Source organism: Salmo salar, chromosome ssa26 (assembly GCF_905237065.1).
Source record: "Salmo salar chromosome ssa26, Ssal_v3.1, whole genome shotgun sequence".
NCBI lineage: Eukaryota > Metazoa > Chordata > Actinopteri > Salmoniformes > Salmonidae > Salmo > Salmo salar.
This window is the reverse complement of record NC_059467.1, coordinates 18181346-18253434: the sequence shown is the minus strand read 5'-3', so window position 1 is coordinate 18253434 and position 72089 is coordinate 18181346. Positions and strand designations below refer to the sequence as shown.

The 72089-nt window shown below is 43.2% G+C and overlaps 2 protein-coding genes across 2 annotated transcripts; one reads left to right on the top strand and one right to left on the bottom strand.

Annotated features, from left to right (window-relative positions):
- Positions 1–21547: 21547 nt before the first annotated feature.
- LOC106587206 (synaptotagmin-4) lies at positions 21548–27670 on the bottom strand. The gene is made up of 5 exons (XM_045708947.1): positions 27320–27670; positions 24604–25628; positions 22953–23127; positions 22495–22661; positions 21548–22238 (listed from the first exon to the last, which is right to left on the bottom strand). The coding sequence occupies exons 1-5, from the start codon at positions 27339–27341 to the stop codon at positions 22089–22091; spliced, it is 1539 nt and encodes a 512-aa protein (XP_045564903.1). The 5' UTR covers positions 27342–27670; the 3' UTR covers positions 21548–22088.
- A 25508-nt stretch (positions 27671–53178) lies between these two features.
- LOC106587207 (semaphorin-7A) lies at positions 53179–71624 on the top strand. Its single transcript, XM_014175352.2, has 14 exons — positions 53179–53604; positions 64499–64641; positions 65658–65705; positions 65820–65921; positions 66015–66108; positions 66198–66305; positions 66418–66560; positions 66780–66958; positions 67358–67466; positions 67604–67775; positions 68582–68697; positions 69411–69556; positions 70392–70468; positions 70600–71624. The coding sequence occupies exons 1-14, from the start codon at positions 53505–53507 to the stop codon at positions 70956–70958; spliced, it is 1896 nt and encodes a 631-aa protein (XP_014030827.1). The 5' UTR covers positions 53179–53504; the 3' UTR covers positions 70959–71624.
- The last annotated feature ends 465 nt before the right edge of the window (positions 71625–72089 follow it).

Genomic DNA, 72089 nt, shown 5'->3' with positions numbered 1-72089 from the left:
CACAAGCATGTGTATGTGACAAATAAAATTTGATTTGATTTTGTTTTTTATGTGCCTTTCCAAATCATGTCCAATCAATTGAATGTACCACAGGTGGGCTCCAGTGAAGTTGTAGAAGCATCTAAAGGATGATCAATGGAAAGAGATTGCACCTGAGCTCAATTTCAAATCCCATAGAAAGGGTCTGATTTTTGTGTGTAGATTGATGAGGATTACTTTTTTTGAAATCAATTTTAGAATAAGGCTGTAACGTAACAAAATGTGGAAAAAACTAAGGGGTCTGAATACTTTCCAAACGCACTGTAAGTGATTGAGCTAAAAATTGATATCAGGAACCACGATTTCAGTGTGGGGGTCGTACGTACTGTATTAGAAATGGCAGCAGAGCTGACCGACTAATTGAGTTGGTATTATGCAGGAAATTAAGTGAGAAAATCTCTTTTCAGGTGACTAATCCTCGGAGATACAAAAATATCCCACATTTATTTACACATTGTGATGGCTCTCTGAATAACCATCAATCATGACATAAGAGCAACCTAGGTGTTGGATTACATCATCTTTGCTCTTTAAACTTAATCTATGTGTAACCAGTGTGAAACGGCTAGCTAGTTAGCGGTGCGCCCTAGTAGCATTTCAATCAGTGCCGTCACTCACTCTGAGACCTTAAAGTAGTTGTTTCCCTTGCTCTGCAAACGTCATGGCTTTTGTGGAGCGATAGCTAACAATGCTTTGTGCGAGGCAGTTGTTGATGTGTTCAGAGGGTCCCTGGTTTGAGCCCATGTTGGAGCAAGGAGAGGGACGGCAGCAACACTGTTACATATGGATATTTATAACCATCAAAAGGCATACCACCTGCACCTCATTTTTATTCCATTAGTCAACTGTGGTATCTTTTCTTGTAATAATGTTAGGTGCATGTAATATTCTAGTGCATGGAACATATACTATCTATAAACATGACAGAACATATAGTGAGACACATGTCAACTGTGAGAGCTTTCTCTGTTAAAAAGCATAAATATGCAATTTTAGCTATACAAGACAGGCATTTATCAATGCTGATTAAAATAAATTCAAGTCCCATGACAGCATGAGTAAAGTATAAGTTCCTTGAAAGGCATGCCTACACAGTTACAGTAATCAATTGATGGCTGATTGATGGACGCAAATGGATTTTCAGACTCCTGTTTTCATGGTCTTTGGAGGGGTTCTCTAGTACAGTCTTGATCATATCCAGGTGAAGATTTATGGTATGTAATGATTCAGGCAAACGCCTATACAAGTACTGCACATATGTCTGTTATCACGCTGCGACAGCTCCTGGAGAGCCACCGTGGATGGGGGATGAGAAGTCCATGACAGAGTATACCGCATGACGATCAATATCACTTTTTTAATCACGCTAATGTCTGGCAAAGATCCCAATCATGCAAATAGCACAGACCACAAGTACCACAAGAGTACAACACAAACAAAGCAAGCAGAAATCAATGCTGAGGACAAATACTGACACAGAACGTCACAGTAAACCACGATTAGAAGTATTTTGGCCATGACTTAAGAATCATTGACAGTAGAGCAAATTCAGACAATGGTCATTAAAGCTGGAATCCTTAGTTGCTACACCCATTTTTGGACTTTGGAATTAATGATACAGTATACCCATTGATTCTTGAAAAATATAACTTGTAAATGCCTCATGAGCTTATTTAACTGTCCTACTCCATCAGAACCCAAAATACAAGCTTGTTTTACTCCAATGTTTGTAAACAATGTACCGTAATTTCCGGACTATATGCCACAACTTTTTCCCCAGGCTTTGAACCTCGCGGCTTAAACAATGACGCGGCTAATATATGGATTTTTCCCGCTTTCATTTCTCCAAAAAAACACATTCTGTGATGTGCTCAGTTTTTTGGCGGCATGAAGCTTTCATTAGACCAATGAAATTGCCGAACGGGTTAAGGTCAAACAACTTTTTTGTTTACTGTTTAGATTAAATCGAGCGCTCTCAAACTTCCCATCATTCTGATTACGGTAGTCATTTTGTCACCCTGATTCCTGGGGGCACAACAAAGTATTTGCAGCCACTCGACATCAGTGTAAATCGTGCATTTAAGGTGGCGCTCCGTGTTCAGTGGGAGGCTTGGATGACAAGTGGGGAGAAATCCTTCACTGAAACGGGCCGCATGCGAAGAGCAACTTATGGTCAAGTCTGCCAGTGGGTCCTGACAGCATGGAGCTTTGTCAAAAAATCCACTATCATCAACGGGTTTCGAAAGGCTGGACTGCTGCGTGTTGAAGAGGGCTCAGCGGGGGATTTGCCTCCGGATGAAAGTGACGAGAGCAACAATGAAAACGATCCAATATCGGATGAAGCAATTCTGAGGCTATTCAACTCCGACACCGAAGGAGATGACTTCAGTGGTTTCAGTGCACCGGAGGAGGAAGATAGTGACCAATGACTTTCTTGGTAGGCTACTGTTTACTGCTAATTTTAGATTTTTTGTTACAAGCCGTGTTTCGATAAAGCCTATTTATTTTTGTTACAAGCCGTGTTTCGATAAAGCCTATTTATTTTTGTTACAAGCCGTGTTTCGTTAAAGCCTATTTATTTTTGTTACAAGCCGTGTTTCGTTAAAGCCTATTTATTTTTGTTACAAGCCGTGTTTCGTTAAAGCCTATTTATTTTTGTTACAAGCCGTGTTTCGTTAAAGCCTATTTATTTTTGTTACAAGCCGTGTTTCGTTAAAGCCTGTGTAAAGTTCATTTGTTTCAATGTACCGGTAGGCACCTGCAGTTTATAGACATGTGCGGCTTATTTATGTTCAAAATAATATATATTTTTTAATTCAGTGGGTGCGGCTTATATTCAGGTGCGCTTAATAGTCCGGAAATTACGGTAAATGTAAACAAACACTGTATAGCCTCAAAACAAGGTTAAAACTATCATTTTGATATTCAGTCCTGACTATGAATTTGAGAGTGATTATCTTTCTCCAAGCTCATCCCCCAGCTTTTTTACCAAAACACAGGTGGGGCAGCAGCTTTGCTGTAGTTTCAATTAAGGATTCCAGCTTTAAAGATGTGTGGGACTGACCGATTTTTCTCTATGATACAAACAGCACCAACATATAACACAAATCCATGCAACTGGTATCATACAGCAGTAGTGGCAGTCCATCCTGTGGCCTGTATCTCACTGTTAGGGCAGTGTGGAACAGTAAGTATCAGATACTATACGTCTAAATGCAATGACATCACAATATGTTTACAGGTACCACCACCGATAGTCCATTTGCTGTCCGTCCTTTGTGCGTGTCCCATTAGTCTGGCAAGCCCTCTATCCCCTGTCCTCTCTCCAGCAACGTTGTGACCCTCCTGACACCTCCATAAGGTCAGCTATAGAGTCTTAAACGACTTCTGGTGTGATGGGGTGCCAGTGCGCTGTCTCCACCTGTCCCTGGCTGCACATGTCCCTCCAGTGTTCCTGTCCTGCCTCTGGGGCCTCGCAGCCAATCAACACACGGCCCAGCATGCTGCTCTTCGTGTAGAGCCACCCCTGTTGGAGAGATAAATGTTTCATTGGTTGCTCTCTGACCATATATAGTAAAGTGAAGTCTGAGACATTTCTTTTGTAGAAAAATAACATTCAGATAGTTGTAAGACGCAAATGCACAGAAGATACATTTGATGGAAGACTTGTAACATAATTGAGGATGTAATAAAAACTGTGGACAAACAAGTTATTACATTATCTGTTATTACATTATCCATGGTTGCACTCTCCTAATTCTTCACCACTGATTCATTCCTACCTGCATGATGATGAACTCCAGACCAAGAGGCAGCTGAGTGATGTCACCAACAGGCAGGTCAAAGAGAAAGGGAGCGTTCCAATAATAATTATTATCTTTCGTCGCTCTGTGTTTCATAATTTTCCTTCAGTTCACAAGAGGCTGAATACATCTCACTGGAGAAAGCATCCAAGCAAGCGAAACAGCGCTCCTCTGTCTCTGTATGTGTAGGCCATCTTTCTGATGCTGTCTGGTCAAAAAGAGTATGACGTTGCCGCCGGTGGCATCGAATGAAAGGGAAGCCAGCAAGCATTTGGCCTCCCTTCATAATTTTTTAAATAAAATAATAGCCAATCAGCGTTGAGCTAAACTGAGTGAGCTCAACTGTGAATGGTCCTAGTACACCATAAAAAAGTGTCAAGGGAAGCCAGTTTGGATTTGGCTTCAATCCAATCACATCACATCAAGAGTATACGTCATTTACAGAAACAACTTGAATTGTTGCATCTCTTTGTGTTGTTGTCCTCCAGTGGCTAGCTAGCTAGCTTGCTAAAATTGGCCCTTTGCTAAATTAGCCATGGATGGAGATAGGGAGTTGGACTTGTGGTTTTTCTTAATTCTCTGTACTGGCTAATGATTATAACAGCAATACTGTTCCAACCATAAATTCATACATTGTGCCCCTGGCCTGAGAGGATGGAAATTCAATATGTAGCTAGATGTAGAAGACTAATGTTAACTAGCTAACGTTGCCCTTGAAAAGAAGTTTGGCTAGCGAGCAAGCATTTTAGCCAGAGACTCTAGGACAACAAAAAATGAAAGGGTGTACTGTATGACATAGTGATAGACCGTTTCTTCAACGTGAAAGAGAGGAGGATGGCATTGGAATTTCTTTACATGTAGGGTGAGTCAACATGTTTTTCTACTTGCACGAACATGCACGCACGCACCTACACACACAGAAATCAAGGACAGCCACATCATATTTAGCTTACTGTACAAAGATTGAACTAAATTGATTTTGGTATCTTTTAGTTGTCACTGTATTAGACTAGGTGATTTGATAATGTTGAAATGTTGAAGTTGAAATGGTGCTGGAATAGTGGAGACAGTTTTCTTTGCGACTTGCGGTAACTCTCCGTGCTTGTAAATCAATAGTTGTTTAGTAGTCCGAAAACATTGGAAACATGAACTTGCTTGACCATTCTGTAGGTCATGTAACTGTTTGTTACATGCAATATGCTTTGTGGACTGATGTTGCTCTCAGGTTTTGTGATGAAACAAAGCTGTGGTTCAATTTATTCTGCCTGTCACACCCTGATCTGTTTCACCTGTCTTTGTGCTTGTCTCCATCCCCCTCTAGGTGTCACCCATCTTCCTGTACTTATGCAGTACCTGTGTTTTCTGTTTGTCTGTTGCCAGTTTGTCTTGTTTGTTCCAGTCAACCATGGTTTGTCCTGTCAGCTCTTGTCTTTTCCCAGACTCTCTTTTTCTCGCCCTCCTGGTTTTTGACCCTTGCCTGTCCTGACCCTGAACCCGCCCGCCTGACCACTCTGCCTGCCCCTGAGCCTGCCTGCCGTCCTGTAACTTTGCCAGATCTGGATTACCGACCTCTGCCTGACCTGACCCTGAGCCTGCCTGCCTTCCTGTACCTTTGCCCCACCTCTGGATTACCGACCTCTGCCTGACCTGACCCTGAGCCTGCCTGCCATCCTGTACCTTTGCCTCTGTGGCTGTAATAAACATTGTTACTTCGACAAGGTCTGCATCTGGGTCTTACCTTATCCTGATACTGCCGCTGTCTTCTTATTGTCTCGGCCTAACGCGTATATATCCCAGTCGCAAGGCATATGAACTAACAGGTTATAGATCAAGCAACGCAATTATCACAACACATAGGTTGTAATATGGCATTTCTTTCTAGCTTGGCTTCCACAGTGATTTTACCCATGTATCGCTACTGCCCTTAACTGCACACACAGAGCTAGCATCAACAATGTGGATGACAGTCTTTCATGGTTGAGAGTTGAGGAGAAATGTTTTAAATAATCATTTGTGGATCACGTGACCCTTGAACGAGATGGCCGCATGAATTAAGAGCTCCGCACAAGTAGTTTCCAATTCCTAACTTTACCTCCACTTCAAGTAAGGAAAAAAAATGTATGAAATGAATTGAAATGTATGCATTCACTACTGTAAGTTGCTCTGGATAAGAGCGTTTGCTAAATGACTAAAATGTAAATGTAAAGTTTAAACTCCTTTTAGCTTTAGTCAAAAAGTCATGGCGGCTACAAAAGGCGACATTACAGGTGACATTTTTACCCGGCCTTGAGCACTAGCGGCGGAAAAAGGCTCCAAGAAGCAGCTAGCTTCAGAAAAAGCTAGCTCCATTAGCCAGGAGCAAGAGGACCCGTCCCCCTCCGAGGCCCAAGAAATGCCAACCTCGCACTCTGTCGAAGACATCCTTTCTGAGCTGAGATCCCAACATACAGAACTCAACATTAAATTAGATGCCATTAACTCTCTGCTCAGTGCGATAGGGGGCAAGGTGACATTCCTGGAAAATGCTTTGCCTGACATCAACAACAAGATAACCATCAACGCGGGGCGCCTGGACGAGGCAGAGGGGCGAATCCTATCCATGGAAAACTTATTGACAGACGCCATGGAAACAATAGCATATGCTAAAAAGAAAATAGAGCATCTGGAAGAGAAAACAGAGGACCTGGAAAACAGGGGGCGAAGGAATAATTGTGTTCTATTAAATCTGGGTGAAAAAGAAGAGGGAAACATGCCACTGATCCGCTACCTGCAAGACAAACTTCCCGGGTGGCTCCACCTGTCCACCGACAGGCCCATAGAACTCGAGAGAGCCCACCGAGCACTGAGGCCCCCACCAGCAGCCAGACAACCACCGCGCCCAATCACCATATGTTTCTTGAGATTCACTGACAAGGAACGAGTCCTACAGGCGGCGAAAATCAACACCATTACAGTGGGAAACGCCAAACTCACTTTACACCAGGACCTGTCAGCTGGAATACGCCAAAAGCACCGAGAGTTTGAGGAGGTGAAGAAATACTCCATTGACCGAGGCATCTTTAGGGGATTCGGCTGGGATGTTCAGAGATTGTTATTTTATGTACACCATTTATTTTCCTTTTATGTGAACGCAGCTGTAACTATTATCCACCTTTACCCAGAGATGACTTGCACTAAAATTCGATTACTGTTCGATGACGATGACTAGTACCTTAAATCTACTGACATGGAACTGCCATGGTCTAGGTCTCAACTCCCCCTTCACTCCTGAGGAGATCCTGGAGGCAATGACCTCCATGCCACCTAATAGGTCCCCAGGCCCAGATGGATTCCCCAGAGAGTTCTACAAAGCTTTTTGGCCCCAGCTTAGCCCTATTTTCAGTTCTCCCAGACTCAATGCACACAGCTCGCATTACAGTGTTGCTCAAAAAAGATAAGGACCCTCTATCCTGCTCGTCCTTCTGGCCCATAAGCTTGTTGGATTTCGACTACAAAATAATTACCAAATTGCTTGCCAAAAGACTAAACACTCTTCTTCCCAAAATAATAAAAGCTGACCAAACTGGATTTATTAGAGACAGATACTCTTCTGATAACATTCGCCGACTTTTTGATATTATTGATCAAGTAAACGCACAGAAGACCCCTGTCCTGCTGGCTTCACTGGATGCTGAGAAGGCGTTCGACAGGATGAAGTGGAGCTTTCTGTTCGCAGTCTTAGAAAAGTTCAATATCGGCCCAAACTTTATTAAATGGATTAAGTCCCTATACTCTTATCCAAATGCCATGGTGACTACTAACGGACTGAACTCTGACAGATTCCCTTTGGGATGGGGCACAAGACAAGGGTGCTCGCTGTCCTCCCTGCTCTACTTGTTGGGGGTGGAGCCTCTGGCAGAGTTGATAAGGAGCAATCCAAGTATGATGGGTGTCTCTGCAGTCGGCCTGCAGCCCAAGATTTCGCTTTACGCAGATGATGTCTTGCTCTACATATCCAACCCTGAGAAATCCCTCCCATTTTAGACACAATTGCTCAGTATGACAAGTTTTCAGGATATAAGATACATTTTAACAAATCCACTGTCTGCCCTCTCAATCTTACACTCACCAGCTCTATGAAGACACTATGTCCATTTCAATGGAAGACACAGGGGTTTCAATACCTTGGGATCTTCATAACACCAGATCTGAATAGCCTTTTCAAGGAAAATTATCTTCCACTCCTGGATCGAATCAAGAACGATCTCCAAACCTGGATCTCCCTCCCAATTAACCTAGTCGGAAGAATTAATGTCATCCGTATGAACATCCTCCCTAGACTGAACTATTTATTTCAGATGCTCCCATGCTATCTCCTAGTTTCCTTTTTCAAAACAACTAACCAAAGCGTCACCAAATTTATATGGGGCAATAAAAAACCTAGGATCAAGTTCTCCACACGATCGAAACCTGAATCTAAAGGTGGTCTCGCCCTTCCCTCCCTTCAATTGTACTACTGGTCTGCCCAAATCCGCAACATGCTAACATGGATCACAAACAGACAAGAGTCAACGTGGATTCAGATAGTGTCACGTCCTGGCCAGTATAAGGGTTAATTGTTATTGTAGTTTGGTCAGGACATGGCAGAGGGTATTTGTTTTTGTCACGATTCCCACCGACGGTGGCGCCCCCTCCTGCTCGGGTGGCGCTCGGCGGTCGTCGTCACCGGCCTATTAGCTGCCACCGATTCCCTTTTGCTTTTCCCTTTTTTTTTATTTTAGACACCTGTGGTCAATTAGCCATTAGATGGGCTATTTAGTTTAGCTGGCCCGCTCCTTGTCGTGCGGGATTAATTATTGTTATCGACTGTCTTGTTCGTGTCAGCCTCGCATTGTCGCACCTTGTATTTATTCCCCTGTGTTTGGGAACTTTGTTTTTTCAAAGTGTTATTAAAAAACAACACTCCCTGTGCTCGTTGCTTCCTGCGCCTCATTCCTAACAACACGACTACCAACGCCGTTACAGAATCCCGCACCATCATAAAGGCATGGAATCAGCGGAAGCAGCGGGCACTCCTCTGCCCTCGATGGAGGAACGCGTGCTCCATCACACGACAGTCCTACATCGCATCAGATCGGCAATGGACCAGATGATGGAGAGGATGGACCGATGGGAGAGAAGTGGTATCCTCTCTCCACCTCCACCTCCCCCGATACAGCCATCTTCGCCTCCCATGACGTCTGGCTCTGGCGCGCTTCGTTTGGCGCTCCCGAGGGAGTACGATGGGGCGGCGGCTGGGTGCCAGGGGTTTTTGCTCCAGCTTGAGCTGTACCTGGCCACCGTCAGACCTGCTCCCACGGGGGAGGAGAGCGTGAGTGCCCTCGTTTCCTGCCTGACGGGACGAGCTCTGGAGTGGGCTAATGCGGTCTGGAACGGTCCAGACTCGGCGAGGGACCACTACCCAGAGTTCACCCGCCGCTCTTCCTTCCGGAGGGTGGTCGAACACGGCTGTTCCACCTCAGGCAGGAGACGAGGAGTGCTCAGGACTTCGCGCTGGAGTTCAGGACCTTGGCTGCTGGGGCGGGGTGGAACGACAGGGCCCTCATAGACCACTACCGCTGCAGTCTCCGGGCGGAGGTCCGCAGGGAGCTGGCCTGTCAGGACACAGCTCTGTCCCTGGACGAGCTGATAGATATGTCCATACGTCTGGACAATTTGCTGGCTGCCTGCGGGCGTTCGGAGAGGGTCCTGCCCGTTCCACCCCCGTGCACCCCCGCCCCTACCCCTATGGAGGTAGGGGGGGCCGTGCCATGGGGCACCGGAGGAGGTGGCTCCTCCTGCACCAGCTGTGGTCGGAGAGGACACACGGCCGACCGGTGCTGGAGGAGCCAGTCTGGGAGTCGAGATGGCAGGCAGAACACTTCTCGGTCACCTCAGGTGAGTCAGCACCAGATTCACCCAGAACCCCCTGTTGGCCACGTGTTTTGTTTACTACATTTTTCCCCTCTTCCCAGCATAGGGCGCTAGTCGATTCAGGCGCAGCTGGGAATTTCATGGACCGTGGACTTGCCATTAAGCTGGGCATTCCGCGGGTGCCGATAGATTCCCCTTTCCCCGTGCACTCCCTAGATAGCCGACCATTAGGGTCATGGCTAGTCAGGGAGTCTACGGTGCCACTGGACATGGTAATGCAGGTGAATCATATGGAACGCATTAGTTTTTTCCTTATTGATTCGCTTGCGTTTCCGGTGGTGCTGGGGGTCCCCTGGCTGGCTGGTCACAATCCCCGTATTTCGTGGAAACAGGGGGTTCTCCAGGGGTGGTCAGAGGAGTGTTCAGGGAGGTGTCTAGGAGTTTCCATAGGTGCCACGTCGGTGGAAAGTCCAGACCAGGTGTCCACCGTGCGCATTCCCCCTGAATACGCCGATTTGGCGATCGCTTTTTGTAAAAAGAGGGCGACTAAATTACCACCTCATCGACAGGGGGATTGTGCGATAGATCTCCAGGTTAACGCTGCTCTTCCCAGGAGTCACGTGTACCCCTTGTCACAGGAGGAGACGGCGGCTATGGAGACATATGTCACGGAATCCCTGGGACAGGGGTACATTCGGCCCTCCATCTCACCCGCTTCCTCGAGTTTATTTTTTGTGAAGAAAAAGGAGCGAGGTCTGCGTCCGTGCATTGATTACCCGAGGTCTAAACGATATCACGGTGGGGTTTAGTTACCCACTACCTCTCATCGCTACGGCGGTGGAATCATTTCACGGAGCACAGTTCTTCACAAAACTGGATCTCAGGAGCGTGTATAATCTGGTGCGTATCAAGAAGGGAGACGAGTGGAAAACCGCCTTTAGTACCACATCAGGCCATTATGAGTACCTCGTCATGCCGTATGGGTTGAAAAATGCTCCAGCCGTTTTTCAATCCTTTGTTGACGAAATTCTCAGGGACCTGCACGGGCAGGGCGGGATTGTCTATATCGATGACAATCTGATATATTCCGCCACCTGCTCCGCGCATGTGTCCCTGGTGCGCAAGGTGCTTGGTAGACTGCTGGAGCATGACCTATACGTTAAGGCTGAGAAGTGTGAGTTTTCCAAACGAGCCGTCTCCTTTCTGGGTTTTCGCATTTCCACCACGGGGGTGGTGATGGAGTGTGACCGCGTTAAGGCCGTGCGTAATTGGCCGACTCCAACCACGGTGAAGGAGGTGCAGCGGTTCTTAGGCTTTGCCAATTACTACCGGAGGTTTATCCGGGGTTTTGGCCAGGTAGCGGCTCCCATTACCTCACTGCTGAAGGGGGGCCGGTGCGTTTGCGATGGTCGACGAAGGCGGACGGAGCCTTCAAGAAGTTGAAGACGCTGTTCACCGACGCACCCGTGTTGGCGCACCCGGACCCGTCTTTAGCGTTCGTAGTGGAGGTGGTCGCATCCGAGGCTGGGGTGGGTGCCGTGCTATCACAGCGCTCGGGTACGCCATCGAAACTCTGCCCCTGCGCTTTCTTTTCGAAGAAGCTCAGTTCGGCGGAGCGTAACTACGATGTGGGGGACAGGGAGTTGCTAGTGGTGGTCAAAGCTCTGAGGGTGTGGCGGCACGGGCTTGAGGGGGCTAAACACCCCTTTCTCATCTGGACCGACCACCGAAACCTGGAGTACATCCGGGCAGCGAGGAGACTGAATCCACGTCAGGCGAGGTGGGCCATGTTCTTCGCCCGGTTTAGGTTTACCATCTCCTATAGACCGGGTTTCCTGAATACTAAGGCCGACGCGCTGTCCCATCTCTATAACACGGAGGACCGGCCCATCGATCCAACTCCCATCATTCCAGCGTCTAGGCTGGTGGCACCAGTGGTATGGGAGGTGGACGCGGACATCGAGCGGGCATTGGTGTTGGAACCTGCGCCTGCGCAGGTGCCCATGGGGCGCATGTATGTGCCGCTCGGTGTTCGTGATCGTTTGATTCGGTGGGCGCACACGCTACCTACTGCGGGTCATCCTGGTGAGGCGAGGACAGTGCGGAGTCTAAGGGGGAAGTACTGGTGGCCCACCTTGGCTAAGGACGTGAGGTCCTATGTCTCTTCCTGTTCGGTGTGTGCCCAGAGTAAGGCTCCTAGGCATCTACCGAGAGGGAAGTTACAGCCCCTCCCCGTTCCACAACGACCATGGTCGCACCTGTCCATCGACTTCTTGACAGATCTTCCCCCCTCTCAGGGGAACACGGCGATTCTAGTGGTTGTGGATCGGTTCTCTAAGTCCTGCCGTCTCCTCCCATTGCCCGGTCTCCCTACGGCCCTGCAGACTGCGGAGGCCCTATTTACCCATGTCTTCCGGCACTATGGGGTGCCGGAGGACATTGTCTCTGATCGAGGTTCCCAGTTCACATCCAGGGTCTGGAGAGCGTTTATGGAGCGGCTGGGGGTCTCGGTCAGTTTGACCTCCGGTTATCACCCCGAGAGCAATGGGCAGGCGGAGAGGGTGAACCAGGAGGTGGGCAGGTTCCTGAGGTCGTATTGCCAGGACCTGCCAGGGGAGTGGGCGAGGTATATTCCCTGGGCTGAATTAGCCCAGAACGCACTTCGCCACTCCTCTACTAACATATCACCCTTTCAGTGTGTGTTAGGTTACCAGCCGGTCCTGGCACCATGGCACCGGAGCCAGACCGAAGCTCCTGTGGTGGAGGACTGGGTCCAGCACTCCAAGGAGACCTGGAGAGCCGTCCAGGACTCACTAAAGGAGGCAAGTGCACGGCAGAAGAGGAGTGCTGACCGCCACCACAGTGAGGCGCCCGTGTTCGCACCGGGAGACAGGGTCTGGCTCTCGACCCGGAACCTGCCCCTCCACGTGCCCTGCCGGAAGCTGGGGCCGCAGTGTGAGGGGCCCTTCAAAGTCCTGAGGAGGATAAACGAGGTGTGTTATCGGTTGCAACTCCCTTCCTATTACCGTATTAACCCCTCGTTTCATGTGTCTCTCCTCAGGCCGGTGGTAGCTGGTCCCCTTCACGAAGATGAGGTGCCGGAGGTCCCTCCGCCCCCTCTGGACATTGGGCGGTCCCCATTGGGCGAGGGGCCTGCAGTACCTCGTGGACTGGGAGGGGTACGGCCCGAAGGAGAGGTGCTGGGTGCCGGCGGAGGACGTCCTGGACCCATCTATGTTGAGGGATTTCCACCACCTCCGTCCGGATCACCCTGCGCCTCGCCCTCCGGGTCGACCTCGAGGCCGGTGTCGGCGCGCTGCGGGAGCCACGCGTCAGGAGGGGGGTACTGTCACGATTCCCACCGACGGTGGCGCCCCCTCCTGCTCGGGTGGCGCTCGGCGGTCGTCGTCACCGGCCTATTAGCTGCCACCGATTCCCTTTTGCTTTTCCCTTTTTTTTTATTTTAGACACCTGTGGTCAATTAGCCATTAGAGGGGCTATTTAGTTTAGCTGGCCCGCTCCTTGTCGTGCGGGATTAATTATTGTTATCGACTGTCTTGTTCGTGTCGGCCTGGCATTGTCGCACCTTGTATTTATTCCCTTGTGTTTGGGAACTTTGTTTTTTCAAAGTGTTATTAAAAAACAACACTCCCTGTGCTCGTTGCTTCCTGCGCCTCATTCCTAACAACCCGACTACCAACGCCGTTACAGTTTTATGTGGTTCGGGGTGGTGTTTTTCTAGAAGGGCATTTGATTTATGTATTCCGGGGTTTTTGGGCACTGTTTGATATTCATGTAATTCTATGTTTAGTCTAGTGATTCTGGTTCTATGTTTAGGTAATTGGGGTGGAGACTCTAAATTGAAGGCAGGTGTGTTCTATTTGCCTTTGATTGAGAGTCCCATATATTAGGGTGTGTTTGTATTTTGTGGGAGATTGTTCTGTGTTTAGCCGTGTGCCTTGCCAGACTGTTATTTTGTCGTAGTGTTTCAGTGTACGTGTTTGTTGTTTTCAGTTTTCCTTCTTTATTTAATAAAGAGGATGAGTACACTTATTTCTGCTGCATTTCGGTCCTCCTTTCCCAACGACAACCGTGACAGATAGAAGCCCAATCCTGTGGTTCATTGCCCCTAAGCTCAATTATATTCATTAACCTCTTTGCTATAGGGGGCAGTATTTTCACGGCCGGATGAAAAACGTACCCAAATTAAACGGCCTATCCAATCTCTTAGTCACCAGGCAGACCACTGAGAAACGGAGCTACTATACTCTGCCCAGAGACAGGAGACACCTCAATCTGCTTTCTGAAGGCTTTAGAGAGCCAATGGAAGTCTTAGAAAGTGCTACGTAACCCCACAGATACTGTAGTTTCGATAGAGAACCAAAAGAAGAACTACAAATTCTCAGACAGCCCACTTCCTGCTTGGAATTTTCTCAGGTTTTTTGCCTGCCATATGAGTTCTGTTATACTCACAGACACCATTCAAACAGTTTTAGAAACTTCAGTGGTTTCTATCCAAATCTACTAATAATATGGATATTCCCTTTTCTGGGCAAGAGTAGTAACCAGTTTAAATCGGGTACGTTTTTTTATCCGGCCGTGAAAATACTGCCCCCTAGCCCAGACAGGTTAATAATATTCCAACCTGACAATTCCGTTGTCATTAGAAAGGAAAGGGAACGACCGTCGCGCTCACGGCCAAGACTAAAGTAAAGGCTTTCAGCCTGACCAATTGTTGAAACAGCTCTTATTCGCTCCACTTTCACAATAGAAGCCTGAAACAACTTTCTAAAGACTGTTGACATCTACTGGAAGCCTTAGGAAGTGCAATCTGACCCCATTTACACTGGATATTGAATAGGCAATCACTTGAAAAACTACAAACCTCAGATTTCCCACTTCCTGGTTGGATTCTTCTCAGGTTTTTGCCTGCCATATGAGTTCTGTTATACTCACAGACATTATTTTAACAGTCTTGGAAACTTTAGAGTGTTTTCTATCCAAATCTATTAATCATATGCATATTCTGGCTTCTGGGCCTGAGTAACAGGCAGTTTACTTTGGGCACGCTTTTCATCCGGATGTGAAAATACTGCCCCCTTGCATAAGAGGTTAATAACTTTAGGGAAGTGGGCAACATAGCCAAAACCTTTGTGATTTACAGCACCCTACTAGCGTGGAGAGACTGTAAGAAATACCTGGGCATTTCCTCCCAAATATGTTCTCACTCGCCTATAGTAGGCAACCCAGACTTGCCAAAAGCCTTGAGGGATGCCAACTTTAATCTTTGGCATACTCTAGGAATCAGGACCTGTTCAGACCTATTTCACCAGAAAACCACTACACTGAAATCCTCTCAAGAGCTCTGCAGTGAATTCAATGTGCCAAATTAGACATGTCATACACTCATTTACTTCCAAGAGGAGGTTTAGAGCTCAGCTGAATGAGGTTGAAACCCTTCTTGTCACAGCACAATCCATTAAGGCCAAATCTCCTATATCTATAGACTCCTTTCTGAGAAAGGAGGCTCCTCCTTTACTCCTTTGATTATAATCTGGGAAAAGGACCTTGGTCTGACTATCAGTGATGAGTTATGGGCGGAGGTTTGCCACAGGGTATACTGCTCCTCTACTAATGTAAAAATGAAAGAATCTAATTACAAATGTTTGTACAAATGTTATTACACTCCAATGAGACTCCATAGAATGAAAACAGACATTTCTCCTAACTGTAAAAGATGTACCTCTGAAAGTGGAACCTATATGCATGTATTTTGGAGCTGTAGAGAGATCTATACATACTGCTGCACAGAAAATACTAGATGTACAGTTTGATATGACCCCGTGTATCTATCTATCTTAATGCCCAGCAGGACTTTGTTCTTGATCCTGACAGAGAAAATTAGCTGATGACTATTACATACTTTGCTAAGAAATGTATTCTTCTATTGTGGGCCTCTAATACTTCTCCTACATTTAAAATGTGGATTGACCAGATTGTTGACTTTCTCCCTTTTGAAAAGCTCACTTATGACCTCCGCAAGAGACAGCCCAAGTTTGATAGACTCTGGTCTCCACTACTCAACTATATTTCAAATTGGACAGAGTGAATGGGGTGATTAGGGAAATGAGCAGATACATGTTGTGTAAGATGCTGTAAAAACTAAAAACGAATTATTTGCTCGTCGTCTCAGCTAAGGCTGGAAATAGAAATATATATTTTTTAATAATTATTCTTTATGTATTTTTTATATATATATATATATTTTTTAATATTTTTTCATTCTTTTTGTTATTTTTTAATTTTTTATAATTTTTTATTAGTTTTTTTTTTATTTGTATTATTATTTTTTTTAAGTCTGTCACATCTGTGAGTGTGGAATGTGTTTTGTTGGTTGATTGAAAAACAAGAAAACTTAATAAAACTTTAAATTGAAAAAAAATTATCATCATTTGTGTGTTGAAAATACCTAACCACTTGTATAATATATTTGCATCCACTTCAAACAGACATACTGTACATACCTCACAAGACACACCACTATGAGTTTCTACACGGTACCCAAACCAAAAACTGATTTAATGCGTCGCAATGTCATTGTGGAATCTCTGCCATCAGAGGTGGCTGTTTTTTTAAAGTTCAGCTTTAAAAAACAGATAAAAACATATCATAGCACCTCTTTCTAAAGATCTCATTTAACTGCACTGTATATAAGAATACCAATACGTCTATATGAATAGTCTTTTTGTTGTCTCTTGGTGTCTTTCCTATATATAACTATTTTGTTATTTAGCTGTTACATGTGCAGTAGCTAATGGGGTCCTAATATACAAAAACTCTGTGGACCGTGTACACTACTAATCAGCTTAACTCTGTCTCCCCTGAGAGACCCACTCACTGACCTTAACTCTCCGTCCACCGGCCTCTTACTAATTAGTTATTTCTGGGGGTGGTGGGGTAGGGGGGAGCAACATCTCTCTTAAAAACAGCTGTCCCCTCAAGAACCAAGGATATTGGTCTTCCCTTGCTCTGCTTCCGCTCATAACCATGATCAATAAGCGTCATGTTTGCAATGTGTGTGAGAGAGAGAGAGAGAGAGAGAGAGAGAGGGTGAGAGGAGAGAGAGAGAGAGCAAGAGAGAGAGAGAGGGTGAGCGGAGAGAGAGAGAGAGCAAGAGAGCAAGAGAGCAAGAGAGACAGACAGACAGACAGACAGACAGACAGACAGACAGACAGACAGACAGACAGACAGACAGACAGACAGACAGACAGACAGACAGACAGACAGACAGACAGACAGACAGACAGACAGACAGACAGACAGACAGACAGACAGTGTAAAAGCTCATGTTCTGGTTATATTCTGATTTTCACTGATGGCTAAACCTCCCGTCCACACCTGTAGAGTCTGGTGCAACTCCAGCCAGTCTGTATTGCCTGTAAGAGTCCGCTTAATGGACAGACAGCTACCAGGGACTGGATCCACAGCCTATTATGGCCTCTGTAGTAATAATTATGATAATTGGTGTGTTTTTATGGATAGATATGGGTGATGTTCGAAATGTGAGAGTACTGAAAGGGGGGCATGACGTATTGTATGTTAAATGAGAGTGTGTTGACTCTTAGAGCACATGAATAACACATCTTATGAGCTATATTTGAAGACATTTCCTTCTTTGCTGTCTGTTTTAATGGGTGAACCTCTAGAGAGTGACAGTGAGTTAGCCTCCAGCAATAGTTGATAATGGCTTTACAAATAAGCAGAGATATCCAAACCTTTTGGAGGTATGTGCATTCCATGCTACTTTCTCAAATCCTGTGAATCTCTCTAATTTTACCATAATCCTGAAACCTGTACTCCTGTTTAGATGTAGTGCAGGCAACAGTATGTTTCTACTGTGCAGGGTCAGCAAGGGTTCACACAGAGATAAGGGAATGAGAACAGATGATCAAGCACCCATTAAGATACCTCGCCTGGGACAGTGGCAGATTAGAGAAATCAAAAAATGGAACGATACCGTTGTGGTATCACGTGAAGGGCTTTCATAAAAATCACAGTTCAAACCTTATCTCACTGTTGGTATGTTTTAGTTCTACTACATTAAACCCATATAGAATGTACATTTGTTCTAACTCTCAACTCCTACTCCATCATAGACCATTCAACAGTAAATATGTCCTGTCTGTCACATTCAATTTAAGTGCTATATAAGTGATTGCTCTATAAATTGATATCCGCAACCATGATTTCAGTGGCACATACAGCAGTAGAAAGGGCAGCAGAGCTGACCAACTCATTGAGTTGGTATGATGCAGGGAATTAAGTGAGTTTTCTTTCCAGCTGACTAATCCTCGGCGATACAAAAATATCCCACGTGTATTTACACATTGTGATGGCTCTCTGAATATCCATCAATCATGACATAAGAGCAACCTATGTGTTGGATTATATAATTTTCGTAATTTAAACTCAATCTATGTGTAACCAGTGTGAAATGGCTAGCTAGTTAGCGGTGCGCCCTAGTAGCATTTCAATCGGTGTCGTCACTCACTCTGAGACCTTAAAGTAGTTGTTTCCCTTGCTCTGCAAACGTCATGGCTTTTGTGGAGCGATAGCTAACAATGCTTTGTGCGAGGCAGTTGTTGATGTGTTCAGAGGGTCCCTGGTTTGAGCCCAGGTTGGCGCAAGGTGAAGGACGGCAGCAACACTGTTACATATGGATATTTATAACCATCAAAAGGCATACCATCAGCACTACATAAGAAACAATGGCGATGACTGAAGATTGAGTTCTACAAGTTTTTCCATATCAGGCATTTTAATCCACTAGTCAACTGTGGTATTGGTTCTTGTAATAATGTTAGGTGCATGTAATATTCTAGTGCATGGAACATATACTATCTATAAATATGACAGAACATATGGTATTTTCATCACATCACTTTAATTCAGAGACACATGTCAACTGTAAGAGCTTTCTCTGTTAAAAAGCATAAATATGCAGTTTTAGCAAGACAAGACAGGCATTCCATTTATCAATGCCGATTAAAAGAAATGAAAGTCCCATGACAGAATGTGTACACTATAAGTCCCTTGAAAGGCATGCCTACACAGTTACAGTAATCAATTGATGGCTGATTGATGGACGCAAGTGGCTTTTCAGACTCCTGTCTTCATGAGTATAGCACATGATGATCAATATCACTTTTTTAATCACGCTAATGTCTGGCAAAGATCCCAATCATGCAAATAGCACAGACCACAAGTACCACAAGAGTACAACACAAACAAAGCAAGCAGAGATCAATGCTGAGGACAAATACTGACACAGAACGTCACAGTAAACCACGATTAGAAGTATTTTGGCCATGACTTAAGAATCATTGACAGTAGAGCAAATTCAGACAACGGTCATTAAAGCTGGAATCCTTAGTTGCTACACCCATTTTTGGACTTTGGAATTAATGATACAGTATACCCATTGATTCTTGAAAAATATAACTTGTAAATGCCTCATGAGCTTATTTAAACTGTCCTACTCCATCAGAACCCAAAATACAAGCTTGTTTTACTCCAATGTTTGTAAACAATGTACCGTAATTTCCGGACTATATGCCGCAACTTTTTTCCCAGGCTTTGAACCTCGCGGCTTAAACAATGACGCGGCTAATATATGGATTTTTCCCGCTTTCATTTCTCCAAAAAAACACATTCTGTGACGTTTTTTGGCGGCATGAAGCTTTCATTAGACCAATGAAATTGCCGAACGGGTTAAGGTCAAAAACTTTTTTGTTTACTGTTTAGATTAAATCTCCGGCGCGGCCCACGCTTGGATTGCGTCCTACCTGACAGGTCGCTCCTACCAGGTGGCGTGGCGAGAATCTGTCTCCGCACCATGCGCTCTCACCACTGGTGTCCCCCAGGGCTCTGTTCTAGGCCCTCTCCTATTCTCGCTATACACCAAGTCACTTGGCTCTGTCATATCCTCACATGGTCTCTCCTATCATTGCTATGCAGACGACACACAATTAATCTTCTCCTTTCCCCCTTCTGATAACCAGGCGGCGAATCGCATCTCTGCATGTCTGTCAGACATATCAGTGTGGATGACGGATCACCAGCTCAAGCTGAACCTCGGCAAGACGGAGCTGCTCTTCCTCCCGGGGAAGGACTGCCCGTTCCATGATCTCGCCATCACGGTTGTGACTCCCTTGTGTCCTCCTCCCAGAGTGCTAAGAACCTTGGCGGAATCCTGGACAACACCCTGTCGTTCTCCACTAACATCAAGGCGGTGACCCGATCCTGTAGGTTCATGCTCTACAACAATTGCAGAGTACGACCCTGCCTCACACAGGAAGCGGCGCAGGTCCTAATCCAGGCACTTGTCATCTCCCGTCTGGATTACTGCAACTCGCTGTTGGCTGGGCTCCCTGCCTGTGCCATTAAACCCCTACAACTCATCCAGAACGCCGCAGCCCGTCTGGTGTTCAACCTCCCCAAGTTCTCTCACGTCACCCCGCTCCTCCGCTCTCTCCACTGGCTTCCAGTTGAAGCTCGCATCCGCTACAAGACCATGGTGATTGCCTACGGAGCTGTGAAGGGAACGGCACCTCCATAACTTCAGGCTCTGATCAGGCCCTACACCCAAACAAGGGCACTGCGTTCATCCACCACTGGCCTGCTGGCCCCCCTACCTCTGAGGAAGCACAGTTCCCGCTCAGCCCAGTCAAAACTGTTCGCTGCTCTGGCACCCCAATGGTGGAACAAGCTCCCTCACGACGCCAGGACAGCGGAGTCAATCACCACCTTCCGGAGACACCTGAAACCCCACCTCTTTAAGGAATACCTAGGATAGGATAAAGTAATCCTTCTAACCCCCCCCTTAAAATATTTAGATGCACTATTGTAAAGTGGTTGTTCCACTGGATATCATAAGGTGAATGCACCATTTTGTAAGTCGCTCTGAATAAGAGCGTCTGCTAAATGACTTAAATGTAATGTAAATGTAAATCGAGCGCTCTCAAACTTCCCATCATTCTGATTACGGTAGTCATTTTGTCACCCTGATTCCTGGGGGCACAACAAAGTATTTGCAGCCACTCGACATCAGTGTAAATCGTGCATTTAAGGTGGCGCTCCGTGTTCAGTGGGAGGCTTGGATGACAAGTGGGGAGAAATCCTTCACTGAAACGGGCCGCATGCGAAGAGCAACTTATGGTCAAGTCTGCCAGTGGGTCCTGACAGCATGGAGCTTTGTCAAAAAATCCACTATCATCAACGGGTTTCGAAAGGCTGGACTGCTGCGTGTTGAAGAGGGCTCAGCGGGGGATTTGCCTCCGGATGAAAGTGACGAGAGCGACAATGAAAACGATCCAATATCGGATGAAGCAATTCTGAGGCTATTCAACTCCGACACTGAAGGAGATGACTTCAGTGGTTTCAGTGCACCGGAGGAGGAAGATAGTGACCAATGACTTTCTTGGTAGGCTACTGTTTACTGCTAATTTTAGATTTTTTGTTACAAGCCGTGTTTCGATAAAGCCTATTTATTTTTGTTACAAGCCGTGTTTCGATAAAGCCTATTTATTTTTGTTACAAGCCGTGTTTCGTTAAAGCCTATTTATTTTTGTTACAAGCCGTGTTTCGTTAAAGCCTATTTTTTTTGTTACAAGCCGTGTTTCGTTAAAGCCTGTGTAAAGTTCATTTGTTTCGATGTACCGGTAGGCACCTGCAGCTTATAGACATGTGCGGCTTATTTATGTTCAAAATAAAAAAATTTTAATTCAGTGGGTGCGGCTTATAATTCAGGTGCGCTTAATAGTCCGGAAATTACGGTAAATGTAAACAAACACTGTATAGCCTCAAAACAAGGTTAAAACTATCATTTTGATATCATGGATGTTCAGTCCTGACTATGAATTTGAGAGTGATTATCTTTCTCCAAGCTCATCCCCCAGCTTTTTTTACCAAAACACAGGTGGGGCAGCCGCTTTGCTGTAGTTTCAATTAAGGATTCCAGCTTTAAAGATCTGTGGGACTGACCGATTTTTCTCTATGATACAAACAGCACCAACATATAACACAAATCCATGCAACTGGTATCATAGAGCAGTAGTGGCAGTCCATCCTGTGGTCTGTATCTCACTGTTAGGGCAGTGTGGAACAGTAAGTATCAGATACTATACGTCTAAATGCAATGACATCACAATATGTTTACAGGTACCACCACCGATAGTCCATTTGCTGTCCATCCTTTGTGCGTGTCCCATTAGTCTGGCAAGCCCTCTATCCCCTGTCTTCTCTCCAGCAACGTTGTGACCCTCCTGACACCTCCATAAGGTCAGCTATAAAGTCTTAAACGACTTCTGGTGTGATGGGGTGCCAGTGCGCTGTCTCCACCTGTCCCTGGCTGCACATGTCCCTCCAGTGTTCCTGTCCTGCCTCTGGGGCCTCGCAGCCAATCAACACACGGCCCAGCATGCTGCTCTTCGTGTAGAGCCGCCCCTGTTGGAGAGAGAGTCGTTTCATTGGTTGCTCTCTGACCATATACAGTAAAGTGAAGTCTGAGACATTTCTTTTGTAGAAAAATAATATTCAGATAGTTGTAAGACGCAAATGCACAGAAGATACATTTGATGGAGGACTTGTAACATAATTGAGGATGTAATAAAAATTGTGGACAAACAAGTTATTACATTATCTGTTATTACATTATCCATGGTTGCACTCTCCTAATTCTTCACCACTGATTCATTCCTACCTGCATGATGATGAACTCCAGAGCAAGAGGCAGCTGAGTGATGTCACCAACAGGCAGGTCAAAGAGAAAGGGAGCGTTCCACACAGCGTTGTGTCCTCCCGCCCCTTTGGTCTCCTTCGTACTGATCACCTTCCCATCCTGACGGAGGTTGATGACTACGTAGTGATCTGTAGGGACATGAGAGAGAGAGAGAAAAAAGGCCCATCGGTATCTGTAATCTCATAAGGAGCTCAATCAGGTTGGCAGGGGCCTGGTAATATGACTGTGACTAAAGCTGAGACTGGATATGGGATTGTGAGGTCGAGGCCTTGACTGGGGTGGTTCTACATAATGGCTCAGTGGCTTAAAGCATAGTGCTGGCAACACCAGAGTTGTGTATTGATTCCTGCATGTGTATCACTGTCAATGTCGACAGTTCTGTATGTTGCTTGGGATGAAAGATAATGGACATATCATACCTGCTGCTCCTGGCATCCGGGAGAGTTTGGCCAGGTTCTCAGCCTTGCGCACCATCACCTTGATGCGGTGGGCCAGTGTCTGGTACTGCAGCAGAATGAAGAGCTGACCCAGGGCCTGTGGAGCAGCACAGAGCGAACTCTTCCTACGACCCAACGTCTCCTGGGAACTCATACTCTGGGAGGGGAGAGGCTGAGTTAATAACAAGAAGAGACGAACACATTGTGTTGTTGTTGTGTTGTTTTATTAAGCACGTGCTTTCTTTGTGTCCTGAGGTAACTGAAGTAGGAAACACAGGGTAAAAAGAACGACATGTTGTTGCCGCTAAATTATCATCCATAATGAATCTCATTAGTTGATTATTTACAGCCGACAGCACCCTGGGCCCAGACCTAGTGAGCATGCAGCTGTGAGCCTGCCTGTTTTTGTGAGACCAGTGGAGTCTAATGGGAGATCACCCAACAAGGGAGATTCACTTCACTTGCTCTGTCTCTCAGTCAGTAGTCATTATGTTATGCCCAAGAGACCCAAATCTGTGTCACTCAACTCAACACAGTATTTTCAACAACAACAAAAATTCCACAACCACACACTAGCATATTCATCCAATTCCAATCATTGTATTGACTGCCTCTGTCTGTATCTCTGTGACTCAGCCAGGACAAGGGCCACCGATGTCCCCTCAGACTAAAGCATGACATTGCAGAGTCAAATGCTGAGTAACCTGTAAGTGGGCTGACGAACCCATTGATTCCGGACGTCACAAACTAAAGTTTGTGAGGGTACATTACCTTGGTCCCTTGGTACTCTGCAACAGCTCCAAACCCTGCCACGTCAGTCCCTGGCCTCCCAAATGATGTCAACAATAGTGTTATAATGCTAACGGATTACAGTAATATGGTGACTTAGATCTGATCTCATTGCACCACCACAGTACCATTAGAGATCACAACAACATCATCACACCACCTATCAGCTACCATCTCTCTGCTTCTATTCATTTTCTCATTGGGTGATAACTTATTGAGCTTCATACACGTGAAGTTTCCCACATTCACATGTGCAGTATGCATGACATCTCTCTGAGCCTTGTAGCTGCCACCCAGCCTCACGGAGAGATCCACGGAGAGATCCACTGATAAGACATGGTGTCTACATAATGTCCATTCATACATCACCATGCCCGCTCAGCCCAGCACCTGAGGCCTAACTCTGAACCCTCTCACCCACACCCACACCCTCGCCAGCTCAGGCTGTCAGTAATGCCTTCCGGCACAGCCGCCACAGAGGACACGGCACACTGCTCACTGCACTCCACGTTTGCTCTCCAGTCACAAACTACAATGTCACCATGTCCAACAACAGTGGAAAAACTGCTAACGGCCGCTGGCCCAGACCTTATTCTGATTAGATTAGCCTGACACATTCCCTCATAGATAAAACATGATATGGGCTATTCATAGCCCCAGCGTGTGTAGTTTTGCTATGCGTAAAGTTTACTGAAAAAAGAAGTCTAAGATGGTGGGGAAATGTTTTGATAGTGATTGTGAGGGTATAGTGCCCATAGAACTAGAATGACTACATATCTATCTATGTTGTTCTATTTCTATGATAGTGCCCTAGGCTTGTAAAATGACAGGCATAACGTGTTACCTTTTTCAGCCTACTCCTGGTGGGGGTGAGCTCCCTGGTGTAGGTGACAGTTGTGTCGGGCTCCCAGTCCATCTCCCCACAAGGCATCTCCAGCTCCCCCAGCGCTGTCTCTCTCAGGCCTGAGAAGTCCCTGCTGAACACAGCCAGCCGGAGGGTGCAGGCGCGGAGCTCTTCCACAGAGCCCACCTGTAGCACAAGGCTCTGGCACTGTATCTCTGGGCTGAGGCTGGGCCGCCGAGATGCCCCCTGCTGGGGTGAGGGGCAGAGCGGGGGCAGGCTGGCTCGTACAAACACCCCACTGCGCCGCCGTGCCGCCCCGGACAGGCCCATGATGTTGGTGGTCAGAGTGCCCCGTGCCAGGGAGAAGAGCAGGGAGAAGTGTAGGAGAGGAGCAGGCTTGGTGGGGATGGATAGGGCGCTGGAGCTGGAGCCATACTGTGGCTGGGACAGCTCCCCCTGAGGGCCAGGAGGGTGCATGGCACTGCCAGGGCTGGTCAGGCGGCTCTGTTCGCTGTACAGGAAGTTGTCACCGTTCACGGAGCAGCGGCGTTCCAGCGCCCGACGGGTCTTGGAGACTAGGCTCAGTTTGGGGATGGAGGGCAGGGAGGCACGGCCATGGCCTGAAGGCTTGTAGTGGGAGGAGGAGGACACAACCGGGGTGCTGAGGCGACGCATGGGGAAGCAGGACCTGGGGGAGGACCTCAGCTCGGAGGAGGACGACCGGGGGCGAGGTTCAAAGGGCAGGGTGGTGAGGTCATTCTCAGAGGGGGAGGAGCTGCTATTGTGGGAGGGGAGGTCCAGGACATCCCCGTCTAGCTCCTCATACTGCTGCTTGATGGGTAAGGTGCCAGAGGAGGGCGTCAGGGTCACGGTGACCCGTTCACATGTGGCTGAGGAAGGGGACAGTGCAGCCTCTTTGTCCTCTGGTGGATGATACTTCCCTCTCCGCCAACACAGTAGACAGCCCAGCACCAGGCAGAAGCAGAACACTCCCAGACCCACTGCCAGCAGAATCTGCAGGTGGACTGGACACAGGAGGGGTTACGTTTCAGTTACATTAGTGACTAAAGAATGCAGAGAGCGAGAGAGAGGCCCCCATCAATTTGCTCCTATTAATTATGAATCACTGAACATAATTCTATTTCACTTATTTATTTGCCAATACAGCCTTAACTTATTACGTTTCTACACCCATCATCCATTATGAGATTAAACAGGAAATGGCTTTGGGTCCTAATTCTAACTAATTGTTCTCTTTTGGAAATGGGAATTATGGGCTTTGATTTAAACCAGAGCAGCAGACTGATCTGAATTCGGTGGAGTCACATTTCCTGCTTTCAACGAGGCTTAGTACATGTGTAGGAGGCGATATCAGCTCTCATCTCATCTCACTTGACTACAGATTTATAAGCAATGTAATTGGGACACCAAGGGATGGTAGCCTATTACCTCTTTAGTGCACTACTTTTGACCAGGGCCCTAGTCAAAATCAATGCACTATAAAGAGAATAGGGTGCCATTTCAGACACCGAAAAGTAACTTGTCCTGTAACGTAAACACTTTGTGACAGACAGTCTCTGACTATGACTCATCCATCAGGCCCAATCTGTTTGATTGAGAATGAGAAGCTCAGAAAAAAATTGTCATTTTCAAGGAGAATGTGAACCAGAGATCACCCTGATCATGACTCACCAGAGCATCTGGCCATTCAGAGACATTCAGAGACATTATCATGGCCAGACGGTGGATGGAAAAGGTGAAGGCTCTCTACTGTGGACAGTGAGCGATGATCCTTATCAGGAAAAAGACTATTGCTTGGTGTAATTTATTGCCTAGGTCCATTTTAGTCATTGCTGAAACCCAGTCAGTGATAAGATAGCTACTAGCCAAATATAACAATTGTTATGCAGGCTCTGTTACCACAAATTAAATACAGTATGCTTCAAGCTGGTGTTATTAGACATTACAGGGTCAGGGAGGATGTTGTTTAGCCAGTAGACATACATCTCTGAAGTGAAGGCAATGACTCTTATAAAGATCTGATCCAGCTAATTCCTATGCTAATATGACTACAAGGAAATCTGTTGGTCTCTATGAATTCTAAAACAGAGACCAACAGATTTCCTGTGTCTCTTTGCATTACATGGGCTGCTAAACCACTACATAGCAAAAAGAGACAGAAAAATCCCAAATAAAATCAATACTATTTAATACATTATTTTATATAGCAACATGTATGCATTTATAACCAGATGTATATAAACTACACTAGATAATTTCCAATAGTCATTTTTAGCTTACACAATCGAACTGATTTGAAATGGTTTTGTTAAACCATGATTTAAAATGGTTTTGTTAATTCTTAAATTAAATCCATTAAAAGGTGTACCACATCGTTACTGTATTAGACGTTATCTTCATGCTGTTGGTATTTCCTGCTGTTTGTAACCTGTTGGTCCTCGATGTCTTCGTCAAATAATATTTACATTGCCACGTAAAAATGTGTTACTATTAGTATGCAAACTATGCACCACCTTAACAGAAGTTTAATTTAAAATAATAAATAAAGATCTGGTTTTCATAAAGTATTAAGCTTCTCATTTTTTCAACCTTGAGATGAAGACAAGCAAATTCACAATAGGACATAGCTCATATCAACTTAACTTGAATATCAAAGTGCAACAGAACTGACCAAAATTATGATAACGTTTCTTACCTCCAAGAGCATATTGCGTCATTTTTCAGATTTTATTTTTATATTCCACCGTATCAATGTGAACGCGGTTTGAGAGTGAGATCCATTCCCGCTTTATCCTGCACACGCACTGGGAATTTCCTTAGCACAGTGGGTCTCCGCATTGACGTGACAGACCGGCCCTTTAAGCCAATCAGAGGGGTCGGTGACTAAACTTTTATTCCTACTCTATACGTGGGAGTCCGTGGGAGGATATGCTGAACTAAAAAGTAAAACATTGCTGCTAATTAGCGTTGCATTTCTTATCGACAATATGACCTAATAAACAATGTGCTTGATACAAACGAAGTCAGATAAAGTTATTAATTATGCAACATCTAACATTTTAAGACATCAATTCAATAATCATTAAATAGTGTAGCCTAATAAGAGAATACACACACAAACAAACATACACACACTCTGTGTATGACTCACAGTGAAAGACCAAAGGCTGCGCCAAGAAAGCTGTCTTTCCTTAGATCTCACTTATCGTTGATTAAATGGTACAGGCATTTTGCCCACATGGTACCCATTACTTAGAAATTGGCACCTCCCATTATCTGCAACTACCTCTCCCTCTCTCTGTCCTGTGTCAACCCACTCCCCATTTCCCTCTCACATTCGACATGGACGCACACACACACACTCTCACTCACTCACTCACTCACTCACTCACTCACTCACTCACTCACTCACTCACTCACTCACTCACTCACTCACTCACTCACTCACTCACTCACTCACTCACTCTCACACACACACACACACACACACACACACATGCAGTATGATCCCCTTTCTAATGTATCTCCCCTTGTATAGGGAAAGACAGTGAGCAATATCTATATAGAGTATGCAGGCTCTTCGCTTTTGGCAGAAAATGCATCCTACTCCTCTTTGTGAAAACGCTTCCCTGCCTCTTGAGATGTGGATGAGTAATCATTGTAACTGTCTGTTTGTGTGTGCATGCTTGCGTGTGCTGTCAGTCCCTCTCAGATCTCTTTATTTCTCCATATAAGACACAGCAAATCCAATTACTTATCACGTACAGTTGAAGTCGGCAGAATACATACACATAGGTTGGAGTCATTAAAACTCGTTTTTCAACCACTCCAAAAATGTCTTATTAACAAACTATAGTTTTGGCAAGTCAGTTAGGACATCTACTTTGTGCATGACACACGTAATTTTTCCAACTATTGTTTACAAACAGATTATTTCACTTATAATTCACTGTATCACAATTCCAGTGGGTCAGAAGTTTACGTACAGTAAGTTGACTGTGCCTTTAAACAGCTTGGAAAATTCCAGAAAATGATGTCATGGCTTTAGAAGCTTCTGATAGGCTAATTGACATCATTTGAGTCAATTGGAGGTGTACCTGTGGATGTATGTCAAGGCCTACTCAGTGCCTCTTTGTTTAACATCATGGGAAAATCAAAAGAAATCAGCAAGACCTCAGAAAAGAAATTGTAGACCTCCACAAGTCTGGTTCATACTTGGGAGCAATTTCCTGAAGGTCTGAAGGTACCACGTTCATCTGTACAAACAATAGTACGCAAGTATAAACACCATTGGACCACGTAGCCGTCATACCGCTCAGAGAGGAGACGCGTTCTGTCTCCTAGAGATTAATGTGCTTTGGTGCGAAAAGTGCAAATCAATCCCAGAACAACAGCAAAGGACCTTGTGAAGATGCTGGAGGAAACAGGTACAAAAGTATCTATATCCAAAGTAAAACAAGTCCTATATCAACATAACCTGAAAGACCGCTCAGCAAGGAAGAAGCCACTGCTCCAAAACCGCCATAAAAAAGCCAGACTAGGGACAAAGATCGTACTTTTTGGAGAAATGTCCTCTGGTCTGATGAAACAAAAATGGAACTGTTTGGCCATAATGACCATCGTTATGTTTGGAGGAAAAAGGGGGAGGCTTGCAAGCCGAAGATCACCATCCCAACCGTGAAGCATGGGGGTTGCAGCATCGTGTTGTGAGGGTGCTTTGCTGCAGGAGGGACTGGTGCACTTCACAAAATAGATGGCATCATGAGGAGGAAAATTATGTGGATATATTGAAGCAACATCTCAAGACATCAATCAGGAAGTTAAAGCTTGGTCGCAAATGGGTCTTCCAAATGGACAATGACCCCAAGCATACTTCCAAAGTTGTGGCAAAATGGCTTAAGGACAACGAAGTCAAGGTATTGGAGTGGCCATCACAAAGCCCTGACCTCAATCCTCTAGAAAATTTGTGGGCAGAACTGAAAAAGCTTGTGCGAGCAAGGAGGCCTACAAACCTGACTCGGTTACACCAGCTTTGTCAAGAGGAATGGGCCAAAATTCACCCGACTTATTGTGGGAAGCTTGTGGAAGGCTACCTGAAACGTTTGACCCAAGTTAAACAATTTAAAGGCAATGCTACCAAATACTAATTGAGTGTATGTAAACTTCTGACCCACTGGGAATGTAATGAAAGAAATAAAAGCTGAAATAAATAATTCTCTTTACTTTTATTCAGACATTTCACATTCTTAAAATAAAGTGGTGATCCTAACTGACCTAAGGCAGGGAATTTTTATTTGGATTAAATGTCAGGAATTGTGAAAAACTGAGTTTCAATGTATTTGGATAAGGTGTATGTAAACTTCCAACTTCAATTGTATTTACATAAAGACACTCCATCATGTCATCTTCATATGCCATCACCACTGTCCAGCCTTTTAGACTGCAGTTGCCCAAGCAACTACTGTACAGTTGTTATAATTTCGTAAGAAGATGTCTTCCAACTACATCCACTTTCGTGCTCTGTAAACCTTTATGAGGATGAATAGGTCAATATTTCCTTATCTCTAATGATCCCAGTGGAAAGAATGCACAAGCCTGCCTGCTGATGGCAGCACACATATGGTTTAAAGTTAGAGTTTGATTGTCTATGAAGCATGTGTGTTGTGCTATGGATTTAATCCCTTGAATATGATCACGGCCGTATAGTAAAAACATTAAATCAGTATAGATCAACAGAACAGCACTGCCTTGCCTAAAGTATTTTGTGAACATTTTGAAAAGTGTTTGCGTGGGAGCTAGATAATCTGTTCAGTGAGTACAGATGAATAGGCAGGCATAAATCTAATTATAACCGTTTTAGCTCAGTTTAACAGTGTGAGTAAAATGTTTGTTCTTATTGCGTAATCAGCAGAGCTACCAGACAAGCAGTCACTGTTGTGTGAAAGGTACATCATGCACATTAGAGCAATATCAACAATATTTAAGGTGTTATAAATATCCAGGAACCTAGTTAACACTCATACTACAAACTGGGGTCATTTTGATCCCAAATGCATATTTTTGATCATAGCCCAAATTCTTCAAAGTTTTCATGAGTTTGTCAATCAACTTGTTATTAATACATCTAAATCATTGTTTAGTGTTTCTGAATCAAAATATGCAGCCCTCAAAAAATAAAATCCTTTGGGGTCATTTTGACACCAGCCAAAAACACAGAATTCTGCCTAATTTAATAGATAGGAACTTTATTTGAATCTACAGTTAACTGACAAAATAAAGGAAACACTGATATAACGTTTCTTAATATGGCATTGGGCCACCATGAGCCACCAGAACAGCTTCACTGTGCCTTGGCATAGATTCTAGATTACGGAACTCTATTGGAGTGATTCGACACGATTCTTCCACCAGCAATTCCATCATTTTGAGTTTTGCTGATGGTGGTGGAAAACGTTGTTCCAGCCTAGCTCAGTGCTTTCTGTGGTGGTGGGGCAGCCTAGCTCAGTGCTTTCTGTGGTGGTGGGACAGCCTAGCTCAGTGCTTTCTGTGGTGGTGGGGCAGCCAGAGGAAAATACGGAGTGGCGGGGTTAGTAATATTCTCTAGTTGCGCTGTGATTGGCCCAGTGTTCTGTCATTGATTGGGACATTACGTCACCACAAATTCTATGGGGAGAGCTTGAAAATTAAAGCCCCTTGGGTGCTGCCATAGAGTTACATTAGAAGTGCCCATCCAAGAAGGCTCAAGATCATTGGCCACAGATAAAATGACGTCAAATCACGTTATATCTACCATAGATTTGATTGGACTGATCATGTCAACATCATAGTTTCAAAATCTTAGCTAGCAAGCTAGTACTCATCATCATGAATCAAGTCAACAATCTACTGACAAATCCTTTTAAATTCTTGTCATATCAAGAAAAATTATGAAGAGAAATTTTTGATAAAACGTATAGGTGCTCATCGGCCATTGGACAAAAACATTACACAGGTTGGAAATCGCAAATTCATCAATGAGTGGTTTCGAAGGGATCAGTGGGTAACTGCAAGCATTGCAAAGCAATCCCTAACCTGCTATTCAGTGGAGTGTGTGTGTGGTCCAAGTTTGGGTTTAAGGTTCTCTTTTCTAAGCTTTAAAGGATAAACATTCAACATTGGCCATGCTGTCAATCCTGCATGACTTCTATCGGGTTCAAGACAACTGGAAACTCGGAACTGGGAAATCTCAGACCAGTGAGTTCAAGACAACTGGGAACTCTGGAAAAAAAACGAGCTCCGACTGGGAAAATAAGTTTTGAACGGTCATCCAACTCGGAATTCCAAGTCGGGAACTTAGGCCTCTTTCTAGAGCTCTGACCTGAAGATCACTGACCTCATGATTCGACTTCGTTTTTTTTCAGAGTTCCCAGTTGTCTTAAAAGCACCATAAATCCAGAGAATGCTAGACTTTGATGACGAAGTTTGATGACAAAATTTGCCCACAAAGGACCGAAGCACCACCTTCCTGTTTAAGTGAGCACAGCACAAGGTGAGACCAAAAATGTCTTGTATGCTGCTGCATAAATTATGTAATATGCCAGGTAGATATGTATACTGTAGCTAAGAAACTAATACTAAGTGTTTGTTGTGTAGTAAGCTGTTAGTAGCCCATGTGCCTCACACTAATAACTTGGTCTATTTTCACGTCTTGCTTTCGCCTACTGTTCTGACTTGGTGGTGCACATGTAGCCTATAACCTGTTTCAGAGAAATGTCATCATCGAATATTGTAAGAGCTTTCATTGCCTGCTTATATTTCTCCTTTATTTATCCTACAGTTCTGACTTGATGTACAGGGAAAATACTGTAAGAACGGCCCATGTTCTGAATTCTATTGCTGTACATTTCAAAAGTGCTGAACAAATGGTTATATTGACTACATCCATCCTAGCTCGCTCATTAATGTCTTAGTCGAAATTATGGATTGCCTCTTATCCGCTCGTCGTCCCCTTATGCCATAGTTTGTACATCTCAATTGTCAGTAGAAACCACATTTGTTTAAGCAAGTCAGCCATATCAGCTATATTTTCTTTAAAGGCAACAAATGAGGCTGAATGAACTGTTTCGCTGCCAGACAAGGCTCCGCTGATAGCCAGGTGTAGCAGTGGTAAGGTGTTGGGACTGCTGGTGATCCTCCACCAAATTTCACAGTGGGTGCGAGACCTGGAGAGGCCTACAAGCCACAGTGTCTCGCACCCACTGTGAAATGTGGTGGAGGATCGGTGATGATCTGGGGGTGCTTCAGCAAGGCTAGAATCTGGCAGATGTGTTTTTGTGAAGGACGCATGAATCAAGCCAGGTACAAGGTTATCCTGGATGAAAACTTGCTTCCTTCTGCTCTGACAATGTTCCCCAACTCTGAGGATTGGTTTTTCTAGCAGGACAAGGCTTCATGCCACATAGCCAGGACAATCAAGGTGTGGATGGTGGACCACCAGTTCAAGACCCTGTCATGGCCAGCCCAATCTCCAGACCTGAACCCCATTGAAAACCTCTGGAATGTGATCAAGAGGAATATGAATGGTCAAAAGCCATCAAACAAAGCCAAGCTGCTTAAATTTTTGCGCCAGGAGTGGCATAATGTCACCCAACATCAATGTGAAAGACTGGTGGAGAGCATGACAAGACGCATGAAAGCTGTGATTGAAAATCAGGGTTATTCCACCAAATATTGATTTCTGAACACTTCCTAAGTTAAAACCTTGGTATTGTGTTTAAAAATGAATATGAACTTATTTTCTTTGCGTTATTCAAGGTCTGACAACACTGCATTTTTTGTTATTTTGACCAGTTGTCAATTTCTGCAAATAAATGCTCTAAATGACAATATTTTTATTTGGAATTTGGGAAATGTTGTCAGTAGTTTATAGAATAAAATAAAAAATGTCATTTTACTCAAACACATACCTATAAATAGTAAAACCAGAGAAACTGATCATTTTGTAATGGTCTCTTAATTTTTTCCAGAGCTGTATATACAGTATGAATAGTGACATAATGAATAAATACACAGTGAACAACAAACAACAATAACGCGTAAAAATAACATGGCTATATACAGGGAGCACCAGCACTGAATTGATGTGCAGGGGCACGAGGCAATTGAGATAGCTATGTACATATAGGATGTACAACAGGATCGATAATAGACTGAGCTGCTGCAGCAGCGTATGTGGAGCAGTAGCAGCAGCGTATGTGGTGAGTGTGTGTGTGTGTGTGTGTGTGTGTGTGTGTGTGTGTGTGTGTGTGTGTGTGTGTGTGTGTGTGTGTGTGTGTGTGTGTGTGTGTGTGTGTGTGTATTGGGGTGTAAGTTCCGTATGTGTGAGTGTGTGTGTGTAGAGTCCAGTGGATGTGCATAGAGTCAGTGCAAGAGAGTATGTTCAAAAAAGGGTCAATGCAGGTAGTCCGGGTAGCTTGTTTAGCAGTCTTTTGGCTTGATGGTAGAGGCTGTTCAGCGTCTTGTTGGTTCCAAACTTAGTGCACTGGTACCGCTTGCTGTGCGGTAGCAGAGAGAAGAGTCTATGGCTTGGGTGGCTGGAGTCTTTGATATTTTTTTGGGCCTTCCTCTCACACCGCCTGGTATAGAGGTCCTGGATGGCAAGGGGCTCGGCCCCAGTGATGTACTAGGCCGTACTCACCACCGTCTGTAGCGCCTTGCGGTGATGCAGCCAGTCAAGATGCTCTCAATGGTTCAGCTGTATAACTTTTTGAGGTTCTGAGGGCCCATGCCAAATCTTTTCAGCCTCCTGAGGGGGAAGAGGTGCTGTCCTGCCCTCTTCACAACTGTTTGGGTGTGTGTGGACCATGTTAATTCCATAGTGATGTGGACAGAAAGGAACTTGAAGATTTCGACCCGCTCCACTACAGCTCCATCGATGTGGACACTGTGAGGGAAATGTTTTGCTAAACGCTACTAATGCTTCTTTATCCTTCTTTAAGCCTAGGCATTGGGCTTGAGATAGTTAAAGAAACTAACTCATATAAGATAAGAAAAGTGTGTGTGCGCATTAAGAGAGGCCTGTCCTAACTGTTTTGTGTGTGTAGAGTGACCAATGATGTATGGGCACTCAGAAAATGACGGGCTCCTCTTGATCCTAGACAGAGTAAAGTTTATATCCTGCACACCAGTAACAGAGCTATTGTTCTGTTTTGGAGCCTGTTTCTGGGGAAAGATTGTGGTGGAGAAATCCGAATGTTTTACATTTTTTTATTTATTGAATATTCGAAACATACAATATACTTGCAGTGAAGCCGCTCAATAACTACATCATACCAGTCATCCAACAGATTCCCATTCAGAGCGACACACAGAAGCATCCAGGGTCAATGCCCTGCTCAAGGGCATGTTGACCGATCTACCACCAGGCCAAAAAACGTGAACCCGAACCCTCCAAGATCCCCCACAGTTCCCCAATAGCTGTCCCTCAACCATTCAAGACCCCTCCCACAGTCTCACCCAGGAAGAAAAATAAAAAATACAATTAATTCCATTCCCCACCCCCAAAACCCCCCCAATGCACCAACAACCAAGAGAATGAACTACAGAGAAAAAAGGAAAAGACAGAAGAAAACTGCAAACAACAATGCCATTTTTTAAAATAATAATAATACATTTAAAACAAAGGACATCAAGGACAACTGAAATCATAACAGCAATGCCAACTGTATATGTTTGTGTGCATGTCTGGCACTATTACATGTATGTGTGTGTTCTTGTAGGTGTTTATTTGAATGAGAGTGTGTGTATATGCATGTGTACAAACACCTGCACGGCATCAGCCTCAGGCAAACCAGCATTAGTTGTAAAAACACTGCCCCTCAGTGTCATTCAAATGTACTTTTTATTGTTTTATTTTAACTTTTTTTGTTTTTTTTACTTTTATCTTTGACCATCATTCTATCGCTCACACAGCAACTCCACTCCCACTTGTCTCCAATTCCACATACCAACCATCAGCTTCCCTCAGCCCATCCCATCTATCTCTGCTGGCCACCCACTTTGGGTTTCTATGCAACACATATCTTTCAACTATGCTGTGATGTTTAATGTACAATCTAATCTAATCGAATAGAATTCACAGATTGCGAGTTGAAGATAAATATTTTACTAAGAGTATTAGTATATTAGTAATTGACTGACCCGGTCTCTCCAGATCTCCTAACAGTACTATTTCTAGGGTCAATTTTAGATCAATGCTATGCATTTTCAGCCATTCCTGAACCTGAGACCAAAAACAGGCTACTTGAGGGCAATACCAAAGTAAATGGTCTATTGATTCTGTATCCTCACAACAAAATCTGCAGAACTTCAATGATTTTATGCCCCAAATAGTCAACATTTTGTTGGTGGCAAGAATTCTATATAATAATTTTAGCTGAAAAGCACGAAGTCTTGAATCTTGCGTTGTTTTATATATCAACTCATACACCCTGTACCATGGAATCGGTACATCAAAAATCTCTTTCCAACTATTTTGCAATCTATATGGCACAGATGTCAACATCCTGGTCCTCAAATGAAACTGATATACTTTCCTATTTATGCTATTTTTATTCCTCCACCAGTTTTGATCCATTATATTGGGCAGACAGACCAGTTCCCTACCTCTTCCCGCTGCCACCCGCCTCCTCCATTTTTGGGGCAATGCTGTAATCAATTGGTTGTACACTTGGATTGAGCAGACCTTTACGTACATTTCTGATAACTCCATGAAGGACATAACTCTACCATTACAATTTACAATATCATTTAAGAACAAAATACCCTCTTCAAACATCTTTCCCATAAATACAGGTATTTTATCAACCAGCACATTTGAGTTCAGCCATAATATTCATTGTAGTATTTGTTCACCATCTTTTCAGGGGGATGAAATTCAAATTGTAGCCAGCTCTGCAATGCTTGTTTGAAAAAGAGAGATACTTTGAACAAAGTATAATTTTCAATTAATCGAAAATGAGACATGGCAATCTGCACAAAGGCAAAAAGGCCATTTTTAAACAATGGATGAGCTTTTCTTATTAATCTACTCGAGAACCATTTAGGATTCAACTAAAACTTTTGAATGAGTGAAGCTTTTAGAGAGAGGTGGTTTAGTGCTTTTATATTTACTAATCTCAACCCACCCAATTCATATTCATTACCTAGATAGGCAAGTTTTATTTTGTCTGTTTTAGCGTCCCAGACAAAGCGAAATATTTTTTGCTCATATGATTTGAAAAACGAATCATCAGGAGTAGGCAGCGCCATAAGTGAGTAAACTGAGATATGACTAAAGAGTTAATCAGGGAATTTTTTTCCATAAATAGTTGCAGGATCTTGTCTATTTTTACAAGTTTTCTATTGAAATTCATTGTGGAGAGCTTATTTATATTTTTTGCGATATGAATACCGACTATGTCTACTTCACCATCAGACCATTTTATAAGTAAACTGCAGGGTAATGTAAAAGTTGTATTTTTTTAAGGATCTTCATTCAGTGGGAAAGGATGAGACGGAAAAGAGAATATCTGCCTAAAATAATTAGCTTCCTCTTTTAAAATATCATTCGGAGAATCATAGATGACTCCGTCTTCAGTAACGGGTTTCTGCAAATTATTTTTGTTAGCGTTCCTGTATTGGAGATTCAGGAAGAATTTTGTGCATTTTTCTCCATATTCCATCCAGTTTGCTTTATTTTTGTAATAGATTACATTAGATCGTTCTTCATTAAGTTCCTCAAGTTCTTTTTGTTTTTCCTCTAACTTATTTTGTATCTCTGTAGTATCGTTTTTATTGCTATCTACCTGTACTATTAGTTCATGGATTTCCCTTGTTAGTCTTGTCTCTTTAGCCAGAAACTGCTGAACCTATATTATACTGGAAAAATTCAGTTATTCATTTTTTTGTCTTAGTTAAAAATAAGTTGTCCTCCAGTAAACTTTGATTACATTTCCAATATCCCTGTCCACGTGGAAAATCTATAAGAGTTATGTGAATGCCAATTAGATGATGATCCGATCGCATTCTGTCTCCAATGAAAACTTTTTTAACCTTTGATGCAAGACGACTAGCTTGATTAAGTCTCCTCCATGTATATCTCACTAGGTCAGGGTTTTTTAGTCTCCAGATATCCACTATTTCTAATGTGTCCATAATATTTTGATTTCCTTAAGGGCACGGTGATGATAGTTTGTAGAGTGATTACCTTTACGGTCCTTTGAGGTACTTAACACTGTGTTAAAGTCTCCTACCAAAATTATTAGATCATTTGTTCCCTGTAAGTTCAATAAATTGGTATAAATGTTTACGAAGAAGTGTGGATCATCCTGATTTGGACCATATAGATTAATGAGCCAAAACTCTTTTTCATCCACTTTCATATTCAAAAGGATCCACCTTCCTTGTGAATCATTCCTGACTATTTGCACATTCAGATCGACATTTTTGTTAATTAATATCATCACACCCTTTGAGGTCCTCTGTCCATGACAGAAAATAATTTCACCACCCCATTCCTTTTTCCACGCAACTTCATCTAAGCACGTAGAGTGAGTTTCCTGTGAACAGTATACATTATATTCCTTTTCTTTTAGCCATGTAAAGACTGATCTTCTTTTTATAATCTGCTAAACCGTTACAATTATAACTGGCTATACTTATTTCACCCCTTACCATAACTAGATACTATTCTCAGTCTAAATTGACCATAATTAGTGCTTGTAAAGTTACTGCCATCAGAGGTATTATGACAGTCAAAACTAGAGCTTTCAAATGTCTGATATTTAGAATTCAAGAAATAGGTTCTAGCAATATTTGTTTTATTCCCTTGCCTGTTTGCCTGTGAGCCAATGCCACAGATGTTAGAAAATTGAGACAAGATATTATGTGTGTAGCAAATCTGAGGAGGTTGATGTGTATGATATTGGATGTGATATAGTGAGAGTGTGTACGATGTCTGTATAAGAGTAAGACTATAGGGGACTTCCGGCGCCGACAAAGATGGCCGCCTCGCTTCGCGTACCAAGGAAACTATGCAGTATTTTGCTTTTTTATGTGTTATTTCTTACATTGTTACCCCATGTAATCTTAGGTTTTATTACATACAGTCGGGAGGAACTATTGGATATAAGAGCAACGTCAACTCACCAACATTACGACCAGTAATACGACTTTCCCGAAGCGGACCCTCTGTTTGGCCTACCACCCAGGACAATGGATCGGATCCCAGCCGGCGAGCCAAAACAACGGCGCCGCAGAAGGGGCAGACGGAGCGGTCTTCTGGTCAGGCTCCGTAAACGGGCACATCGCGCACCGCTCCCGAGCATACTACTCGCCAATGTCCAGTCTCTTGACAACAAGGTAGACGAAATCCGAGCAAAGGTAGCATTCCAGAGAGACATCTGAGACTGTAACGTTCTTTGTTTCACGGAAACATGGCTCACTCGAGACACGCTATCTGAGTCGGTACAGCCACCTGGTTTCTTCACGCATCGCGCCGACAGAAACAAGCATCTCTCTGGTAAGAAGAAGGGTGGAGGTGTATGCCTTATGATTAACGAGACGTGGTGTGATCATAACAACATACAGGAACTCAAGTCATTTTGTTCACCTGACTTAGAATTCCTCACTATCAAATGCCGACCGCATTATCTACCAAGAGAATTCTCTTCAATTATAATCACAGCCGTGTATATCCCCCCCAAGCAGACACATCGACGACCCTGAAAGAACTTCATTGGACTCTATGTAAACTGGAAACCACATATCCTGAGGCTGCATTTATTGTAGCTGGGGATTTTAACAAGGCTAATCTGAAAACAAGGCTCCCCAAATTCTATCAGCATATCGGTTGTGTTACCAGGGCAGGTAAAACCCTGGATCATTGTTATTCTAATTTCCGCGACGCATATAAGGCCCTCCCCCGCCCTCCCTTTGGAAAAGTTGACCACGACTCCATTTTGATCCCAGCCTATAGACAGAAGCTAAAACAGGAAGCTCCCACCCTCAGGTCTATTCAACGCTGGTCCGACCAATCGGATTCCACGCTTCAAGATTGCTTCGATCACGTGGACTGGGATATGTTCCTCATTGCTGCGAACAACAACATTGACGAATACGCTGACTCGGTGTACGAGTTCATTAATAAGTGCATCGGTGATGTCGTACCAACAGCGTCTATTATAGTCTCTATAGGAAGTTTCAAGGAGGATTGCATGAATTCTTTTATCACACCCTCTGGATTATTGGATGCGTCCTCAGGAATCCCAGAAAAAAATATATTTTCACGCATGCTACAGCTTTGTATGTGTAGTAGCGACTCCAACACCCTGTTTTCCCTGAGTAGACAATCCATGTTGGAATCATGGATTTTTATCTTGCCTGTGAGTGTCTTGTTTTCTCTTTGGAGCTCCAAACTCCCCCTCAGCCCTGCTACCTCCTCACACAACTTTTACAACGTTGCATGGATTCCAGCCAGAGCACTAGCCTCTACCTCAATGGTAAGTAAATCGTCCATGTCTGTAGATGAATCAGTTTTTCTTTTTTTTGTCAGGTTAAAGTTATTTTGTGAGGTGGTCAGATCTTTCCATGATGGAGTATGTTGTTCCTCCATAGTGTAACGACCCTGGGTTTATAAGCGCGGAAATCGACTCTGCCGGACGAGCATGCTTTTGCGGCACAGTCGATAGCGTGCCGGACTTCGGGCTTGAAGGTCGAGGGTTTGAAACCTGCTCCTTGCTGTTTCATTATATTGGTGTCGGAAGTGATCGGACCTTGCATCCACGACAGTGCCGTGTGCTTGGCCGGTGAGCGCGTTCCTGTAAGACGTTGAGTCGCAAGCTAGCGCGAGGACGCGCTCTTTGAAAGGAGGGAGTAGTGTAACGACCCTGGGTTTATAAGCGCGGAAATCGACTCTGCCGCTTTAGCATGCTTTTGCGGCACAGTCGATAGCACGCCGGACTTCGGGCTTGAAGGTCGAGGGTTCGAGACCTACTCCCTGCTGTTTCATTACAATAGCGTAAAGCTGTTGGTACTCGTCGATTTCCCTCAGGATCTCCTTAGTATCCAGATTGGCTCTTTACTGCAAACAGTTGTTTTACAAAAAGATAACAATGAGTCTTTCCCACGACGACGACAGGTGTCTGTAGTACAGCCAGCTAGCACTCGCAGAATCCACGCAAAAAAAGGAAAACAAACTTGCAGTCCCAGCCGTAAAGGCTAACCGTGTCATGAATCCTTAGCAACAAAACTTTAGTTCGGATTAAAATCGATTTAATGAAAATGTTTTATATAAACAACAAACCGAGTGTAGACAGTACAATGTCCTGTTGCGCGTTCTGATGACGTCAGAATTAGCAAAGTAACAAAGATAATTAAGATGTCTTATCTGCAGAATATGCTTATATGATTTAACTGTTGAACTCTTGTCATTAGAATGTCTACTTTCGGACTCTGGGGTTGGCAGCTGCACTTCCTCCCTCATATGGGCCTCAGTCACCTGGGGTCCAGAGACGGGAGAAGTCAGGCTTGTCTATCGCATATCCCTGTTACTATGCAGAATATCAGCAAGGAGTATGGCAAAGGAGGCCAGAAGGAAGCATTGTTTCCATATGTGAACTATGTGTCTTTATTGCAAACCATGTGAAGGGATAGCATGAGTAATGGGGAACGAATCACTTGTCTCCACAGTGTCTGTGCATCAGTCACTTCCTCCTAGGTGGAGATTGTTCTCTCCCCTAGTTCAAGGTGGAAACTAAGTAACAACAAATGCCCTAAGTTCTTAGTACTGAACATAACAATAAGTTCTTTGTATTTGGGGCCTAATGATATCATGTCACCGTGTGGGACTGTGGGTCAAATAACCTTGTCGGAGTGAGCGCCCTGATTCTAGTTTGTGAGCTAGGCAGGCTACTGCCTGGGAAGGTCTCCCACTCAGAAGTATGAGATGGGGAGGGGGCGCAGGTAGGTTGACCTCAGGTCTCCCCAATGGGAGACCTCTATCAAATAGCGCACCTCTAACTTTGTACAGTACTAATGCAATTAGTTGTGCAATTTAGTTTGTGTGTTTCTTGTTTGAAGTGCAGTAGAGTAATTGTTACGCATGGCGGGAACAGGTGAACCCAAGAGCAGACTCAGACGAGGAGACTGGGATGAGGTAACCAAGGTATTTATTGAAACACAGGGAGAAGATGGAGTGCAGGCCAGGGGAAGCTCGGGCGGGTTGCAGGAAACCTGGAGTGGAGGCTGAGGCTGAAGCGAGAGGTGTTGGGACAGGGTAAGCAGATCCGGAGGGAATCCAAGGGAGCAGTAGAGTGGGGGATCCAGGACAGAGTAGCAGGACTGACAAGACGTGGGACTGGAGATAGGGACCAGAGTCAGAATGAGCAGAGACTACAATCTGGCAGCATTGAAGTGGCAGGGCTGAGTATTTGTAGAGGTCTTGATTATGGAACAGGTTGCAGCTGGTGGGGATCTGCTTTGACTCCAGCACACCTGATTCTGCCCACACAATCACATACACACACACAGAGAGAGAGGAAGAGGGATAGAGCACTGGGGTAGTGGCAGCAGGTCAAGGAGACACAGAAGGAGCAGTAGAGGGCATAGCAGGAGCAGATGTAATAATCAGGTTCTCTTCTTTATAAGTGTGTTATTCTATTTGTGTATTTGTGTGATATAATATTTGTGCAATTTAGTTTTACTGGTGTGTTTTTTGATAGCAATAGGGTAATAGTGTAATAATTCGATTCCATTTTTTAATCGTGTTTATTTACTACAATTTGTTTCTATTTGTCTTTTTTATTTATGAGTCTTATTCTTGAATACATTTTTATAATTATATAGTTTTAAATGTTATGATTATTTATTTGTGCTGTTCCAAATGTGTGTGGGGGGAGGGCTGAAGAGGGGGTTTGCCTAGAGAGCCATACAAGCTAGAACTGCCACTGGCCATGACCAACCTTTCAAAGCATTTCATGCTGCGGGCGATAGTCATTTAGGCACGTTACCTTGGTGTTCTTGGGCACAGGGACTATGGAGGTCTTCTTGAAAGACACTTGCCAGCTGGTCAGCGCATGCTCTGGGTACGTGTCCTGGTATTCTGTCTGGCACCGTGGCCTTGCGAATGTTAACCTGTTTAATGTGCTCTCATGCATGGTTCAGTGTTGCTTGCCTCGAAGCGAGCATAGAAGGCATTTAGCTCATCTGGTAATCTCGCCTTGCTGGGCAGCTCGTGACTGGGTTTCCCTTTGTAATCTGTGAAGGTTTGCAAGCCCTGCCACATCTGTTGAGCGTCAGAGCCGGCGTAGTAGGATTCAATCTTAGTCCTGTATTGACACTTTGCCTGTTTGATGGCTCGCCGGAGGTCGTAGTGCAATTTCTTATAAGCATCCCGATTAGTGTTCCGATCCTTGAAAGCGGCAGCTCTAACCTTTAAATCAGTGAGGATGTTGCCTGTAATCCATGGCTTCTGGTTGGAGTATCTACATACGGTCACTGTGGGGACGACATCGTTGATGCACTTATTAATTTATTAACATTCCAACCTGTGCTAGCGAAAAAGTCCTGTAGCTTAGCATCCGCTTCATTGGACAACTTCCATATTGAGTGCATCACTGTTTGAGTTTTTGCCTGTAAGCAGGAAGCAGGAGGATAGACGTATGGTCTGATTTGCCAAATGGAGGATGAGGGAGGGGCTTGTATGCATTTCTGTGTGTGGAATAAAGGTGATCTAGAGTTTTGTCACCTCTAGTTGCACAGGTGACATGCTGATAAAAATGTGGTATGATGGATTTCAGTTTCCTTGCATTAAAATCACCAGCCACGACAAACACTGCCTCTGAATGTGCATTTTTTGTTTGCTTATGGCCCAATAAAGCTTTCACTGCAGAGTTAGTGCCAGCATCAGTTTGTGGTGGTAAATAGACAGCTACAAAAAAATATAGTATGGTTTGCAGCTTATCATGAGGAATTCTAACTCAGGTGAACAAAAACTTGAGACTTCCTTAACATTAGAGATTGCAACACACCCCTCCTCCCTTCTTCTTACCCGAGTCTGCCGTCCAGTCTTGGCGATGCTTAGAAAAACCAGCGATATGTATATCCATGTCCTCGTTCAGTCATGACTCTGAGAAACATAGGATATTACAGTTTTTCAGGTCCGGTTGATAAGATAGTCTCGGCCTTGCCTGCCTCTCTTTCGCCTTCACTTCCTCTTTTGAGTCCTGGGGATTAGGGCCTGGTCCGGAGTAAGCAGAAGGTCCAGTGTTTCCAACTCATTGAAATAGACATTTTAATCCAAATCGAGTTTAGTGATTGCTGTTCTGATGCCCAGAAGTTGTTTTCAAATATAGGAAATGATGGCAGAGACATTATGAATAAAAAAGTTAAGATCAGCGTAAACCCCCCCCCCCCCCCCACAAAACAGCAGAATTGGCCAGGAGCCTGCAAGACGGCTGCTATCCACTGCAGCGCAATTTTAAATTTGGAGGAGCTGCAGAGCAAGTATGTCACGTTGCCAGCCGCAATGATAGGTAAGGTAAGGATTTAATGTCAATTGGAAAATGTATGTACATATTATCTAAATTGTAAATCTCATCGTGCTCATTCCTTAAATTTGTGTAAATGAGGATAGCCTCTTTGTCTGCAAGAACCTTGATTTACAGATCTGCTATCTTAATTTGACCGGTTTCTCATAGCAGAAAAATAATCCTGCAGCAACAGGAAATGTGAATTATTATGTGGATTATAATTTTTCAGTGACATTTTTGTTGGGTTTGTTAGCAGTTGATGTTACTCTTCAATAACACAGACCCCAAAGCAAATCAGGGGGAGGAAAATAGGTTTATTCAAAGCGGACAAATCATGCTTGGAAGTAGATGGTAGATGTTCATGCTCCCCTGTCTTTCGTGATTCTCTCCTGTGGTTCTCTCCACATTACAAAGGAAACAGGATATAATTTATTACCCCCCACCCTAGCCTGTGGCTGACCAATTAGAAGTCATTGCAGTACAACTGGGCCAATGGCCAAATAACAAGTATCCTGCTCCAGACTCAGACCAATGAAAGCATAGCATACGTAGCTATGAGTTCAGGACTGACATTCCTAACAGATTCTAAACAGATGTTGAACTGAAAACCAACTATTTCCATTGATAATTACCTATTACAGAAAAAACACTGTTTCCATTGATCATTATTACTCTATTGACTTCTCGTCCTCTGTGTTGTGTATTTGTCTTCGACATATTCTTACAGGGTTGATACATTTTCAGCTAAGGTAAATTAAGTCTGACATTTTTAAGTGAAATTACAAACTTTATAAGACTTTTTCAACCAAGTTTGCACTTCCTGCTGTGCCAACTAAGATAATACATCAGTACATGGGATAAGTGTCTATATGAATGAGCATTACAGTAACCTACTATTATAACAATATAAATGATCAACAGTGAACCATCAGATGGGAGAGGGAGTCAGTACCTTCCAGGTTCTTGGTGAACAGGACCTGTATGAGCAGCCAGATGAAGAGGAGGACCACAACACCCTCGATCATCCCCTTGCAGCAGAAGAAGAGTACAGACTGCCATACAGGCTGGTTGAGGTCCTCTTCCTCCAGGTGATAAGGCATGGTGACACCTGCCGGGGAGCCAGCTCTGGAAGCTCTGTAACACTGTGTAACTCTTCTGTAGGCCCCTTCCTCTTCTTCAGCCAGTTGAGCTCTGATCATTTCTGTCAGACACCTACAGTATAAGACCTCCAGCCTCTCACTCCTGTAGTCACCCCTTTTTCCCTTTCAGCTTGGAGGAGCTGGAGGGTATTCAAGGATTTTGTCATATAAGTTCCCAGCTAAAATTACCCCAAAAAAATAATAGAGCAAAAAGTGATGCAGAGGTTGTGATACAGAATGATCCAATAATCCTCACATTATGCTCTGGACAAGCGTCAACAAAAAATGACAAACTTGGTCTTATTTTCAAAGTCCACAAAGCAGTTAGTTTGGCTGACCCATGCTGAGTTGCTCCATTCCACAGCTGAAATGATCGCTCATTCAGTGAAGTGGCAGGTGCTCCGGGCCATTATGGCGATGTGATGTGGATATCCCGATGACTTCTCAACAATACCCTCTCTCTATTCTGTAATCTCTCCAGGACAGTAATCCCTTCTCACTTGCAGAGAGGGGGAGGCTGGTGGGGTGGTGTAGGCACAATACTTTTGAGCCAAGTGTCAGTGAAGGGAGGTTTGTTCGTCCTGCAGTTTTTATCTCTGGCCAGGTTTCTCTCATAACTGCAGTCGTGTCCCAGCTCCCAACTCTCCCCACTCCATGCCAAATACACAAACACGGTCAGCACAATTCCCCCTCCCTTTCTTTTGTGACCTGCAAGCTGTCACTTCCATTAGCAAGTTCTGGTCTGCAGACTGCAGAGATGTACCCTTGCTCACTCTGTTGCAAACTGCCTGCACACACACTTTCTCACTGCCATTCAGAGAAGCAGTGAACTCTTCACTGGCCCAGTGCCAGCATTTAGATTGCATTCAGTGTTCACCTCAATTACTGTAATGGAATACAATTTGTGTGTGTGTGTGTGTGTGTAAAATAAGACCGGGGGGGCCGTGTAGCAGTTCAATGTCTTCTGTATTGTCCACATATAGGAATGTGATAACATGAGCCAGAATATCAAGTCTTTCATATCTTGTAGGACGACTTTATGCTGACTGGTGTTCCATTCCACCACATTATATCCAGATCCAAATGACACTATATTTAAAATGGAGATACACTGAGTGATATATTATAATGATTGTGTCCACAGTCAGTTTAAAAAAAAAACGTGTTTGCAGGTGGGGAAAACCCTCAAACCTATATCATGTTCTCCAAGTACAATAACATCAAACAACTGAGAGATACAGGGTCATCACTAAGCTGGGAAAATGCTTCCATCTATTGATCAGCGGTAAAAAAAAACTATTTTACCCCCCAAACAAAACCAAATAAAAACATGGATGTTTCCCTCTGAGGAAATAGTGGTTCACTTACTCCTTTGACCCACTAAAAGGCTCATTGTTGTTTAAACGGGAATGAAAACACTTTAGGAAGTAAAGCTAAGCAAAGAGATGTATTCAATCCACTAATACTAAACATGTGCATTTAACATAGAAACATCTCTATGAGTAGCGGAGTAGCGCCATCTTAAATTGTCATAGTAACGACTGACGCCAATGTGTCATTGGTAGGAATGAGCAAATTGTCTGTTTTGGAGACTGAATAGGCCAGTGGAAAGTCCCAAAAAATGTTCATGTACCCCTACCCGAAGTATAACAAAGCACAACCTTGTTAATCCATATCTCTAAGGTCTCCCATATATGAAATGGATGGTTGTGTAAAAACATTTTACTGCAAAAGTGGTTAAATTAAATAGATATTGTGACACACCCCCTTAACTCAAACAGCATTTTTGATGTAATTGTTTTCATTGATAACTGTACAAAATAAAATGCTCATATTGACAATTTGAAGAGCATTTATCATTAGGTAGCCGGCTAGTGATGGCTATTTAACAGCCTGATGGCCTTGAGATAGAAGCTGTTTTTCATTCTCTCGGTCCCAGCTTTGATGCACCTGTACTGACCTTGCCTTCTGGATGATAGCGGGGTGAACAGGCAGTGGCTCAGGTGATCGATGCTCTTGATGATTTTTTTGGCCTTCCTGTGACATTGGGTGCTGTAGGTGTTCTGGAGGGCAGGCAGTGTGCCCCCGGTGATGCGTTGGGCAGACCGCACCTCCCTCTGGAGAGCCCTGCGGTTGTGGGCGGTGCAGTTGCCATACCAGGCGGTGATACAGCCTGACAGCATGCTCTCAATTGTGCATCTGTAAAAGTTTCTGAGAGTTTTAGGGGTCAAGCCAAATTTCTTCAGCCTCCTGAGATTGAAGAGGTGCTGTTGCGCCTTCTTCACAACACTGTCTGTGTGGGTGGACCATTTCAGATTGTCAGTGATGTGTACGCCAATGAACTTGAAGCTTTTCACCTTCTCCACTGCGGTCTTGTCGATGTGGATAGGGGCGTGCTCCCTCTGATGTCTCCTGAAGTCCATGATCAGCTCCTTTGTTTTGTTGACGTTGAGTGAGAGGTTATTTTCCTGGCACCACTCCGCCAGGGCCCTCACCTCCTCCCTGTAGGCTGTCTCGTCATTGTTGTTTATCATGCCTACTACTGTTATGTTGTCTGCAACTTGATGATTGAGTTGGAGGTGTGCGCAGCCACGCAGTCATGGGTGAACAGGGAGTACAGGAGGGGGCTGAGCACGCACCCTTGTGGGGCCCCAGTGTTGAGGATCAGCGTAGTGGAGATGTTGTTTCCTACCTTCACCACCTGGGGGCGGCCCGTCAGGAAGTCCAGGACCCAGATGCACAGGGTGGGGTTCAGACCCAGGGCCCCAAGCTTAATGATGAATTGGAGGGTACTATGGTGTTAAAGGCTGAGCTATAGTCAATGAACAACATTCTTACATAGGTATTCCTTTTGTCCAGATGGGATAGGGCAGCGTGCAGTGTGGATCTATGCAAATCTCTCAGACACCCAGCACATTAACAAGGGACCCCAACCTTTGTCACAGTTGTTCATTAATTCATTGCAGCTGAGAAGAAGCGAAACGATAAGTTGGTGAATTTAGTGGAAACCTGCCCATTTGTAACAATCATGGTAACAAGCATTTATTGTCACACATCTGTAATTACCGAGCGCAATTACTATCAGGTACATGTTGTTATTACACTGTAACTAGTTGTTACACTTAACTACAATACTTGTTACAGAGTACTTACACTGTATTAAGGACCGCTTAAAAGGTAGTGTTACCAGATGGATGGTTTTGACCGCTTGGAACTTTTGGAAATTAAGCTTCTCCTCCCGCCCGAGACATTTTCCTCCTAAAATGATTACTAACTTTATCCTCATTATGTAAACAATGAAATGATGATTGGGAAAACTAAACTCAACAAAAAAAGAAATGTCCTCACACTGTCAACTGCGTTTATTTTCAACAAACTTAACATGTGTAAATATTTGTATGAACATAACAAGATTAAACAACTGAGACATAAACTGAGCAAGTTCCACAGACATGGAATAGAAATGGAATAATGTGTCCCTGAACAAAGGGGGGTCAAAATCAAAAGTAACAGTCAGTATCTGGTGTGGCCACCAGCTGCATTGAGTACTGCAGTGCATCTCCTCCTCATGGACTGCACCAGATTTGCCGGTTCTTGCTGTGAGATGTTACCCCACTCTTCCACCAAGGCACCTGCAATTTCCCGGACATTTCTGGGGGGAATGGCCCTAGCCCTCACCCTCCTATCCAACAGGTCCCAGACGTGCTCAAGGAGTGTCTTGCAGGAAATCACGCACAGAACGAGCAGTATGGCTGGTGGCATTGTCATGCTGGAGGGTCATGTCAGGATGAGCCTGCAGGAAGGGTACCACATGAGGGAGGAGGATGTCTTCCCTGTAACGCGCAGCGTTGAGATTGTCTGCAATGACAACAAGCTCAGTCCGATGATGCTGTGACACACCGCCCCAGACCATGATGGACCCTCGACCTCCAAATCGATCCCGCTCCAGAGTACAGGCCTCAGTGTAACGCTCATTCCTTCAACAATAAACCCGGATCCGCCCATCACCCCTGGTGAGACAAAACCACAACTCGTCAGAGAAGAGCAAGTTTTGCCAGTCCTGTCTGGTCCAGCGACAGTGGGTTTGTGCCCATAGGCGACGTTGTTGCCGGTGATGTCTGGTGAGGACCTGCCATACAACAGGCCTACAAGCCCTCAGTCCAGCCTCTCTCAGCCTATTGCGGACAGTCTGAGCACTGATGGAGGGATTGTGCGTTCCTGGTGTAACTCGGGCAGTTGTTGTCATCCTGTACCTGTCCCGCAGGTGTGATGTTCGGATGTACCGATCCTGTGCAGGTGCTGTTACACATGGTCTGCCACTGCGAGGACGATCAGCTGTCCATCCTGTCTCCCTGTAGCGCTGTCTTAGGTGTCTCACAGTACGGACATTGCAATTTATTGCCCTGGCCACATTTGTGGTCCTCATGCCTCCTTGCAGCATGCCTAAGGCTCGTTCACGCAGATGAACAGGGACCCTGGGCATCTTTCTTTCGGTGTTTTTCAGAGTCAGTAGAAAGGCTTCTTTAGTGTTCTAAGTTTCCATAACTGTGACCTTAATTCCCTACCGTCTGTAAGCTGTTAGTGTCTTAACGACCGTTCCACAGGTGCATGTTCATTAATTGTTTATGGTTCATTGAACAAGCATGGGAAACAGTGTTTAAACCCTTACAATGAAGATCTGTGAAGTTATTTGGATTTTTACGAATTATCTTTGAAAGACAGGGTCCTGAAAAAGGGACGATTATTTTTTGCTGAGTTTATATCTACTCCTAAAATGTATGTATTAAAATATATGACGATTATTGTTTTAGTTCATGGTTATTATCCATAATTTGTCCATAGTTGTCTGTTACACGATTATATGATTATTGTACCAGCCCTACGCACAAATTCACACCACTAGTTTGAGTAAGGCTGTGCCTCCAAGAAAACATCTGTGTCATGAAAAAAACTTCACATCAATCTGCTCTTATTCATCTTGTCATGTGCCTTTGGAAAGATATGATGAACATCATGTGATTCTTCTCTATAACAAGCTGACACCCACATAACTTTTACATCTACAGTTCAGTGTGCTGCATCTGCGCATTTTTGGCAGTGTGATATGGTCTGAGCTGTTGAAATGTAGCCTTTTTACATGATTACTACTGTATACGACACAGAATATTTGATGGATAACCAATTATTTTTCTTCCTGGGTGTAATCTGCCAAAAAAGGATGTGATTCTGAGAGTTGTGATGATAACATAGGCTAGTTATGTCTGCTTTTCCCTCTTTCAGGAGCCATCCATTGCACCATCTATGGCAAATACAAAAGCAGGACTTTATTATACTGAACGAAATTATAAACACAAATTATAAACGCTCATGAAACATGTTGGTCCCATGTTTCATGAGCTGAAATAAAATTTCCCAGAAGTTTTACATACACACAAAAATATTATTTGGTGCACAAATTTGTTTACGTCCCTGTTAGTGGGCATTTCTCTTTTGCCAAGATAATCCATCCACCTGACAGGTGTGGCATATCAAGAAACTGATTAAACAGCATGATCATTACACAGGTGCACCTTGTGCTGGGTACAATAAAAGGCCACTCAAAATCCCTTTTGTGGGGAAAACTAATTCTGATTGGCTTTGCCCCTGCCTAGTCATGTGAAATCCATAGATTAGGGCCTAATATATTTTTTTTATTGACTGTGAGAATTCTATTCATTGACTACAGCTCAGCGTTCAACACCATAGTGCCTTCAAAGCTCATCAATAAACTAAGGACCCTGGGACTAAACACCTCCCTCTGCAACTGGATCCGGGACTTCCTGACGGGCCGCCCCCAGGTGATAAGGGTAGGAAGCAAAACATCCGCCACGCTGATCCTCAACGCAGGGGCCCCTCAGGGGTGCGTACTCTCTGTTCACTCATAACTGCACGGCCAGGCACAACTCCAACACCATCATTAAGTTTTCCAATGACACAACAGTGGTAGACCTGATCACCGACAACGATGAGACATCCTATACGGAGGAGGTCAGAGACCTGGCCGTGTGGTGCCAGGACAACAACCTCTCCCTCAACGTGATCAAGACAAAGGAGATAATTGTGGACTACAGGAAAAGGAGGACTGAGCATGCCCCCATTCTCATCGGCGGGGCTGTAGTGGAGCAGGTTGAGAGCTTCAAGTTCCTTGGTGTCCACATCACCAACAAACTAACATGGTCTAAGTACACCAAGACAGTCGTGAAGAGGGCACGACAAAACCTATTCCCCCTCCAGGAGACTGAAAAGATTTGGGATGGGTCCTCAGATCCTCAAAAGGTTCTACAGCTACACCATTGAGAGCATCCTGACTGGTTGCATCACTGTCTGGTATGGCAACTGCTCGGCCTCCGACTGCAAGGCACTACAGAGGGTAGTGCGTACGGACCAATACATCACTAGGGCCAAGCTTCCTGCCATCCAGGACCTCTATACCAGGCGGTGTCAGAGGAAGGCCCTAAAAATTGTCAAAGACTCCAGCAACCCTAGTCATAGACTGTTCACTCTGCTACCGCATTGCAAGCGGTACTGGAGCGCCAAGTCTAGGTCCAAGTTGCTTCAAAACAGCTTTTACCCCCAAGCCGTGAGACTCCTGAACATCTAATCAAATGGCTACCCAGACTACATGCATTGCCCCCCCCCCCTTATTTTACACTGCTGCTACCCTCTGTTATTATCTATGCATAGTCACTTTAATAACTCTACCTACATGTACATATTACCTCAATGACCTCGACTAACTGGTGCCCCCGCACATTGACTCTGTACCAGTACCCCCTGTATATAGCCTTGCTATTGTTATTTTACTGCTGTTCTTTAAATATTTGTTACTTTTATTTCTTATTATTAGTTTTTTTCTGTTTTTTATAGTTTTTTAAACTGCATTGTTGGTTAGGGCTTGTAAGTAAGCATTTACACCTGTTGTATTTGGCGCATGTGACAAATACAATTTGATTTGAATTCCTTCAGTGAACTGTAACTCAGTAAAATCTTTGAAATTGTTGCATGGTGCATTTATATTTTTGTGTAGTATAATTTATTACACCTACCTGTATGCTGCACTAAAAGGACAAATGGGCTCATCATGATCCTGTGCTATGAATGTAGCCAAAAACCCCTTGGCTTTTGATGACAGCTCAGCTAATTTTTCCAGTTTAACCACTACATGATTGGTGGATTCCCCGCAGGACGGTTGAGCTAATGTAGGCTAATGTGATTAGCATTAGGTTGTAAGTAACAAGAACATTTCCCAGGACATATATATATCTGACATTGTCAGAAAGCTTAAATTCGTGTTAATCTAACTGCACTGTCCAGTTTACAGTAGCTATTACAGTGAAAGAATGCCATGCTATTGTTTGAGGAGAGTGCACAGTTATGAACTTGAAAATGTATTAATAAACCAATTAGGCACATTTGGGCAGTCTTGCCACAATATTTTGAACAGAAATGCAATGGTTCATTGGATCAGTCTAAAACTTTGCACATACACTGCTGCCATCTAGTGGCCAAAATATAAATTGCGCCTGGGCTGGAATAACACATTATGGACTTTCTCTTTCATTTCAAAGATGATTGTACAAAAAAATACAAAAAAACGCATGTTTTTTCTTTGTATTATCTTTTACCAGATATAAAGTGTTATATTCTCTGACATTAATTTAACATTTACACAAACTTCAAAGTGTTTCCTTTCAAATGGTATCAAGAATATGCATATCCTTGCTTCAGGTCCTGAGCTTCAGGCAGTTAGATTTGTGTATGTCATTTTAGGAGAACATTTAAAAAAAGGGGCGGATCCTTTTTAAACTTGATTAAGATTTGCCCCGATGAAATTAATGTTTTACACCTGGGTCGGAAGAGAGAGGCTACTGTTTAGTCTAGACTAGTCTCGCCTTCTCTGAATTTAGACTGCACACATGCTTTGCGTGACGGAAGAGACAAATCAAGTGCGTAGTCTATCAAAAATATTACTGAGTGGAGTCTATCTCACTATAGAAAAATTAAGCAACTTTTAGGCAACTGTACTTGATTGAAGATTGAAGACAAGACTAAATGGAAGACCAGACTGTATAGACTTCACCCTTGTGTTGTATGCTAAAATAACGCTACTACAGTTTGAAGTAATTAATTGCCGAGAGCCAAGACTCAGAAAAGCATGAGTCTGCTCGCGTTCTTTGCCGTCCTTTTAGGACAATTTTTTCTGGGGAAAGCTTCGCACTATACCCACAATCCGAGAGTGACATTGACAGACAAAGGTAAATTAAGCTTTTTATTTTAAATCAATAGTACAATTATTGAATGATGACAGCAGGGGTTGAATGATTAGGCCTATTAGGAGTCGATTTATATTCAATACTAAAATATCTGGAGGAAAAGTGTATTGAGTCCACAATAGCCAAAGGAATCGATTTATATGCAATACTAAAATATCTGGAGGAAAAGTGTATGGAGTCCACAGTAGCCAAAAGGACCCGACTCTCTTTGAGTTCTCTTTCTCTTGATTTTTGAACTGTGCTATCAAAGACCAGACTTTTCTCATTGACCAGACGTAACATTAAAAGTAAATCCGAGACATTCAAATTAGTGCGTTATATATGTTTGGTATGTTTACACAAGACCAGTGGCGATTTTAGCAGTGGCGTAAAGTACTTAAGAAAAAGATACTTTAAAGTACTACAGTACTCAAGTCGTTTTTTGGGGAATGTGTACTTTACTTTACTATTTATATTTTTGACAACTTTTTCTTCACTACATTCTTAAAGAAAATGTGGTACTTTTTACTGTATACGTTTTCCCTGACACCCAAAAGAACTCGTTACATTTCGAATGCTTAGTCAAATTCACACACTTATCAAGAGAACATCCCTGGTCTACTGCCTCTGATCTGGCGGACTCACTAAACACAATTGCTTTGTTTGTAAACAATGTCTGAGTGTTGGAGTGTGACCCTGGCTATCTGTAAATACATGTAAACAAATTGTGCCGTCTGGTTTGCTTAATATAACGATTTTTTTTATTATTCAAACTTTTCCTTTTCCTTCTGATAGTTAAGTATATTTGAGCAACTACAGTTACTTTTGATACTTAAGTACAGTACCAGTCAAAAGTTTGGATACACCTAATCATTCCAGGGTTTTTCTTTATTTTTACTATTTTCTACATTTTAGAATAATAGTGAAGACATCAAAACTATGAAATAGCACATAAGGAATCATATAGTAACCAAAAAAGTGTTAAACAAATCAAAATATATTTGAGATTTGACATTCTTCCAAGTAGCCACCCTTTGCCTTGATGACAGCTTTGCAGACTCTTGGCATTCTCTCAACCAACTTCATGAAGTAGTCACCTGGAATGCATTTCAATTAACAGGTGGCCTTGTCAAAAGATAATTTGTGGAATTTCTTTCCTTAATATGTTTCAGCCAATCTGATGTGTTGTGACAAGGTAGGGTTGGTATAGAGAAGATAGCCATATTATGGAAAGAACAGCTCAAATAAGCAAAGAGAAACGACAGTCCATCATTACTTTAAGACATGAAGGTAAGTCAATCCGGAAAATTTCAAGAACTTTTGAAGTTACTTCAAGTGCAGTTGAAAAAACCATCAAGCGCTATGATGAAACTGTCTCTCATGAGGACCGCCACAGGAAATGAAGACCCAGAGTTATTTCTGCTGCAGAGAATAGGTTAGAGTTAACTGCACCTCAGATTGCAGCCCAAATAAATGCTTCACAGAGTTCAAGTAACAGACACATCTCAACATAAACTGTTCAGAGGAGACTGCGTGAATCAGGCATTCATGGTCGAATTGCTGCAAAGAAACCACTATTAAAGGACACCAATAAGAAGAAGAGACTTACTTAGGCCAAGAAACACAAACAATGGATATTAGAGCGGTGGAAATCTGTCCTTTGGTCTGTTGAGTCCACATTTGAGATTTGGTGAATTTAGTGGAAACCTGCCCATTTGTAACAATCATGGTAACAAGCATTTATTGTTACACATCTGTAATTACCGAGCGCAATTACTATCAGGTACATGTTGTTATTACACTGTAACTAGTTGTTACACTTAACTACAATACTTGTTACAGAGTACTTACACTGTATTAAGGACCGCTTAAAAGGTAGTGTTACCAAATGGATGGTTTTGACCGCTTGGAACTTTTGGAAATTAAGCTTCTCCTCCTGCCCGAGCCACCTACACACACGACGATGACACTACAATAGAGAAAATATTAAACCCTTGAATGAGTAGCTGTGTCCAAACTTTTGACTGGTACTGTATATTTAAAACCAAATACTTTTAGACTTTAACTCAAGTAGTATTTTACTGGATGACTTTCACTTTTACTTCAGTCATTTTCTATTAAGGTATCTTTACTTTTACTCAAGTATGACAATTGGGTATTTTTTACCACCACTGGATTTTAGCATGCACATCTTGGTGGGACAAAAAAACAAAAAGATTGGGTGGATGAATGCCAGCAAAGCCACAACACAACACTAAACAATACATTATTGCACTATAACGGTGACAAACGGTGCCCACAAACTGTAAGGGCCTACATAAAGCTGTCCCAACAGCAGTCCCAACAGCAGTCACAACATCTTACCACTGCTACACCTGGCTATCAGCGTAGCCTTGTCTGGCAGCGAAACAGTTCATCATTTACTGATTTACTGCCTTTAAAAAAACCTTACTGATATGGCTGACTTGCTTAAACAAATGTGTTTTTTACTGACAATTGAGATGTACAAACTATGGCATAAGGCATCCGTAATTTCGATTAAGACATTAATGAGCGAGCAAGGACGGACTTAGTCAATATAACTATTTGTTCAGCACTTTTGAAATGTACAGCGACAGAATTCAGAACATGGGCCTTCCTTAAAGTGTTCTCCCTGTACACCAAGTCAGAACTGTAGGATAAATAAAGGGTGCATATTAGCAGACAATGAAAGCTCTTACAACATTCAATAATTACATTACTCTGAAACAGGTTATAGGCTACATGTGCACCACCAAATCAGAACAGTAGGCACAATTAAGAGGTGAAAATAGACCAAGTTATTAGCGTGAGGCACATGGGCTACTAACAGCTTACTACACAACATACACTTAGTATAGTTTTGTAGCTGCAGTATACATACAGTTGAAGTTTACATACACCTTAGCCAAATACATTTAAACTCTGTTTTTCACAATTTCTGACATTTAATCCTAGTAAAAATGCTCTGTCTTAGGTCAGTTAGGATCACCACTTTTATTTTAAGAATGTGAAATGTCAGAATAATAGCAGAGAGAATGATTTTTTTCTGCTTTTATTTCTTTCATCACATTCCCAGTGGGTCAGAAGTTTACATACACTCAATTAGTATTTGGTAGCATTGACTTTAAATTGTTTAACTTGGGTCAAACGTTTCGTGTAGCCTTCCACAAGCTTCCCACAATAAGTTGGGTGAATTTTGGCCCATTCCTCCTGACAGAGCTGGTGTAACTGAGTCTGGTTGATAGGCCTCCTTGCTCGCACACTCTTTTTCAGTTCTGCCCACAAATTTTCTATGGGATTGATGTCAGGGCTTTGTGATGGCCACTCCAATACCTTGACTTTGTTGTCCTTAAGCTATTTTGCCACAACTTTGGAAGTATGCTTGGGGTCATTGTCCATTTGGAATACCCATTTGCGACCAAGCTTTAACTTCCTGACTGATGTCTTGAGATGTTACTTCAATATATCCACATAATTTTCCTCCCTCATGATGCCATCTATTTTGTGAAGTGCACCAGTCCCTCCTGCAGCAAAGCACTCCCACAACATGATACTGCCACTCCCGTGCTTCACGGTTGGGAGGGTGTTCTTCGGCTTGCAAGCCTCCCTTTTTCCTCCAAATATAACGATGGTCATTATGGCCAAACAGTTCTATTTTTGTTTCATCAGACCAGAGGACATTTCTCCAAAAAGTACGATCTTTGTCCCCATGTGCAGTTGCAAACCGTAGTCGGGCTTTTTTATTATGGTGGTTTTGGAGCAGTGGCTTCTTCCTTGCTGAGCGGCCTTTCAGGTTATGTCGATATAGTACTCGTTTTACAATAAATATAGATACTTTTGTACCTGTTTCCTCCAGCATCTTCACAAGGTCCTTTGCTGTTGTTCTGGGATTGATTTGCACTTTTCGCACCAAAGTACGTTCATCTCTAGGAGACAGAACGCGTCTCCTTCCTGAGCGGTATGATGGCTGCGTGGTCCCATGGTGTTTATACTTGCGAATTACTGTTTGTACAGATGAACGTGGTACCTTCAGGCGTTTGGAAATTGCTCCCAAGGATGAACCAGACTTGTGGAAGTCTACAATTCTTTTTCTGAGGTCTTGGCTGATTTCTTTTAATTTTCCCATGATGTCAAGCAAAGAGGCACTGAGTTTGAAGGTAGGCCTTGAAATACATCCACAGGTACACCTCCAATTGACTCAAATGATGTCAGTTAGTCTATCAGAAGCTTCTAAAGCCATGACATAATTTTCTGGAATTTTCCAAGCTGTTTAAAGGCACAGTCAACTTAGTGTATGTAAACTTCTGACCCACTGGAATTGTGATACAGTGAATTATAAGTTAAATAATATGTCTGTAAACAATTGTTGGAAAAATGACTTGTGTCATGCACAAAGTAGATGTCCTAACCGACTTGCAAAAACTATAGTTTGTTAACAAGACATGTTTGGCGTGGTTGAAAAACAAGTTCTAATGACTCCAACCTATGTGTATGTAAACTTCTGACTTCAACTGTATCTTCCTGGCATATTACATAATTTATGCAGCAGCATATAATACATTTTTAGACTCACCTTATGCTGTGCTCACTTGAACAAGATGGTGGCAAGGGCTGTCCTTCGTGGGCAAATCTTGTCATTAAAGTCTGGCATTTTCTGGATTTATGGTGCTTTCAAAACAACCAGGAAAAACAAGGTCAAATCATGATGCCAGTGATTTTCATGTTGGAGCTTTAGAAAGAGGCTTAAACCTCTTACATCTAGACGTTCCGCTAGCGGAACACCTGCTCCAATATCCAATGATGGGCGTGGCGCGAAATACAAACTCCTCTAAAATACAAAAACTTCAATTTTTCAAACATATGACTATTTCACAGCATTTTAAAGATAAGACTCTCCTTTATCTAACCACACTGTCCGATTTCAAAAAGGCTTTACAACGAAAGCAAAACATTAGATTATGTCAGCAGAGTACCAAGCCAGAAATAATCAGACACCCATTTTTCAAGGTGGCATATAATGTCACAAAAACCCAGAAGACAGCTAAATGCAGCACTAACCTTTTATGATCTTCATCAGATGACAACCCTAGGACATTATGTTATACAATACATGCATGTTTTGTTCAATCAAGTTGATATTTATATCAAAAACCAGCTTTTTACATTAGCATGTGATGTTCAGAACTAGCAAACTAGCAAACTTCCGGGGAATTCGCTAACATTTTACTAAATTACTCACGATAAACGTTCACAAAAAGCATAACAATTATTTTAAGAATTATAGATACAGACCTCCTCTATGCACTCGATATGTCCGATTTTAAAATAGCTTTTTGGTGAAAGCACATTTTGCAATATTCTAAGTACATAGCCCAGGCTTCACGGGCTAGCTATTTAGACACCCGGCAAGTTTAGCACTCACCAATATCAGCTTTACTATTATAAAAGTTTCATTACCTTTTGTTGTCTTCGTCAGAATGCACTCCCAGGACTGCTACTTCAATAACAAATGTTGGTTTGGTCCAAAATAATCCATCGTTATATCCGAATAGCGGCGTTTTGTTCGTGCGTTCCAGACACTATCCGAAATGGTAAAGAAGGGTCGCGCGCATGGCGCAATTCGTGACAAAAAAATTCTAAATATTCCATTACCGTACTTCGAAGCATGTCAACCGCTGTTTAAAATCAATTTTTACGCCATTTTTCTCGTAGAAAAGCGATAATATTCCGACAGGGAATCTCCTTTTCGGCAAACAGAGGAAAAAATCACAAAGGCGTGGGCGGTCGGGTCACACGCCTAAGCCCAGAGTCCCTTGATCGGCCACTTGAGAAAGGTGATAATGTGTTTCAGCCTGGGGCTGGGATGACGACATTCTGTTTTTTCCCGGGCTCTGAGCGCCTATGGACGACGTAGGAAGTGTCACGTTAGAGCAGAGATCCTTAGTAAAAGATAGAGATGGAAAAGAAGTTCAAGAAATGGTCAGACAGGCCACTTCCTGTAAAGGAATCTCTCAGGTTTTGACCTGCCATTTGAGTTCTGTTATACTCACAGACACCATTCAAACAGTTTTAGAAACTTTGGGGTGTTTTCTATCCATATGTAATAAGTATATGCATATTCTAGTTACTGGGTAGGAGTGGTAACCAGATTAAATCGGGTATGTTTTTTATCCAGCCGTGAAAATACTGCCCCCTAGCCATAACAGGTTTTAAGTTCCCGACTTGGAATTCCGAGTTGGATGAACGTTCAAAACTTATTTTCCCAGTCGGAGCTCGTTTTTTCCTGAGTTCCCAGTTGTCTTGAATTCACTGAAGTCAGATTTCCCAGTTCTGAGTTAACAGTTGTTTTGAAAGCTCCAGAAATCATGTTGGTTTGACAGCATGGCCGATGTTGAATGTTTATAATTTTAAGCTTGAAAAAGAGAACCTTAAACTGAGAATTGTTACCACACACCCACTCCACTGAATAGCAGGCCAGTGATTGCTTTGCAATGCTTGCAGTTAGCCACTGATTCCTTCCAAACCACTGTGTTGAATTTGCGATTTCCAACTTCTTGTGTAAAGTATATGTCCAATGGCCAATGAGCACCGATACATTTTATCTATCATTTCTCTTCATTATTTCTCTTCATATGACAAGGATTAATAAGGATTTATTAGTAGGTTGTCAATTTGATTCATGATGATGACTGCTAGCTAAGATTTTGAAAGTATGATGTTGACATGATCAGTCCAATCAAAGTTAATGTATGTATATATAATGTGATATGATGTAATTGTATCTGTGGCCAATGACCTTGAACCTTCTTGGATGGGCACTTCTAATGTAACTCTATTGCAGTACCCAAGGGGCTTGAATTTTAGTGCTCTACCCTTAGATTTGGCAGTGACCTAGTGTCCCCATGAGTGACAGAACACTGAGCCAATCACGGCGCAATTAGAGAACATTACCGTATTTAACGGAGTGTTGGTAATGTGCTGAAACACCTGCATTTTGGAGCTGCCTTACTCAAGACAGCAAAAAAGAGACCATGTGGAGGCTTTATTGACTCACTGATTTAATATAAATAAATATTAATGACTGAATGACGACCCTCCACTGCATAAGATGGAAGGTTACTCAAGGCAGAAACAAAATGAGGGTGGGTGGATGTATAACGCGAATGTCTAGCAACCCAAAGGTTGCATCTTCTAATCTCATCACATACAACTTTACCATTTTAGCAACTTTAGCATTTTAGCAACTTTAGCTAGCTAACCTAACCTTACCCTCTAACCCTAATCCCTAACCTAGCTAACGTAAGCCAGCTAGCTAACATTAGCTTTAGCCACCTAGCCACCCCTAGCTAACATTAGCCACTACAAATTGGAATTTGTAACATATCATACGTTTAGAAATTCGTAAGAAGCTGTACGTTTTGCAAATTCGTAACATATTGGATGAATTGCAGTTTAACATATTGTACAATTGCAATTCATAACGTATCATACGAAATGGATGATGGACATCCACAAATTAATACATACCATACGAATTGTAACATATCATACTAAATGGAGTGTCTCGGATTTACGTACATAATAATAGGAAATGCTCTGAGACCACGTTGCAAAGACAGTATAGTACCAAGACAGACCACAGACCGTTGTTTCAAATGAGAACAAATTAGTCATAGTGGGCAGAACAAGCATGGAGGTGGGCAGAGCCAAGCACGAGCTAGCGAGATCCTATTGGCGTGTTCTAGCATGCATGTGCATATTTCCATTAGGGAACGCCTACTCTGTGAAGTGTAACTCAATTTGCCTTTGCACTCCTTTTAAAAACAATGCAATTTTTTCAACATTGGCAAAGAGTAAAGTATAGTTTGGGCTCCCAAGTGGCGCAGCGGTCTAAGGCACTGCATCTCAATGCTTGAGGCGTCACTATATACACCTAGGTTCAATTCCAGGCTGTATCACAACCGGCCGTGATTGGGAGTCCCATAGGGCAGCGCACAATTGGCCCAGCATTGTCTGGGTTTGGCCGGTGTAGGCCATTTTGTAAATAAGAATTTGTTCTTAACTGACTTGCCTAGTTAAATAAAGATCAAATAAAAAATTGAAAAAAAATACAAAACTTTGTCCACTCTATTCATAACATATTGTAGTTTTGGGAACAGAAAATTGTATTGAGATCAAATGTTTCATCGATGACAAAATTAGCAGAATGTCGGCCAAAATCCATCTCGTTCCATCTTCTCACACTGCAGGCAACTGGGCTTCCTCTGACTACCAGTTTAAACGCCAAGCGGATGCTTCACATTTATACATCCAGTGAAATATCTGTCTCATTGTTCTATCTGTGATAGTACTGTCTGAAGATAGGTAGGAACTGCTTCTCCAATAGAAATCCCCGATCACACTTGTAGGCGATGTCATGGCGACGTTGGCTAGTTAAGGTCATGCGTAGAAACACGTCATTGGGTCTAAAGGTCATGTGCAGGCCATCAAATCAAAGGCACTCCTTCGAAATAAAGTTGTTTTAAACGGAAATTAAAAATGTGTAATTTTGTCACTTTCACAAGGTTGGAATAATAACATATTAAACTACTTAAAGACATTTCACTTCTCAAACCCCCAAACCCCGGCCTGGTCTGCTTGGTCTGTTTCGCAAGCGTTCCTGGAAGTCTCGCAGTGTTGCGTCTCTGGGTTTAGAAACTCTGTGGTGCTATACCGGAATGTGAAAACATACCTCAATCCAGGGATGGAATATGTCGTTGTACTCATAATCATCCTGATTCGAGAATATTTATATACTGCTTGTTTTGAATTAAACAGCAGTTTTCACCAGCATGCTAGGCTAGCTAATGCAATAGCAGCCCATTGGATTCCATAAAAAAAAAAAATGATTGCAACAATAATAACAACATTACACATCAATACAGGGACATTCCTGTGAATACAATGAAAAAAAATGTCATAAAAATGCAACGCCTAGAGTTGGAGTGAGTAGCTTCCGGAAGTGTTGTTCAATCCAATGGGTTGCTTTAGCATTACCTCGCCTAGCATGCTGACGAAAATGGCAGTTTGAGATACTGTTCGTTTTTAATTCATCTTCTCGATTCACCTTTCATCATTTCGTGATGATTAGATGTACAACGATACATTCTATACCTGGATTGAGGTATACCTTGCCAGGCTCTGGCTGTCCACATTCTGGCATAGCACCGTTCCGAGAGAAATGAAAGAGAGTAGGATCCTTTTTGCCCTTCTCCAAAAGTACAAGAACATGAACCATATTTCATACCTTTGTCATTAGCCAACTCTGGTAAGGAACACAAACTATTTATACTCATACAAGCCTACATTAATACTGAGCTTGAACATGAATGTACATGAGCTATCATAGAGCCCTTCACAGTGGTGAGATACAGGGGCGAAAATCTGATATCAACTTTGGAGGGGACAATTACATTACATTTTCTCAAGAGCAATTCCTGAGGGGGACACCAAAAGTAGTGCTGTAACACATAGCCTACATTGTAATATGGTAAATGTATATTGAGGAACCAAAGAAATAAGGTGTTTTCCGTACTCCTAACTACCGGTACCCAAAACTACACAACTAATCACAACAGCAATACCATTGCCTTTAACAAATCTTAGTTCAGTCACCAGTTTAAGTTGAGAGTGGGGGTATCCATGGCATTTTCCAATTATGTTCCTATTTTACAAGTCAAAAAAATTGAGAACCTTTCATAATGTTGCCAAACAAAGACTCAACAAACTTACCTGAGACTCCCTGTCTCTGCCAGTCTGTCCCTGCATATCTGTCCCCAACTCTGCTGTCTGTGTGCCATCTGTTGCCTGCTCTGCCTAATGACATCATTGTGAAACATTTCCATTAGAATTTCATTTCTTTCTTATGAACATTTGAATTTTCTGCCATTTTTCTACCTGGCTGGCTGGCTGGCTACACACACAGTGTGTAGGTTATTTACAGTAGGAGATGGGCTTCTATCATCTTCAATCATTCTATTTGGGCTTCGATCTAAAAGGTAGCTAGCAAATGTGAAACGGATTAAAATGACAAGAGTTGACAGCTGTATGAGTTCACCATTTACACAACATACGATGCCACATAAATGGAATAGGTACTAGCTAGCTTAATAGTTAATATTTGCGCGCTAGCTCTGCATATTCAGCTAGTGTGTGTGCGCGATTGACTGGATTAACCTCACGTCAGTTACGTGCATTGAGTGCCTTTCAGACAGTAGATACGACCTCTCTGTTACCTAGCAAGCTAAGGAACTGGCAGTGGATCAAACCATTGTGAGGCAAAGGGTGGGCGGGTCGCAATCTTTTGAAACTTAAAAACGCGCTATTAAGTGTCTATAATCAGCACAATTGCTTTCATTGCGTATTATTAATATTATTTAAATTACATAGTTATGTTTCAGTGATATATTGGGGGGGGACAAATCATATTTTTCCCAGGATGGGGGGGTCGTGTCCCCCCCGTCCCCCCCGGGATTTCCGCCCCTGGTAAGATAAAAGGATAGTAGGCCTATACCCACATGGAAATATGCTCTGCTACGGTAACGTTAGAAGGATAAACTCATCTGGCACAACGTGAAACATTAGTCCTGTTCAAATTTGGTTACTGGGTACCTTCTTTTATTTAACTCTGACAATATCAATATACACTGTGTGTACAAAACGTTTGGCATGACATAGACTGACCAGGTGAAAGCTATGAACCCTTATTGATGGGATCGATCATGGTTTCCAAGAAGTTATCCTAGTTCCAGAGTGTAATCTCAATGAGCACATTTTTTTGCATGAACACATGTCCAGTCATATGTTTTCTTAATGATTTATATCTCTGTGTCCTCAGATGTGCGCTTCCCAAGAATCCACCTGTCTGGGAATAACAGCCATATAAAGCTCCTGCATGGCCCTCATGACAACATAGTATACGCTACAAGCCATATACACCTGTTCCGGACAAACTTCCACAGTTCTAAGACCTCTAGAATGGTAGTATGAATGATTTACATACCCTTACTGCAAACCTTACTTGTGTATTGTGTTGCTTTATATTGATTTAGCTCTATTCAGGTTGTGCTCTAAGTAGGATTGTCCAATACGGTTGCTGTAATGTAATTGATGGTAATAACAGAGGGAGGGTTATTGATATTTTTACAGTAAATATTTAGCTAAACAGTCCTTCCCCTCTTACATGCTGTAGACTAGATTACGTTGAAATGGATGTATTGAACATTGTACTGATGGGTTTGGATTTCTGAGCTTTAACTATTATTAATCATTCATTTTAATAGAGACATGAGGGGGGCCATAGTCCAGAGTTTACACCAGGAGATGTCTGTAGGAGGAAGAGTTATGGTGGGTGTAATTAAGCTTGGGAGGGGCTGAGTGCAGGGAAAACAGTCACATGTGGCAGTACTGATAAGGGGAGAGAGAAGTGGATATTTGGTTCAAGGTCAGGTCATGTTAAGGGAAAAGGAACCGTTTATTGCCCGTATTACTTAGTTTCCTGCCTAGCAATAAAGATGCAATGTTTAGCGAGAAGGAGGAGATTCCACCCAAAGTGGGGTACATATACTACCACTATTGTAACCTCTTTGTCGATTCAGCTCTTCGATCCTTTGGGAAGAATGAACTTGGTTTAAGCTTTCTTAGTGTCCGTCGAGTTCTTACTCTGATAATTAGAACCTAACAGTACTCTACATGTACAGATGTAGGATCTTACTTTTATCACTATGTCGTTGCTGCACAGCAGGAAATGCAAACTTGTAGTATAGTCAAGGTTTAAAAAGGCTTTTAAAGTTTGTAATTTCCACTTTAAAATGTCACTTGATTTACCCTAACGAAAAAATGTATCAACGCCTACAAAAAAATTTCCATTAATTATTATCCACATAATAATTCACATGTCCTGTTGCTGCATGAGTATTTTCCTGCTCTATTAAACTGGCTCAAATGAAGATCCTACATATGTACCTGTACAACATTTTTAATGATTGCCTTTGCAGAGTCCTGTGTTTGGAGAGGGTTGTAGAAGTAATGATCCCACATCACCAGTGAGTATCTGAGAAGATGAGAGGATGTTGGTTTTATAGTACAGTTCATTACTAAAGTTGCACATAGAATATTTTGCATACAACCATGTAACACAGTTCTGTTTTGTCCTTCAGAACTGTCACTATAACATCACTGTGTTACACAAGACTAAAGACTCAAACCAACTGTTCCTGTGTGGAACCAATGGACAACAACACACATTGTGCTGTTACATGGTATGGGACATACTTTTCATTATATAAGTATACATTACTTTTCATGGTACCATTTTGCCATTGGCGTGTTAACACAAAACGATTCCACTGTAGAACCCATCAGACGACCCGTTTAACTGCACTCCATCCAAGGCCATCCAAGACATTAAACAATACATGAATGAAAGAGAGCCGTCGCTCCTCATTGGTGAGGAAAATGTCTAATTGGAAAACATTACTCTATAATATGACCTAATGTTCATGAGTGGTTATTGAGCTAATGTGTTGTGTCTCCAGGTTCTTCTGAAGTAGAGGAGTTCTACACCACTCACTCAGGCACGGAGGGTTCCGTGGGGATCAAAAGGTTTGGGAAGAGCACACTATGGACAGAAAACAGTGGAACAGGTATGGAACAGGACGAGAGAACAAGACATGGCCTGACATTGTTTTGCGTAGTAATGTATATCTGATCAGACTGTTCATGGACTGTCATTATTTCTCCTGTTCTTTTCCTTAGAACAGAGATATGTGAGTTTGGTGGCTAGCGGGCAGAGAGAGGATCGTCTGCAGGACAGACTATATGCTTTCTACATAGAGAAGAACCGAGACCCGCGTTTGGACTCTGATCTCTGGGTTCCCCGGGTTGCTCAAGTCTGCATGGTAAGCACCACAGGAGGTTGGTGGCACCTTAATTGGGGAGGATGGGCATGTTGCAGTTTAGTTCAGAAAATATTTGTAGAGCTTTCATATGTGGTACCACTCCATTTCTGCCCATTTAAGCCCTTAATTAAGACTAATTCCATCAGGGTCTCCTTGAGTGGTGTGTGCACTGCCCACTGTCATTATCTTAGCATGTCTGTGGTTGCATGTGTGTTCCAGGCTGATCGTGGAGGGCCCAAGGGTTATCTGCAGTTCAGGTGGACCTCCAAGCTGAGTGCCAGGCTCTACTGTGGAGACAATGACAGCAGGCTGTACTTCACCCAGCTAGTGGATGTGAACACTGTTCTGGCAGAAAGGTGGCAGGATACCAGGGTCTATGCACTCTTCAGGAATGGCTGGTAGGACGGCATACTGTAGATAGATGAGAATGGACCTTAGTAACATACACAAATCAGCCATAACAACACAACAGGAGCTGGTAGCAGGGACTCGTAGTGCAGTTTATGACATGAAGTTGCAGTGTCGTTAAGAAAAAGCATCAAACTGAAAGTGACATATAAGGAGTTTAACGATTAAGAACCAAAATGTCGCATTCTTTGTTTTGTTTTTATCTGGACGTGTGTGTTGTGCTTCCTCTTTCTAAATGTAACTTTGTTTGCAAAGTTCATATCCCTTTTCTAATCTCGAGTCAGCTGTTCCTCTGACCTTCGCTGAAAGCAGATGTCGTGAAGCATTGTGAAAGAGATCTTTAGTAAGGGGGATAGTTGAAACTTGCTGAGCTCTGTGTCTATCCCTAGGGGTATGAGTGCTGTATGTGTCTACACCATAGCAGATATTGACCGCATCTTTAAAACCTCCAACTTCAAGGGACACCCGGGGTCTGTTCCAAGCCCACGACCCGGGGAGGTATACTCAACAATATACTCAACAATATGACTTTTTATTCAGCGCCACTCCTTTACTCTGTATGTCTACAATATTGGACTGTGTTCTGTGTATGTCTTCGTATGTTGAAGTATACATATGTGTCCATCCTCTTGTAGTGTGTTAAAGACAGTACTAAACTCCCCATTGAAGTCCTGAAGATGGTGGACAAGGTTTCAGAGATGGAGGAGTGGGTCACCAGTAGGCCTCTCCTGGTCACTCACCGCTATTACCACCACATCCGCGTGGACAGAGTCCAAGGCAAAGGGAATGTCCTGTTTCTGTCTCTAGGTGAGAAGTTTTGATCTCTAGACGACGAATCAGAAATGATCAGTCTGAAAGGAATGACGGGAAACCTTACGTTTGGAGACCTTTAACATAGACCTCGTATGACCCTGGAGCAAGTGATGATAGGTGTTGTGTATATGTACAGTATATTTATAGGAATGTAGATGAGATGAGAAGGTTTCCATCTTATACTCACACCAGTTTCAAGAGACAGGGGCTTTCAGAAGGTTGAAATACTATTGACCATATATGGTACTACAGGGTGTAAAGTGACACTTTATTTTCACGCTGATCTTTTGTAATGTGTAGAAAAGGCCCGTCAACAGTTTATTTTGAAGTTTAAAAAAGAGAACTAAGCAGAAGTATACTCTTATCACACTGTGCCGCGGTTCATTTCCCATCATTGCACGCATAGACTTATGCAATCAACCCTAACTTGAGATGAATGCTTGCAAAACAGTTTGTAGGGTGTGTCAGAGACGTACAACCCAGACATGAGACTGATGAATGTAATTGAAGTACATTATCAGATGCATTTCTGTAGCAATAGTCATAGATACTCATAGATATGGCCTAGCATGCATCTGCGTCTGTACTGTGAGTGGTGTAATATGACTGGAGGATGTCTCAACATTATGATGAAACATTAACTATTGTGTGTGTGTTATGCTTAAATGACTGTGTTGACATTTCTTACACACACTTTTGTTTTGTAATGTTTGGACTCTCGCTCATATCCTCAATGATGAATGACTGCTGTTGGACTGTGTGTGTGTGTGTGTGTGTGTGTGTGTGTGTGTGTACACTAGAGAATGGAGGGATTCATAAGGTTCTGGAGAGGGATGGTCAGGTCTTCGTCATCGCTGAGTTACATCCTTTTAACTACACAGCACACATCCTCAGTATGATGTTGCACTCCTCCACGGTGAGTCAAGGAACACAGCCCACACCGAAACCTCCCCATTGAGATCCAACAGTGGTAGCAATGTAGTAATGAGACATGGAGTGTCAAAGAGATCCCTTTCAAACCATGTTTTAACATGTGGATCAGTTATTTGATCACGGCTGAACATTTGATGATTGAACTGCAGATGTTGCTGTCCTTAAAATGCATTCCATCTGCGTATCATTTGATGGCATTGTGGATTTAGTTGGATAATAAGTATTGGCCACAGGTTTGAAATCACATGCCTTCTTCAAATACACAGAATGTTGTAGGCTGTTGCTAACGTTATATCCATCTCCAATGCGCCCACATTGGAAGGTGGTTTCCAAAATCCGAACACAATATGCCAAAGAGGTCTGAATGGGATGAGAGGGACAATAGACAGGGACAAATTCAACCATAACTATATTTATATCTCTATAATAATATTGTAGAAGAAGTGGTGTTCTAATTGTAAACCAGTAACTTTCTTCTGCAGTCAAGTCATTGTTCCAGTATTTTCTACAATGAACCCTTTTTGGTTCCAGGTAGAACTCTCTTTGTAAAGGGTTTTACATGGAACTCAAAAGGGTTCTACCTGGAACCAAAAAGGGTTCTTCAAGGGGTTCTCCGATGGGGACAACCGAAGAACCCTTTTAGGTTCTAGGTAGAACCCTTTTGAGTACTAATGTTTTTGTGGTGTTGTGTTCCAGGGGAAGCTGTATCTGGGCTCCAGCAGAGAGCTGGTTCAGATTGACCTGGACAGCTGTGAGCAGTATGGAGCCCAATGTGAAGACTGTGTCCTGGCCAGAGACCCTTACTGCGGCTGGGACGGCAATCACTGCACCACAGCTACAAAGTGAGACCAAGCACAGCCCGCTTTCAGCTTATAGCATCCGCTGTATAGATATTTAATGGTGATTTGAAAATAGATTTCTCATTAATGGTTACCGACATATTGCTTTCCTCTCTGTGGTTTCCTGTGAGCCTTACACAGTTTGGTTTGAACACTTCATAGTTGTTGTCAAAAAAGCAAATATAGGGTGGTGTGTTAGTTTGGTCATTATGCTAGACCAACATGGCCAGAGCCAGTTTTTCCAGAATGATGTAAACACACATGGCCCTTGTTCAAACAAATGTGGTGTCACAGGCCATGAAAACAAACAAAATATAGTTAAAACAAATGTGGTGTCAGATGAGGCCATGAAAACACATTTCATTTGATTAAATGTAACGTCTGTCTGCAGTGTGGTGTCAGTGGAAAATGTTAGTTCTCACTTCCTCATTTTACCTTTATTTAACTAGGCAAGTCAGTTAAGAACAAATTCTTATTTTCAATGATGGCCTAGGAACAGTGGGTTAACTGCCTTGTTCAGGGGCAGAACGACAGATTTGTACCTTGTCAGCTCGGGGATTCAAACTTGCAACTTTTCGGTTACTAGTCCAACGCTCTAACCACTAGTCTACCCTGCCACCCCTGCTACAAACACACACGATAGATACTACACACTACCTTTTGTGTAGTCAAACGCTCTATGCACCGTGGTTTCAGTTCAGCTGCAGTTTCAAATAACTATCACTCTGGCCACAATGTAGACCGGAAAGAGGAACCTCAGAGAAAAGAGACATTCACTATTTTCTGGTTGAGTTGCTCGTTGAGACTCCTTAACTCATATGTGCTTGTCTTTTTACAGTAAGACAATTCAGGATGTGGAGAACGGGAACCATCAGGTATGCAGCAACATATCCAGAGGAGTTACTGCAAGTAAAGGTGTGTAGTGTGTTACAGCCATCCTTGTATAAATACAAAAAACACTTATTATGACCATGTACTATAATAAAGGATGGAAACCATCCACAATGGTTAGCTATGGAAGTCTAAAAGCAATGTTTTGCTCTTAGTTTACTTTCCAGGATCATCAGTTGGCGCTGCAGATGGAATCAGAATTCATCTATCTTCAAAGTACTTCCTCAATTGCCCAACCTTTTCCAGCCATGCTGAGTACAGCTGGAGGCACCATGGCAACACCACAGCAACACCGTGCATCTCCACAGGGTCAGAGTACCAGTGTCTCCTGCTAATAGAGAGCATGGGCCCTGAGCAGCAGGGAACATACAGCTGTGTGTCTGAGGAGAGGGGCTACCACAGGACCCTGGTGCAATACCAGTTACAGCTAGACAGTGGGGCCACAGGCCTGGCCTCTCCCCGCTTGGCATGTCTGGGTCTGGTACTAACACTAGTCCTGACTTTGCTCTGCTAGAATCAGCTCTGTGGGTTCTCGACCGAGCTGACTTGACTTGGACATGCCTGCACCTGTACTTTGGTCTTCCTTACATCCACACTACCTCAAGAATATTTAATGACAGTCTACAGTCAAGTGACCGAGCCATTTCTCTCAGCCATTTCCTTTGTTACTTTCACAATCACTTGGTCAAAAAACAGAACGCTGTAGAAGTTAAAGGAACTAACTATTTATCTGGAGGAATTGGCCTTTATGTATTTTATAATCATGCTCTGTTTTCCAATATGGAACTTTGCAGATGTTTCAAATATTTTATGTGAAATCTGAATGTATAGTATATTGCAAAAACACTTAAGTTTTAGAAATTTTAGAAATATATCTTTTTTTTCTTCACTTTTAAGTGTCATGCTAACAGCATGATAGTTGTAAATATATACAGCACCAGTTAAAAGTTTGGACATTGCAGGGTTTTTATTTATTTTTACTATTTTCTATATTGTAGAATTATAGTGAAGACATCAAAACTATGAAATAATACATATGGAATCAAAAAACGAAACTAATTTGGGCCAAGAAACATGAGCAATGGACATTAGACTGGTGGAAATCTGTCCTTTGGTCTGATGAGTCAAAATGTTGGGTTCCAACTGCCGTGTCTTTGTGAGACGCAAAGTAGGTGAATGGATGATCTCCGTATGTGTGGTTCCCACCGTGAAGCATGGAGGAGGAGTTGTGATGGTGTGGGGGTGCTTTGCTGGTGACAGTGATTTATTTAGAGTTTAAGGCACACTTAACCAGCATGGCTACCACAGCATTCTGCAGCGATACGCCATCCCATCTGGTTTGCGCTTAGTGGGACTATCATTTGTTTTTCAACAGAACAATGACCCAACACACCTCCAGGCTGTGTAAGGGCTATTTGACCAAGAAGGAGAGTGATGGAGTGCTGCATCAGATGACCTGACCTCCACAATCACCCGACCTCAACCCAATTGAGATTGTTTGGGATGAGTTAGACCGCAGAGTGGAGGAAAAGTCCTTCAAGACTGTTGGAAAAGCATTCTAGGTGAAGCTAGTTGAGAGGATACAAGAGTGTGCAAAGCTGTCATCAAGGCAAAGGGTGGCCACTGAAGAATCTCAAATCTCAAA

Bases quoted from the DNA above. Each gene is read 5' to 3' on its own strand.
- LOC106587206 (XM_045708947.1), bottom strand. From the start codon at position 27,341: ATGACGCAATATGCTCTTGGAG. The intron at 25,629-27,319 runs GTAAGAAACGTT...TCCTGTGTCCAG, and splicing joins GACGCAATATGCTCTTGGAG to TCCACCTGCAGATTCTGCTG. The intron at 22,239-22,494 runs GTAGGAATGAAT...TCTCTCCAACAG, and splicing joins TGGAGTTCATCATCATGCAG to GGGCGGCTCTACACGAAGAG.
- LOC106587207 (XM_014175352.2), top strand. From the start codon at position 53,505: ATGAGTCTGCTCGCGTTCTTTGCCGTCCTTTTAGGACAATTTTTTCTG. The intron at 66,109-66,197 runs GTGAGGAAAATG...TTGTGTCTCCAG, and splicing joins AGAGCCGTCGCTCCTCATTG to GTTCTTCTGAAGTAGAGGAG. The intron at 66,959-67,357 runs GTAGGACGGCAT...GTCTATCCCTAG, and splicing joins GCACTCTTCAGGAATGGCTG to GGGTATGAGTGCTGTATGTG.